General features: G+C 43.5%; 1 protein-coding gene across 1 annotated transcript; it reads right to left on the reverse strand.

Moving 5' to 3' along the window:
- Positions 1-892: 892 nt before the first annotated feature.
- Positions 893-26,829, reverse strand: WDR1 (WD repeat domain 1). The gene is made up of 15 exons (XM_030563303.1): positions 26,635-26,829; positions 26,041-26,162; positions 21,295-21,385; positions 16,483-16,630; positions 13,172-13,352; positions 11,106-11,183; positions 10,136-10,216; positions 9,777-10,010; positions 8,829-8,916; positions 7,480-7,636; positions 6,494-6,581; positions 4,279-4,389; positions 3,672-3,845; positions 2,429-2,573; positions 893-1,829 (listed from the first exon to the last, which is right to left on the reverse strand). The coding sequence occupies exons 1-15, from the start codon at positions 26,648-26,650 to the stop codon at positions 1,720-1,722; spliced, it is 1,824 nt and encodes a 607-aa protein (XP_030419163.1). The 5' UTR covers positions 26,651-26,829; the 3' UTR covers positions 893-1,719.
- Positions 26,830-72,089: the final 45,260 nt, after the last annotated feature.

The following is a 72,089-nucleotide window of genomic DNA, read 5'->3' on the forward strand; positions in this document are numbered from 1 at the left end:
ACCACAGAAAACACAGGGCAGATTCAATGCTATAGCAATCCCTCCAGGTCATGTTTGAAGAACAGTGGTCCCTGCACTATAACTGTAGGTAGACAACTACAGTATATAGCCAAGATTGTTAGCTTGGCACTTGCTCATCACTCTTCACTTCAATTAGGTGCACACACACATACCCCCTTGCAATTTTCTTAAAGTTCAGTGTACAAAGATACTGAAAGATAGGGAAAGGCCCAGTAAAGAATAGCTGATACAAAATAAATATTCCAGAATGCTACAAGTTGGCTTTATATCAGAAGACAAAAGGTTGTTTAATTGTAACTTCCAGATACTCAACAGCTTTCTGTTAGAAAGAACCACACTAAAAACTATTTGACAGTGAAAAGTTTCCATGAAGGTGAGCAGAAGCAAGACAGCGGGTTTCAGGAGCAGAAATGCTTTCTGTGCTGTCTAGCAAGAGCCATTAGTGACAGTGTGAAAACCAGGTAAGCTGGAAGATTTCCACAAACAAGGCAGCATTGACTTTTTTTGGTAGTGGTGCGGGGGTGGAGAGAAGTGATTGATTATTAAGATGTGAACAAGATTTAGGGAAAAAATTAAGCTATTTAAACACTTCAAAGCTGTGGGTAGTGGCAGTTTCATTTTTGGCCACTAGGGCTCATCATGGATCTATCACTTCACACCAACACTCCACAGATAACCAAGTCTTCCTCTGCTCTGCTAACACTCAGAACTTCAAGTCACATCTTAAGGCAAACTTGACAGTGAACTGTGATATCAATCTGGACAGTTTGTTAATAGCTCCACTGTAACAGGCTGTGTTTCTGGAAAGCGCAGAAGTGGCAATCAGAAAACATGTAAATTGGTTTGCAAAAAAATCACCTCAAGTCATAACAATGATTCACTTGGTTTAATTCCTGTACTGAAAGTGTTATAATTACTGCAAATTTGTTTACATCAACTTAATTCTTCTCTTTAGGAAACAAATGTATCTTTAAACAGAAGCCAAGGTTCTCCTGACATTGAAATGACCAGACAGACACATTCTCAGTTGTTCATAAGATAACGATGTTTCTGGAGCGAGAAAATGCCATGACAGTTATTTGTAAACATTAAACTGACAACAGTAAGTACATTAAAATCTCACATTTCCATTCTAAAATAACCACAAAACTTTGACATGAAATACATAAAGAGTTTATTATGTGTGTACGTACCCCATTTCATTATGTGGAGGAGGAAATCTGAGGCAACAGTTTGGTGCAGTACAGACAAGCAACGTAATATACAGTAGCTGCACACAGCTTGATTTGTTTTGAATCACAACTAAATATTCCTACTCTGACAATTAGTACAGAAATGTTCTGCAATTAGAAAAATGAGAAGTATTTCTCTCATGCTGTACAATTTCACACGGACTCTGTTAGAAAATAACTGATCATGTTTGAATTTTTCATGCCAACTTGTTCGGCTGTTGTCTCTGGAATGTTCAGCACAAAGGTTAAGTTCCAGACATAATTTAAGTGCTTTTCATGTGCAAACTGTCACTGGCTAAAGCTTTCAAAGTACATTTAATTACAGATATGAACACCCTGTAAAGATATGAGGATATGATAGAAGACCCAGAGGACAATAGAATTTTTTTTTTTCCTTTTAAAGAGAAATGTTATGTTCCACTGCAGTAGTTCTAGTCCCTGATGAGGTCCTTCCAAGTAGGACTGTTCACTTGTAGGAGATAGACCATTCTTTGACAGAAGCATCATGGGATGTTGTTACCAGGGTATGTTCATCCAGCCATGCCAAGCTGCTTACATGATGTAGCCTATGAGCATCTGTGCAGATGGAAGGAGATAATACTGCATTTTAAAAGACTCAGGTTATTATAGTCATCTTAGGACAATATTTTTATTTTGGAAAAAAAAATTCAATTAAAACCTAAGAATGGCTATACCGGATCAGACCAAAGGTCCATCTAACACAGTATCCTGTCTTCCGACAGTGGCCAATGTCAGGTGCCCCAGAGGGAATGAACAGAACAGGTAATCATCATCAAGTGATCCATCCCGTCATCCATTCCCAGCTTCTGGCAAACAGAGGCTAGGGACACCATCCCTGTCATCCTGGACAATAGGTATTGATTGACCTAGCCTCCATGAATTTATTGAGCTGGTTTTTGAACTGTAGTGCACAAAGTCTTGTAAAAATGCAATTGCCTGCAAAGTGTACTTAGTGAATGGCAGTCTTGACCCATAGAACAGTTAGAAGGTTAAAATTACATTACAGGGGGTAGGCTAGGTGTCTCCACCCCTATCTAGAAGGGGAAATAATTGCTAGTGTAATTCTGACAGAGAGAAAGCACTGTCCATATTTTGAGAGATACTAGTAATTCTCAAAACTAAACCTCTTTCTATGAAAGAGGTGCACAACCTACCTGGTATCTTGACTCTGGTCTCCGGGTCATTTAAGGTCCAAACATAAACCATCATGTCCATGCCCCCGGAAGCAAAATGCTCATTGTCTGGAGACCAGGCAAGGCAAACAATTTTTGCATGGTGTCCATAGAAGATGTTATGTTCCTATTTGGGAGATATTGGGAAAATGGTGTTATTTTAAAAGACTTCAAGTAGCTGTTCTGCTACCTGTCATATTGTCCCTCATTAACAGGAAACAAAATTTTAACATGTTGCTAGAACAGCTAAAAATGTATCTGTATATCCCAGGTACCCAGTAAAATTCTAAGCTAAGTGCCCTTTACATTTGAAAATCATGGTTATTGCACAACTCTGTCACGGGAGCCATTTAAAATTTCCATTTTATTCTACTTCTATTAACATCTGAAAGGAGCTAACAGAACTCAAACCAAAATGGACCAAAAATGGTAGGACTGGATGTTCAAGTTTTACGCAAACACCAACTGGAGATCCTAGGACTCAAATGTCCTGCTCAGCTGTAGCACAGAAGGGGTTATATGAAGCCTTTGAAAAGTAGCTGCACAGTAGGTGTTTTGAGGAACAACTCATTACTTGATGGTGACCACATTACAAATGGAATCTTTCTGAAACCCCCTCTTCTGTCCTTCAACCCCCGCCAGCCAAGTTCCCCACAGACCAGGGCAAATCGAAGTAGCACCAGCCTCTGCCATAACAGATGCAAAACTTCTACAACTTTCTAGATCCACGGGTCCTCCACATGCGGTGTACCTCATCCAGTACACTAAGTGCCCAAACAACAACTGTGTGGGTGAAAAGAGACACTATGCTCTCAAATCAACTCAGACAGAAAAAAGGATAAAACAAAAAAAAACACAGCAACACCACCACACACCAAACCAACCAACCAACCCACGGGCAAGCATTTCTCACAAAAATGATCACTCCATATCTGACCTCACAGCCCTTGTGCAGGTTCCCTTTGAGGACAACGCCTCCAAAAAATGAGCCTGGGAACTTAAGACTGATCCTTGGTGTCCAGTGGAGTTTAATACAGACAGTGGATCTATGGCTCATTACAGTTATCTGTAACCCACTAACCCTCCTTTGTCCTGCAACAATAGAGGTGTTAACTACCCACGGTCACCTTAAGTTGTCTTTTGAATGTGGGTTAAATACACATGCAGTTTTAGGACTAGTAAACACTTTTGTTGGAAATCACAAGTCAGATACAGCAATTCTTACCGCATAGCCATCAGCAACACTGAAGACAGTGACAACTTTGTTTGCATCACAAACTGCAAGAAAGGCACCGTCATGAGAATATGCAAGGTCAGTCACAGGACCTTTAGCTTGCAAGGTCTTCTCATCGATTTTCAGAGAGGTTCCTTGGATTGAATATAGATGGACATTCCCATCCTGCAAGTTAATAATGGAAGTCAAAGCTTTACAACAAAATCAGGAAGGCTATTAAGTTAGAGGATCATATGCAATTACAGATATTTCTCCCTTTGGAAAAAAATACATAAAATCAGTATTTTTAGAATATATTGGCCATGTCAAATTAAAAACACGCTGCTGCTTTAAGACATGAGGAGAGTTTTGATAAAAGCTTAACTATCTAGGGAGAAGATCTGTGAAGTGGGAAAATCTAATGGAAAGAGGCCAGAAGATAGCAGCTTAACAAAAAACCCCAACAGCACAACTTCAAATAAAAAGCAAAAACATTAGTACACTGCCAACTTTGATACCTTGGTGCAGCAATAGCTAAGTGATATTTAATGAACAAGCAAAACCAAAAAGCTTGCAACCATGGAATACTGTTCCAGTGCTCACTAGAGTGTATCCTTACCAGTCCTCCCACTGCAGTGGTACCACCTCCTGGGTGAATGGCCACCACTTCTGGTTCATAGCCAGGGTCCTCAATTGCAAAACACTTCTTCTTATTCTTCATCAAGATGATCTACAAATGCAGAGCAATGTACCATACAGAACATTGGTTCAAAATGCTTGACAGGCTACAATGTCTCACCATACACACTATGCTTGTCAGCCACAGTAGGAGTTACTACTTCATTGATTCAAAGGGAGTATCTAGATTAGAAGCATGAGACACCTATGCCTGGCAACTAAGCTTTTTCCTCCTTTGAGCATTTGAAAGTGATACTGGTGCTGGTGCAGACCACCTTCAATCTACAAACTGCAAGCAGTCAGGACACGCTCTTGCATACTGTTAGCTGAAGTCCATTTAGTCACAACAAAGAGGTGCATGAAGGAATCTAGCATTTCAAGCAATGCCTACTATCTTTCACAGTACTGTCTTCAGTTGGGAGGGCTGAGTTACGAAGTACACATGCTGTTGATTTTAACTGTATCATCCGATCTATTTGTTTTTAGTTATGACTGCCTCTAATAGGAAACTCTAGCTGGATAGGAAAATGAGCCTTTGCACATGAGATTATAAAAGTTCAACCCACATCTTTATTAGTCAAAAGCATTACAAAGGAACGCAAGCATGGGTAGCAGGTGAACCCTGGACTCAGGGAAGCAAGTGGCCAGCTCACCCTTTCTGCCCGAGGCCCCACCCTGCCTGCCGGAGCCCACAGGCCTCCCTCCCAACCCCCCGTGCAAGTGCTGGGGCCGCCTGGCCCCCACCCCAATAGCCCCAGCCACAGGGGAAGAGCCCCCTGCAGCACACCACCAGGAAGGGGCTGGGGGCTGAGCGTGGGTGAGGCCATGCAACACTGTTTGGAGAGGCCGAGTCTTCCCCAGCCTTTGATACCCATCGTCCATGAACGCCAAGTGTGGTTTTAAACAGACATCCCCTAAGAAACAAGGATCTTTGGTTCTGCAGCATTTGAATCATGCTGAGAGCTTGAGTAATCCTCGAACTATTGTAGAGTGTGCTCCAACAATAGCCAAGCGATCCATGTCTATGGTGCCAGGAGGTGATAAGCAAGCTGTACACCAAAGATGGATACAACAGCATAAGTGGAGTAGCCTACCAAAGTAATGAATGTTCAAGCAAGAGACTAAGGAGAACTGGTCCCTGTTTCTGTATTTTTACTACTGACAAATGTCTTAAGACTGTTATCCTGACCATATCCAATATAGTTAGCAGCGACTAATGATTGTGTTTCTTATATTAGCTATAATCTTCCTTCCAGTTTTTAAGAAGATGTTAAAAATCTATTGGGATTTTGGTTTTAAAGATATGTTCTTATGTAAGGACATCTGTCTAGTCACTGTATGAGCTAGAAGGTTAGATATGTATTTGCTCCTGCTCATTAACAGAAAAAGCTACCTTCCATATTTAAAGTGTTCACACACACCCACCAAAAGGAGGAAAACAAATTAAAGAAGAAACCAACACTGCTGTAATCAGCACTGGATTCAAATTTCAGGTAGATTTTCATATTGACTCAGCCTCTTTTGGCATCATTAGAGGAGTATGGCTACATAGAGTTCAGGCACTGATTTAACAAAAATTAGTTTTCCATCAATTTTAAAGTTTGGTGCAACCCCGTAGCATGGATGCAAGTACACACTGATACTGGTGTAATGCATCCACAATAGAAGTCTGCTCGAACTTAAAAATAGACAACAAGTGGATTAAAAAACAAAAAAAACCAAAGCAGAACCCCCCCGTATTTAGACAAGTCTTACACCAGCAGATTCTTTGATTTAGTTATGTTTGTACAGAATTTAAAAATAGTAAGGTGCTATACAAGTGCTGTTACCATGGGCTAATATTAACAGCTGATCCACATTGACAGCTGCCTCTACCAACAGACTCCTCCACTGAAATAAGTTTTAGAAATTTGTTAGCGTACCAATGACATACTCAGAGCATTAAATACTGTATAGGTTATACAGGGCACATCTACACAGCAACCAGACACCTGCAGCTGGCCCATACCAGCCGACTTGGGCTCACAGGACTTGGAATTCCACACAGCAGTGGAACAGCTCTGCAGTCCAAGCCTCACAAGCCCAAGTTAGCTGGCCCAGGCCAGCTGTGGGCGTCTAGTTGCTGTATAGACATACTGAGATATCCTGATACTTACTTGTCCAATGCATATAACTACTGTATATCCACCAGGACCAACAGCTAAACATTTTGGTTGAACATCCATTTTTACAACATCCTGGCCACTGAAAAGAAAAATACAAATGGCTTGCGTCTTTATTTTATTCATGTACAAGTCTCAATTCAACAGTCAGCCATTGAGAGATCCTTGAAAAGTAATCAAGAAATTAAGTCTTCAGGTCTGCAATATGCAGACAGTTCCCTTAGCTAGCTGTTGAATATAATTTCAAGGTATCTAAATTCACAATCATGATCTACAGCTGGATTCCAGTCTTAGAAGTTAGGGCTTCTCTATATGGGGACACCTGGGAAAATTAACCTGATTTAAAAGTTTACAGTGGATTATTTTACTCACATTAAATCATCATGTGGATACTCTGATTCAGAATTAAAGTGACCTTAATTAATCTTCAGAGAGATATACTGGGTAATCCTAAAAGGACTCGTCTCCTGAGGAGGCAGGATTGCCATAACCACAGGGGAAAGAATGTTTTCCAAAAAGAATCTTAGATCGTGTTTTCTTCTTATACAGTGTACTATATAAAGCCACATAAGAACAGAAGCACGCTCTCAGATATATCTATATAGTGAAGACAAAACCCTACACAAATCATGCAATACAAGACACAGATACATCTGGTGCTTAAGAAATAAAAATAAAATCAGAAAATACTATCTAAGAAATTAGTCTCATGTATGTCGAAAAAAATTAACTAACTGATTTTCTATTGTTTCATAGATAAAGCAAGTTGGGGATTGCAAGCATTTCTAGGATTTTCGTGGTAACTTGAAAAATTTGCACAAGTTGTATGATGAAGCCATTCAGCATCCCACACTATACCGGTGAAATTCTCTTTTCTTTGTTAATAAAAAACAAAAACGAAACACATACACAAAAAACCAAACACCAAACCACCCACCCCATATATACACATAACAACCAAATATGGTAGATTCACTAACCTGTAGTCTCTCTTGGTTAGGCTAGTATAACGCACAGTGTCATCCATACTGCAACTGACCAGCTGATCCAATTCATCCACGGCCATTCTAGAAACCTGGTTTGTATGTCCTTTTCCAGAAAAGTCATCATTCTCCCCAGTTTCGGAATCCCAATAATGTGAGAAGTAGAATTAAGGAAAATTTTTCTTAGAAGTGTGTGCGCGCGCTGGTGGTGGGGTTGCAGAAAAAAACCTAGGACTTCCAACGCCCAATTCCAGATAACGAAAACACTGACTCAAGTATTCCATAAAGGAACTAAATAAAATATTTGAATAACCAGTTTAGAACAGTAAAAAGGTATTGGCAAACAAGTCATTTAGTGTTAAGTCTCAGTGCCTAAGGAACACTTTCCAAGAGGGATACGGATATAAACACTGTATCTGTACTTTTCTTAACAAGGGACTAGTCAATCTCGTATGTTATCACCATGAGAGCTTCTTCCTCAAACCTTCAAGTTTGTGTCATATATTTGCCAAAAAGATAATGCAGGTAAAGTGTGCATTATGTTCACAATGAGCATGTGTATTATACATCACGTTGTTTAAGGGAACGTATAAAGATATTGTATAAATTCGCATTTGCCTGTTACAGAAAAAGCTAGTAGGATTCAGCTAAAAAAACCCTCACAGGTTCACCCTGGGGGGAGATCTAGATTGCATTCCACGTTTATTGCTCCATGGGCCAGTGGGAACTGGAATTAATAGATGCGCAAATTCTCTGGGAGTTGGGGGCCTGATTATGCTTGAGATACTGGCTAGACAAGGAACCATAATGAGTGGGTGACAGTCTTACCATGAGGATAGCAAAGAAATTAAGGCTACGATAAGGTGGTGAGAAACTTGCAGCTCTGAGAGCAATGCATAAAGCTAGGCTTATTACTATATAAACCCAGAGGCAGAGCAACAAGGAGTTCATAATCTTTTCAGTTTAGGAATGACTTGATTACCTGTTCTGTTCACTCCCTCTGAAGCACCTGACATTGGCCACTATTGAAGACAGGAGACTGAACTGGATGGACCTTTGGTCTGACTCAGTATGGATGTTCTTATGAATGTTAATAGGGATTCATGTAAGACTACTGTGGTATCAGGAAAGCAAGTTTCTACAGAGAATGGTAAAGATTACAGATAAGTGCCATGTTAGTTACAAGTTAGCAGGAATTTGGTTCAGCAATATGATTTTATTCAGGAATGTCAGAGGAAGTTATCTTGTCTTCAGTAAAGTGATTTTAAAAGTTCCTAGAAAGTAGAATACCCATCTCAAGGGGAAGTCGGACTAGAATAACACCATCTGATCACCAGAAAGGATATTAATGTGTCCATCATGACTTCCAGAGTAAATATAGGATTTTCCACCATTTTTATGCACTGTCAGACACTGAATTGATTTACTATGACCCTGTGAGGGAATATAATTAATAGGCAATTCATTTCTCAGTTATTCAAACTAAAACAAAAGCAATCTGTTCACAAAGTATCACCACACATTTTGGTTTTGGTCTTTGTTCAATCTCAAAATTCAAATGACTAGTTTTCTAGGTCTGTTTCAAGGAATCAATACACAAAGAAAGTGTTCTATACAAATTCTAAAGAATTAAATATTCTGTAATATGAATAGTCACACACTTATTTTTGGATGAAGATCCCTTTAGGACCCTTTCCATGTGTAAGTGTTATGTTCCATCATAAACAAGTTCAGTTTTTACAAGATAGTTAAATATGGTCACCTACATGTATTGGTTGCCAGAATTACAGTAACAATAATAAAAAAAAACCAAAAGAAATCTAGGACACAGGTTTCTAGTTCATGTAAAAATATAACTCCCATTGGATTGCTTTGTCACCCCGCCACATAATTCCTATTATTAGAGCTTGACTGCATAGTGAACCATATCTCCATGTTCACAACAGTTAGCACTTGCGGGATGATGAAAGATGCTCATGGGTGGTATTCTAACTTCGATTCTTTTAGTGCAATTTTAAGCATGTTTAAAAACTAGTGTGGAAGTAAGCTCTCTTATTAGCATAATTAAGATCATTACTCACCTACACATTTGCACGAAGTATAACTACTATATCTCACTGCTATGACTCAGGTGTTAGCCAGTGATATACTCAGCAATATCCAGGCTTGATGGTTCAAAGAGATTTCTTACAGCCACATTTTAATGGAACAGTTACTATTCCCAAACAGATTATTGCTAAAACCAAACTATGTGTAGTAGAAGATCTGCTGCAGCGTGATCAAGGTCAACATACCTTTATGACACGTAGAGGCTTATTTGGGTTATTCTTATCCAAATAGTTAATGTAACCAGAGAGGGAGAGGCTCAGTAAATGGTCCTTCTGCCACAAGCAACCCAACTGCTGATCCAGAACATTTGATCCCATGTTAAACGTACTGACAACAGAGTTAGCACCAACATCCCAGATTTTAGCAGTTTTGTCTCCAGAAGCAGAAAGCAAATGAGTGCTATCAGGGCTCCAGCTAATCTGTAAAAACAAGTACCTGCCTTAGTATACTGACTGCACTTTCCATGGACAACAGTATAAGATCTTGCAATACTAAGTTAAATATTTATTGTGCTGCAGTTATGAAACACACAAAAAATACTTACAGCATAAATGCCTCCATCATGAGCCTTATTTCCACCCAGAGCACAAACTTTCTCTCCAGTCTTCCCATCATAGACAAAAATCTTTAAACAAAAAAACCCAGAGCACATCACATAAGCATATTGTACAAAGTAACAGACAATTAGAGGAAGCTTGCACATATACAATCTCCAAAATGTATTATACAGCTAACTCTTTGCTGCAGGCATTAAAGTAACTTCGTAAAGGTCAAGTTAAGGCTTCAAGACAAATGCATACTTGTACATTAAATATTTAAAGGTCCCAGAGGATGTTAGGGCATTCTAAATAAAAGCAGCAGGCTGTTCCATGCAGGAATTCTGACATCTGAAATACTGGGAAGTATTATACTTATGGCTCCTACTGTGATAGCTGCCATTCCCAGCTAGTCACTGGAATCTGCCTATATGCAGGAAGCTAGCCATGGCAACAGCAGTGTTGTCATTCTTGACCTCCTTAGCTGATAAAAATGTGTAGAGATAGGCTCTTACCTAGCCATTTATACTGCACCCACCTTCTCAGCCAGTGCAAGGAGTCTAGCAGTGGAAGCACCAGCACACTTACGTGGTGGTACAGGATCAAGCCCTTTCATAGGGGATTTGAGAATTTTTGGATATTTTCCTTTGAGCCTGAAGAAAACCTTGCTGCAAAAAAACTGTAGGCAGAGGTATCATCCCCCCAGCAGATAAGTAGCCTGCACTGGGGAGGAGCATCAGGAAGAGAGAAACAGATACAGCCCGATAGGAGCAGCACCAGGTTTTTGTAGAACAGCTGCTGTAGCAGTCGTATCATGGGAGGATAATGACAGTTCTTAAGTCTGTTTTCTCACAGTAAAGAGAATCAGTGTGTAAGCTGTGGAACTGCTCCCCAAAACCACCATCCCCCTCAAAGAGTGTGTAACTCACAATTATTCCCCTCCCCCAAGTGGATATTGATGTGGCAGCTCATTTTTACCTGGCCATCTGCACTAGATGTAGCGAATCTGTTCCCATCAGGAGAGAACCTCACACAGTTAACAAAACGGCTGTGGTCCTGCAGGAGACAGCAATTAGCACCCAGCCAAAAACAGAAAAGCTTTAGACATCTTAGATAAGTTACCTGATCCCCATGAGACCCATTCATTTACAGTGAAATTCTCAAGCAAGAGGCTCTCCACCCTACTCAAGCCACAGACTGGCTGTGAGGGAGAGGCATACAGAGGAAACATCTGCACCGTCCAGCACAGGTAAGAATGGAGGGTGACAGAGGTGGGTCAAGAGCAGCCAGAGGATCCATGGCTCTGCAGTTCAAATAGCTTTAATGCAGGATACAAATCAGATTAGGAGTAATCACCATGGCTTTGGTTAGGAGGGAAGAGCCCCATCCCATTCAGGATTGCTATTTTGTCCCCCCTCCCCCCCTAAATCTGGTCACTTCATATGCATAAAGCCTTAGGAATCAGGCTTATGCAAGTGAGTTGAATTCCACCCATAATAGTCAGAAAATGCATGCATTTCATGCCCAATGTTTACAACAAACTTTACTCATTGATTTGGATTTTGCTAAAGAAGCAGTTAAAGAAAGCTGAACTGTCCGAGTCTGAGTTGCCCATACACCAGTCTAGCCACTATAAGTAATCATTTAAACCTTCAGGAGTTTGTTCTCAAAGAGGATTGTCTACACTACAAAAAGCCCAACAACCTTGGCAGAGAGTGTCTCAGAGTTTGGGTCAGCAGGGTAAATGTTTCCACTCAGGCTCTGAGACTCTCCCTCACCTTGCCAGGTCTGAGTCCAGGCTCCTGCCAGAGTGGGAATATCTACACTGCTGTTTTCAGCTCTAACACAAGCCAGGGTTAGCTGACCTGGGTTCCCAGACTCACTGATGGATTTCCCTCCCCCTATGCAGTGCAGACATACTGTAAGAGCGCCAAAAAATAAGAAGTAGCTTCTGAAGTTCAAACGTATATTTGGTGGTGATACCACTTTACTGATTGTGGCACTCAAAACTGTTCTTCTGCTAAGTCTGGAATGGACAAAGGACTAAAAAGCACTTAACTAAGGGTTTAAAGTCACCTTAAGGCACATGCAAACAATAGGTTTCCAACTGCCTTAAAATTAGTTGCCAAGTTTAACTTTTCAAGAAATCTTACTAGTATGGTAGGGACTGCAACAGCGCTAAGTGGCAAGGCCTACCCAAAAGAAGACAGGCCCCCAAGTAATAAGGCCAGGAGACTCCCTAAGGGATGACATAAGAGATTTGAACAGTTTGGATATAGTCATTCCATTTGGTTTGTTTTTTGGAAGGTCTCATGTTGCACAAGTGCAACACAAACCAGAAATTAAAGCTGACTTGTTATTTTCATAGTCCAGACATAAAGTAACAAAGGATGAAAATTAGATTTGTAATTTCAATTTCATTTTTAAAATAAACCAGTAGTGATTTTTCGAGACCTAGGCTAACATTTTCAAAGCTGCCTCAAGGGATTTGGATGCCTAATTCCTGTTAAGAATTGAAAATCCAAATCCCTTAAAGAGATTTGAAGATTCCAAACCCCTCCTGCACCACAGCTTTCCCATCCCCTGCCCAAACTGGCACTGCTGAAAGTATTGTTAAAAAACCATGGTAGAATATTTTGAGATTGGACTAAATGAAGGAAAAAACTGCTCCTCAAGAAAGGATACTGAACATTGTTACACTTCCTACAAACCCACAAAAGAGTAATGAAAACCAGCACAGAAAGAGATGTGAGATGACACTAAACTTAAAATTATACTGTTTTGAAGAACTAGTCTAGAGAGTTTCCTTTCTAACCCATCATTTATTTTGTTTTTCTGAGTTTAAGCTAGACCTTCAATTATCCTTAACCATGGCTACTCAATGCTAAGTAGATTTTAAACTGGAAACCAAGACTGTGTTATGGCAATGAGCTGTATCACAAAAAAGAAAGAACTGTGAAGACTTTTTCGTATACATCCATATGACTTAACACAGAGACATAACAGAACTTATGTGCAGAAGGAGAAAAGTATGTTAGACTCACGCTTATTGTAAACTTGAATTTGAATGGCGGTCCCTCAAAGAAAGCACCACAATTGTCATCACTGCCAGTTACTATACGATAGGGCCTTGTTTGTTTTATATCCACGCTGTTGATCACCTTGTTGTGCCCAGAGATCTCTCCGACTGAAGAGCCAGTATCCCACAGGAACACTGCTCCAAACCTATTTTAGATGACACAATACACATAGTCCATAAAATAAAAATTACATGAAGGCTAACTCCTTGAGCATCAGTAATCGGCATACTGAGTGCACACAGACAATAGAAATTAGGTCATCTAGTTAATCTCATGCAAGTGCAGCATTGTTCCCTAAAGGATATTCAAGTCCTTTGTCTAGGAGGCAGAGTCCAAAAACTCAAAAGAGGATGACATCTGCCACATGTACCAAGCACAGAAGCAAATACACAAAGCATTTTAAATTTAAAAATATCCTTTGGATCTCATTTTAAGGGATCAATTACTTAAAGCAAACTGAGAGGAGCAAGTTTTGTCCCAGGTGGATAGTTGTTACAAACAGATAACGGATACTATGGAAGGCTGGAATATAAAACAGCATCAAGTCCATCATATATAGGGTCCTACCAAATTCATGGTTCATTTTGGTAAATGTCAGTCATACGATTTTAAAAATTGTAAATTTCATGGTTTTAGCTATTTAAATCTGAGATTTCACAATCTTGTAATTGTAGGGGTACTGACCCCCCCAAAAGGGGGGGCTGCACACTAGGTTATTATAGGAGTGTTTGCAGTACTGCTACCCTTACTTCTGTAGTGCTGCGCTCCGAGCCAGCAACTGCTGCTCTCCAGCTGCCCAATTTTGAAGGCAATGCTACCGCCAGCAGCAGCACAGAAGAAAGGATGACAGGGTATGATATTGCCACCCTTACTTCTTTGCTGCTGCCAGCAGAACTGGGCCCTCAGTCAGCAGTACAGAAGTAGAAGTGGCATAGTATGGTATTGCTACCCTTACTTCGATGCTGCTGCTAGCAGGGTTCTGCCTCCAGAGCTGGGTGCCCAGCCACTGCTCTCTGGCCACACAGCTCTGAAGGCGGTGCAGAAGTAAGGACGACCCTCCTAAAATAACCTTGCGACCCCCCACTACAACAACTCCCTTTTGGTCAGGTCTCTCAATTTGAGAAATGCTGGTCTCCCCTGTGAAATCTGTATAATAGAGGGTAAAAAGCACACAAGAGACTAGATTTCACGGTCTGTGATGCAATTTTCATGGTGAATTTATGTGATTTAGACCAGAACAGTTGATTATTGCTTTAATGTCCTCTAGGTATATACATGAATTCCAACTGCAAGATGTTAGTAAAGTAATTAGTAGCTCACCTATGCTGAACAACACCTAGAGATTTCCAAAATAACTTACTGTAATGTCAGAGACACAGTTCAGTGAGGGACAAGAACTACTGAGTGACTAGAATACAAATCTTAGTATACCAAAGTGTTGGCAGTTATTATATCAGGGGCATTTAAAAAACAAAACCAAACCCAAAGAGAGTTAGTTAATAACCACAATGCACTAATAAAACAAGTTTTATTAGAACGCATGAAAAATCCTTGGTCAGCTCGTGTGTTTTTAAAACGGTAAAAAATACTCTGTCACTAATGTAGTTAAACAAGCTCTAGACAATCATTTCAGCAAGTTTCTAAAATCAAGCTAGATTTGCTGGAAGTGCAATATGATTCGTTAGGAAACCTTAATAACTTTGCTCTATTATTTAAGTTTTTTTTTACTTCTGGGCGTTTTGAAAGAAAAACAAAAATAGGTACATTGATATGGAAGATACCATACACATTTCTTCAGTACCAACCCTTGGGACATTAGCAAACAAACTAATGCAGGAGGTGTCTCCCCAAAGAATTAAGTTAGGAGTCAATATACAGTAGAATCTCAAAGATACAAGCACCAGAGTTACGGGCTTACTGGTCAACTGGACACCAATCAGGCAGCAGCAAAGACAAAAATGCCTTGGGGCTTTAGCCCTGGGCATCAGCCGCAGGGGGTTGGAGGGGCGCACGAAGAGAAGAGGAAAGAAGTTTGGGGCTTTAGATGTGGGGGTGGAGGGAGGTAGTGCTGGGGCTTCAGACACACAGCTCCATTCCCAGCTTCAGCCCCAGTTCTCCCCCCCACCATAGCTAAACCCCTGACTTGTTCCCCACTGAAACTGGGAGCAGAGCCATGGGAAAACCCTGAGCTACAGCACCCCCTGTGGGACAGAGGCTGGGAACAGAGCTGCAGGGCTGAAGCCCTGAGCCCCAGTGTGCCCTCTGGGTCTAATGCCCTGAGCTCTGGTGCTCTCATGGGGAAGAAGCCTTGACCTCTCCAACCCCATGCCTGGAACCCTGAACTCCCCACCCTCCAGTTGCAACCGCACCCCATTCCCGGGGGATGAAGTCTATAATGTCTTGTTTAGAGTTACGGAACATTTCAGGGTTACAAATAGCCTCCATTCCAAAGATGTCCATAACAGAGGTGCTATTGTAACAGCCACTCATATGGAACAGTAATTAGTCTTAAGATGCAGAATGTGGCCTTTGCCTGGAGGCCACTCTTGCTGGATTGGTCCCCATCTCCACAGGTCTGCCAGTCTTTTGTACTGGCAAGTGTACACATATACCTGATTGAAGCTATACAATGGGCACTTTTAGCCTGATTGAAATCTTGTCTATTGGTGGTGTTCTTATTGCAATTAAACCCCAAAATGAAGTTGTGCTCATGTGGAAGATGCAAATATAAAAAAAGTGTGATTCTCTCTCCAACACCACATTTTGTAAACATTTAATATTCTGAGATCTCTGCAGTTCTCCCCGCTACACAACCCTCCCCCGCAAAAAAAGTCAAAAAAACCAAAACAAAACCAAAAACACACCTCACCACACCCTGTGAACAAAACGGGCAATCTTGAATTGATTGTATGCAGTGTCATAGCCATGTCAGTCCCAGAATGAGAGAGACAGGGTGGGCGAGACAATATCTTTTATTGGACCATCTCACCCACCTTGTCTCCCTAATCTTGAATTGATGCCATTTAAGAAGAGGGAGAGAAAAAAATAAAAATGTAGTACTGCTCTAATGGCATTGTGCTTCCCCAGTGAATAAGCTACTAACAGTTCTGCAGCTGTCAAATGCTATGTAAAGAGTTTTGCTACTAAACAGTGAATCTAGAAGTCTAAACAAGGAGTGTGATACACATTTCGCTTTGAGGAGCTTAAAGCTTTCTGCATCACTGATTTTGTTTTGTTAGGACAAAACAGTTTACAGTAGATTGAGAATTACTCACTTCTCCCTGCCTTCCCCCACAGCGGCAAGCCTCTTGCTGTCTTCAGTCCAGGCAATATCCTTGATTTTTCCTGCAAATGGCTGATATTCATACTTCAGTAGGTGTTCCTTCTGTGTAGTATCCCAAATTCTAAGCTTTCCAGAGACATCTGTCATAACACAGTAGTACACAACTATCACTGTTCCAGCAGGTATCAAATAGTCATGTCTCAGCAATCTGTCACAGTAAAAATTTTCAACCATACTGATCGCTAGTGCTAAAAACCTACCATCATACGCCATTATACAGACTAAGATTCCTAAATAAAATTGGATTCAATAAGCATTAGAAATTGGAGCTCGTTAAAATCATATGCAAAGCTCATCATGCAGAACTGATGATTACAAGTGTGTCCGAGATACGCAGAGCAGATCCGCTCTGCGTACAACAGTCAGGCACTTGTGCAAGTAGGACCTTTTAGGTCTCCAACCACAAGCATAAATACCTGGCCTACTCTCTGCCATGCAGAACTTAAATGCACATGTACAAAGTTTAAAAGCTGGATTGCTACCCAAAAGTCAAATAAGTGTATTCAACAATCGTTGTCCAGTCATCTTCAAGGGATCGCCAATCCATGAAAGACAATTTCAAGTGATCTGTGAGTCCACTGATGGCTGAGGAGGCCTATTCTAGAGCCACAGACTCTTCCACATGGCAGACACATTTCCAAGCAGATGGGTGAGACTGGGATGTTGGTTTGAGCCCTGGCCTGCTTGGTCAATCCTGTTTTTCCATTATTCAACAACGGTGATGTCACAACAGGCAAGGGATACAAGTTTATCCTTTTTAGACCAGATCTCATACTTATGCTTAATATTTCTGAGCTTGCATTGTCAGTTGCCTTGAATCAATTACCACTTCTTCAGAATACTAGAGAAGCGTGGAACACACTTCAGTTCAGAGGAAATATTGTGGTAGTGTTAGTCACAAGTTGTGACGCTCTGTACCTCAGGCAGGGGACCCCTTACAACCCCATGTTCATCTTTATAAAATGATTGTGTATCCAATGCAAACTTTGTCATGTCAGATGTCTTGGGAAGGCTCATGATGCACTGAGCATGGTTGTTATAGCGATGTTCTAGTAATGTTAATTTAATGTATATAATTACGAGGCTGAAAATGTATTCTCATAAAGCAAGCCTAGACAAAAATTCCCCAAGAACACTTCATCAGGGCAGGTATGGGACAAACTCAGCCCAGCCTCACAGGAACCAAGGACGCTGGCCTAGGCAGCAACAAAAGAATCTGTTAGCCTCTCGAAGGAGTCATTCACCTTCCTTTGGCCAGTTTGGAACTGTGATGAGGTAATGCTCACCTGACTCCGAAGGGGGGGGGGGCGCACACAAAGCCAAGAAATGACATGATAAAAGGGAGACATTTGCCACGCTCGCTCTCTCTCTCTCCCACCTACATCTACAGACATCACACCAAACAATTGAAGAGCTGATCAAAGAGGAGAGCCTGGCTGAAGAGCAGCCAGCCAGCCTGTGGTGAGAAGCATCTAAGTCTGTCAGAGCACTCCAAGTGTTAAGATCAGCTTCAAATGTGTTTTGCTTTTATTTCATTTGACAAAATCTGACTTAGGGTTTTAAGTCAAAACATATCTTTATAGTTAATAAATGTTTATTCTACCTGAAACAGTGCATTTGGTATGAAGTGTGTCAGACGTTCCCCTCAGGATAACAGGACTGATACATATCAAATTTCTTTGTTAAACTGACGAACTCATACAAGCTTGCAGTGTCCAGTAGGCATAACTGGATACTGCAAGACAGAGGTTCCTAGGATTATATCTAGGACTGGAGATATTGGCTAGTGTCATTCAGTTGCACAATCCAAGGAGCAGCTTACATGCCAGAGGCTGTGTGTGAATAGCCCAGGAGTTGGGGTTCCTACAGCAGAGCAGAGAGAGGCTGGCTCTCAGAATCAAGGATTGCAGTGATTTAGCAGATCACCGGTCCAGATAACACCAGAGGGGAACATCACACAAATAGAACATTTTGTAATTCAGACAGGTTTAGTCTTTTGTAATACAAATAATTTACTCTTTGCCTTTTTTAAAGGCCTAATATAAAAAAGCACAGTTTTGAAAAAGTTTGCATATTAAGGACAGAAGGTAGTAATCTATTCCACCCACCAGAATTCAGCTTGTGTATTTAACATTATGTATATTTAGATGGTCCTCTTCAATACGATATCTGGCCCCTCACAACACCCATGACGTGAGGTAGGGACTGATCTCTATTTTACAGGGAGGGAAAGAGGCACCAGGTGGATTAAGCGTTTTTTCTAAGAATACCTAAAAGTTAAATTATGGAACCTGGATTCAAAACCATTATTCTTGAGTCCCAGGCCTGTACCCTGACCACTGAAGTATCATTTGAAGACAACATCTACATTACTATTTTGTTATTCCTCCCCTGCATCATTTCACTACTGCTGTGGTAGCAATGGTGGGAACACCATAAGATGTGTGCAGGTCTCTTCTCCCCGGGTTATCTAATTCAGCTCAGCAATATCTGAGGGGAAAATGCAGGCATGGATGCTTCTTAGTGACACTTAAGACTTAATGCACAATTGCTTCAAATTTAAAAAAGTTTATTTTTTGGGGTACAAAAGACTCACACAGCCTGAGATACTTAAAGGTTAAATGTATGCTTTTGATCTATGGTCAGTGGAGTGGTGAGTTACTTACAGGTTACGTACAAAAAAAAAAAAAAAAAAAGTTCCAGGGGAAGACTTTTGATACCCCAACAGTCAAACATTGAGTATGTGGTAGGATGGGTGATGGCTCAGATGCCCCTGCTAGCAGACTCACTAAATAACGATCTGTGCTTAGAGTAGCTTCTCCAACCAGATCACAGCTGAGAGAAAATGCAGCACTGATCTCAGTGTTTGTGTGGGGGAGGGGGGAGAAGGGGGCGGTGCAGACACTACTGTTCAAAGTCCCTCAGAGTGGAATTTTATATTTCCAATGCCCTGCCTATTATTAAGAATAAAATAGATGGGCACTTGGGCAAAGTGAAGTATCAACATAGAACAAACCCAGAAGTGCTGGGTTTGGGGCAGGGGGACACTACACACAGTATTTTAAAAAGGAACCAGTTTGACAATCACATGGACGGGTAGCCAGCAAAACCCTGCCTTTGATACAGACTATTTTACAAGGCTGCACTACCCAGAATTTTTACAGTCCCCATCTGTGCCTCAAAAGATATGTGCAAAGCTTAGGAACTGCATGGAGGGGTCCACAATGGGGGCGGGGGGTAGGGAGAGTCACTGAAACTTCCTGTAAATTCAAGATAGCCATGTTGAGAGATAAAAGAGAGAATGAATTTAGATGGTCCCACTCTGAGATTAATGCAGAGTTGTGCCCCACTCAACATGGCTGTAAGAGCACGCTCGCATAGCAGATCCATACTGGTTCTTCTATTTAGGAGCCGAGAGTATGTACAAAGGATGTGCACACCCAACGTTCTGTGGAATCTGGTTTCATGGAACCTCCCTGTGCACAGCTCAGCTTTGAGGAAAAAGCTGATAGAACCTCTATGGAGGTGAAGGACCTGGAAATCTGAGACTAGATCCAAAGCCATGGAGTGGTTCTAGAGCCATAACCTGGCCCATGATATCTTGGCAGTGCTGTGAAGCTATTCAGGAACTATGCTGGAGCCAGGATTCTGGCCTGGAGCAGATTTAATCTTGCAGGCTCCAGAAGTCAATTTGGCATGTGCTCACATTTGGAAGGTTTTATTTTCAACCAAACAGGTTGGGAACTTATTTAAAAATAAATATGAAGACAAGTTAGGGACTTGAATTCAAGTTAAGATGTTTCTTGTCAATACAGCCACCATGAAAGTGTTATATCTTTCTTTAAAAATATTTTTAAAAGTACTTGTAGTTTATTAATATTTATTCTCTAACACTTACCATCTTTAAAGTTTCCCTTATTGATTTTTGTCCTTTCATCTGACAAAGATCAACTATCTAATGGAACATAGCATTAATGTAGGTTTGTTTCCTTGTTTATACAACAGTATAAAAAATAAATTTTAGTTTCTGCCAGGAAGCCAGATGAGGCGGCAAGGGCTTTGTTTAGTGTAGATTCTCAAAGTTTGGGTTCACTCTCACTGTTTTCATAGAATCTTTACACAAAAATAGTTTGAGAATCAGTATCCTTTCCCAGCTAAGTTGCTGTGGTGAAAACTGCAGTTCAGTTTACAGCCCTGAGAGAGATCAGTCCAGCAACAAGGAAAATGAGGACTTTTTTGTGTGCATATGAGACAGACACACACAGACCCAGTGGCAGAATTTCATTTTAAAGACAGAATTTAACACTATATTTACAGTTTAGAGAACTTGTAAAGAGCAAAAACCAAAATTAAAAATTCCATAGTTTGCTCCTAACGCTGATGCACATACAAGGCATTCACTATAGCTAAAGGACTGTTTATAATTAGTTATTTATAGGTCTATTATGTACAAGTTTATTAAGTTTAGAGTATATTAAAATACTTCTTCGTTTAAATCCAACATGTATCATTTCAAAAAGAAATGATACACTATGCTCCCTCCTCCATGAGGAGACAAGTTTAACACTAATGGCACATAGCTAGGAAAAAAAAATACTTTTTTGTGTCAGCTTTGTTAAATACGTATTATGTAGTCTACCAATGTTCAAGCTGTATACCTAAAGTCTGTGCCACTAAGTTTTAACCTGAGCATTTTAGCAGTCCTGTCCCATAGCTCATGCCAGAATGTGTTCTGATACTTTACCTCCAGATGCTATGTAGAATCCACTGGGAGCATACTTGGCAACCACAACTTGATGGGCATGCTCAGTATAGATATCAGCAATTGCTGGATTCTACAGATAAAACAGAATTAAAAAGTTACAAAAAGTGACATTTGTGGGTTTTAGAGAAAAAAAGAAACAAAAAATTGTTTTAAAGCTGAGACATTGGAGATACTTAAATCCCATTTACAATAAAGAGTAAGGGAGAACAAAAGTAAAACAAACCGCTGATCAGTGGGAACTTATTGTTTAGTGTGACAGACAATACAGGGTCTAACATGGCTGCTGTAGTGAGAAGCAATATCCTCACGGGCCAATCACACATTAGCATAATTCCCAAAATACCTGTCCGCAATACTGGAGGTTGGCAATTCATTGACTGATAAAGACTAAGTTGCACTGGAAGGCAGAGAGAAAGGGTTCCAGAACAGGAATCAAGATAAAAGCACTTAAATTTATACAACTGTACAGAAAGATGGGTAGGTGAAAGGAGAAAGTAATGTTCTACTTTGTAGAGTACTAAGCATGTAAAAGTTGCTTCACTGAAACATGCCTATAAAGCCTTAGAACAAAAAATGTTAGACAACTCCTTGCTTAGCAGGACATATGCACTTGTAGTTTCTGATGTATTAATACTGTAAGTCTTCACTGTTAGAACTAGAGACATTTTATGAGAGTTGCATCAGCAGGCACAGGCTATTACTTAGCTACACTTGCAGATGTAGAGCACTGGGAGTTAAACTAGCCTTCGGAGACCACAGCAGGGAAAATGCTGCTGTATGTTTACACTGTCAGCTGCAAGCACACTGGCATGGCCACATTAGCAGCTCTTGCAATGCTACGAAGAGCAGTGCTTTGTGGAAACTATCCCAGTGTGCAAGTGCTTGCAATGTGTTTTTCAAATGGGGGGAGGGGTGGAGTGTGACAGGGAGTGTGTTGTGTGTATGTCAGGGGAGACAATGTGTCGTGGGGGGCTGAGAGTGTGTCAGCATGCTGTCTTGTAAGTTCAGACAGCAGCAGTCCTTCCTCCCCCACACTCACAACAGCAGCATTCCACACTAATGGCTTGCTTTGTCCCAGAGCAGATAAGCATGCCAGCTGTCAGAAATGGAGCTCTGAAAGGGGATATCCGCATGCCTGCGGCGATTTCAAACCAATGAGAAGAGTGGCCTCTTGACTTCAGGGGATTATGGGACGTTGCCGGAGGCCATTCACAGCACAGTAATGCAACACCTCATCTACACTGATGCCCGGGCCTTTCAGCTGGGGTATAGCACACTTTATGCTTCTCGTGGAGGTGGATTACCAGGAGCGCTCCAGCTGTAGAGTCCAGGTGCTCTACATGTCTTGCCAGTGTGGACACACCTCAGGAGTTAGGGCAGCTTTAATAAACTCTAACTTGCAAGTGATTTACTAAGGGCTTGGCTACAATGTGGACTGAAACGCCCTTGTTTTTTGGGGAAACTAATTTATAAGCAGATTTCCCTAAGCAGATTTCAACAGAAGGGTTAGTATAGACAAAGTTATTCCTATGAGCAATAGGAAAATTGGGATCCAGAAGAAGTTGCATCAATTGTCAAGACATTACAATTATAGCTTTTATGCTTCTCTTTGGAGAGGTCTTCAAACTCCATAGCAGAAGGGACACTTAGGTTATTCAACACATGCTCAGATGCCTCAAAGTTTAACCACAAAACTGACTCAGTGAATGAATGAGTGCTGATGAGAGGAGCTCTATCATCCCCACCACATCAAGGAGAGTGCCATCAAAATACAAGAGATACTGGTCTATATTTGTTATTGGATGTCATAACATTTATTCCGTAGAGTATTGACTGTTCAAGTGCAGCAGGCCAGCTAAATTAAAATTTTAGACTGATGGTTCTGCAATTTGTCAGTTCACCTTTCATCTCTAAAAAAGACCTGTGTTGTTTGGTCAAAAGAAAAGAAGTGTGGGTGAAATTGTTTTGATGCTGTAATTCATACACATTTGTTCGACTGAATCATAAAATCATTAAGTAATAGGGTATGATTCGATTATGCGCTCAGGAGAAACCGGGCTGTTACAGACTACCTACTCTGTATTAGGAAGCTTGCAGGCTTTTGACCAGGAAAAGGTCTTGCTCTTGCCACTACTATCAGTCTCTCAAAGATGTAATGTAGCTTACTCAAGCAAGGGTAAGCTTTTCTATTTCTAGTCTAGAATACATTTATATCAGTTGAGTGCACTTCTAGCTCTGGCAAGTCAGAAATTACTGCACTTTAAAGAGACACCCAATTCCCTAACACTCCATTTTGCTGGGTGATTGAATGTAAGTAAGCAAAACATGTCAGTTTTACAGAACAAGTAAGTTCATATTCTTCTCTGTTGTAGTTTCATCTCCTATAAGTTCAGGAGGCTCTCTGTATACTGCATTCTACTGCCAACATTATGAGTTGTTCCTATTTTGTAGCAGAGTTACATCAGCCCACTGAAGCTAAGTGGATAAAAACTGGACTTAAGGGACACTGAATTTAAGATATTCAAGCTTTTGATTTATTTTTTTTTAAGCCTACTGCTTAAAAAAAGATTATGAAAGCCAAACAAAGAAGTCTTTTTTCCAGTTTATTTTCTTTGTACATTTAATAGCACTATTTCCCTCAATTATAGCCAGTTCCTTCATTTGCATGCATCTTTCACCCAACAAGGAAGAGAAACATTTGTTTAGAATTAGAAGTTATGACAGGATCAGAAAAACTAGGACTGGAATGAATGGAAATTCAGGGGCAGGTACAGTATCTAACATCATCATTAACTCATTCTTTGAGGAGGACCAGCTAGCAGGAAAAGGAGGGAGGGACCTTTTCAACACTACCACTACCAGCACCAAACACAGAATTCAGGTAATTCATTGAGCTTATGTGGCCCTTACATTAAAACCAGAGCTGCTTATGATAGCTTGGAACTCAAACTGCCTCAGAGCTTGCAGGAAGAAGGACCCATAATGGAAGTAAAATATTCATGAGATTTCAAGTCTTCTAAGTATCACTGATCCCTCCTGCCTTAGCAATGCTTTTCCAACACACATCCAAGACTTAAATGTACTGAATCAAGTTTTGGACTTCTCTGTCATAGCTAAGAGACCATCCTCATTAGCCTCAAGTACATCACTCCAGGCAATGGATTTGTAAGACACTAATGACCTGTCTGGTTTGTTGACTAGGATGAAGCAGTCCCAGTTGGAATTGGGAGAGTTATTCTATTGTACAGGAGTCACATGTAGTATTCTCCAAGAGTCTGTCCCTTGCTTGTGTTGACATGGGGTAGAGTTATTTGACTAGGCTTCCCTATTTTTGATGGGGAGTGTTTCCTAGACTAGATTAATAGGTAGTACAGGCATGGTCCTTTACTAAGGAGAGGCTGATTTTCATTTAATACTATTATTAAATTACAACAGACTAAACCAAAGACTATGATGGATACTTTTGCAACATTAAAACAAATTTTGTAACAGGCTGCAGTCAGCTGACAACTACCAGAAGACTCTCCCCCTGCCTGCCCATTTACTCTTACTTTTATAGCATACCGAAAGATGTAGGTATTAGTTTTAATGTTATGAGTAAGTCAACTGGCTCGGATATCTTTCTGTACATCTGTCATACTACATCATTTTACTTTCTTAGCTGAAACTTTTGGTTTCAAGACGACTGGGACTTTTTTGCTGTTGTCATTTAGCCAAGATGTGGGACCACAACTATGTTGAAACATTAAAACTAGAGTCCAAGGAAGTTTTTTTTTTTTTAAAAAAACCAAGAAACCTGAGATGACATTTAAAAAAATTTGAAAACAATTTAGTATTTGGTTCCATATCATGGAAGGCACTTTCATCACACTGGCAGCTAGAAAAGAGATTTGCATATACCCAACAAAGGGGGGTGGGGGGGGCACAAATCCTGGAGAACCACTGTCAGAGACAAACCTTGGAATTTCCAGCTTTCCATGACCATGAGATATGATCTTCCCACCTGAAAGGTCCCCCCCTCACCCCAACAAAGCTTACATTACATTGGGCTGGGGGAGAGGAGGAGGAAGGAGAATAGGGTGAGGAGTCTCATTTTCCAGTAGCAAAAAATACATTTACTATTTTGAAGACTATATTGAACCTGGAGCCCAAAAGAATAAAACAGCTCTGCAAGTCAGCTTTCCCATGCATTTCAATAGAAGGCAATCTTTGCAGCCTGATTATTACTATTTAAATGGCATATTGTTCAAATAGGTGAGAGCTGTTTTGATTTCTCAAATGCAACAGAGTAAGCTATAAAGCACTGGATTCGATTTGTAAGATTATGTTTTTCTCCAAAAAGACAGCTTAGCCCAGGAATTGGGGGTATTTATTAACCCATTTTTATGATCCCTAGGCCCCATAATACAGATATTTGTATGACCATATTAACAGGGCCAAGCAGAGCATGACATACCAATCCTACTCTAAATTTTACAGAAAGGGATGAGAGGAGGAGACTACACAGATTTTGCAGAGATTTTCTACAGATTTCTGTAGTCCCCTCCCTGCCCACAATTTTATGACTGAGTCATACAGCCTCCCTTTTCATCACAGATCTATCTGACCTCAATAGAAATTCCAAAGTATCAACAAGTCATTATGAGAGAGCAGCTGGAAAAACCAAAAAGAAACTTAGAGGAAGAACTACAACATGAAACAAACAAAAACTATATTATACATTACATCAATGTTTCTGATGACGACACATTTTCCATTGGTATACAGAAAGTTGTTGCCCTTGGGATCCCCTCCAATAATTTTGGAGACACCTCTTTCAACCTGGGGGAGGCTGGCAAACACTTTTTCTACAAAAAGAAAAAAAAATGTAGATGTTGATTGCGGGCATCCCCAGCAAACGTCGTTCAAAAGCAAGTCAAGCCGCCCCAGTGGCTGCTGGGGAACAGTCACTTGTTGCCGCCCTAGGAGCCCGGGACACGGAACACTTTGCAACCAGCACAACCCGGGCGATCCACTCTGGAGCCGTGCGGGGCTAACGGGGATCCCCAGCGAGCGAGCCCGGCGCGGTCCCAGGCACCGCCCGGGGCAGGGGCAGGGGCAGGGGCAGGAGCAGCGCAGGCACGGCCGGAGCCCGAGCAGGCGGCACCGGAGCCACTGACTCGGCACGTCGGCTCCGGGCGCGCCGGGCTGAGCCAGCCACCCGCCGCACAACCCCCAGGCGGCGGCGGCAGCAGCAGCCGGGGCGGGCTCCGGGCAGGCAGCCACACGAAGGTGGCTCCCTCCGGGGCACGGGAACAGCCGGACGCCCCCCGCACTTACTGCTCTCGAACGGCATCTTCGCCCACTTGTTCCCGCGGCCAAAGGCAGGCGACGCGCTCGGTGCCCAGGCGGTGGCGGCGGCAGCGGCCCAGCCTCTCCTGCTCCTGCCTCAGTCCCAAGCTGCAGAGCAGGAAGCGCCCGCCGAGCTCGCCGCTACTCCCCTGCTTTGACCATATATAGTCAACTCTGCGCTCGCCGAGGAGCGGCAGCAGCTCCCCACCGCCGCGAGCCCGCGCCCCCAAGCCCCGCCCCGGAAATGTCGTAGGCTCGCGCCAGCCGCGACCGACCCAACCCCAGTCTGGGCGCGCGCAACAGAGAAAGAGACGGGGGAGAGATTTCGCCCGGCCGTGGCTTCTGCGCATGCTCGCTCCCTGCGGGCAATCCTCTGGCGCGTGCGCAAAAGGCAGAGGTGAAGCCGTGCGGCGGGGGCTGTTTGTCCTCAGTGTGCCCTGCCCCCACTTCTTTGCCCGAGCCGTACAGGGCAGGGCGCGGAGAAGAGGGAGCGATAGCAAGCGAGCAGTGGGGGGAAGGGAGGCGGGTGTGAGCAGAGGGAGGGGAGGAGAGACAGTAGGGTGAGAAGGAGCGGCCGTGGGGAGGAGGACGGGGGCACTGGGGCTGTGGGGAGACAGGCGAGCAGGAGGTGGTGGGCGGGAGGAGGTTAGGAGTGAGAATCAGGGCGTAGGAGGGGACGGAGGGTAGCACACATTAGGTGCGGGCACAGGGGGGATGAGAGCAGGCAAAGGTGGTTAGAAGTGGTTGCTGGGAGACAGTGGGGAGTGGTTGCAGAGCCAGGGTGTGAGATGGCAGCAGATCAGGAGTGGATACAAGTCGGAGGAGCACATCTCGGGTGGGTGAAAGAAGATGGTGGCGCAGATTTGGGCGGGATGACAGTGGATTGATCAAGGAGGAGGTTGGGTAGCTGGGGAAGCAGATCAGTAGGGAGTATGAGAATGGAAGAGGAAAGAAGGATCTACTCTTAGAAGCTACTTTGGCTGGTCTCCAGTCCTGCTCTGCTTTGCTCCACAACAAAGGTGGTACATGGATTTTGTTCTGAAAATAACTGCTTCATGGACACAACCATGCTTGTTCTAACTTAGAAAAAGGTGTCAGCACAAAAACCCAGATATAGTTGTACTGAGTGCAGGAATTTAATCACTTGAATTTGCTCCTCCACCATACCCCAAATCACTGAAAAAATGAAGCCCCTTCTGACAGTGGGTGCTGTCCTACAGGGGTGCAAAGTAGCTGGATCATACTTTGCAAATAGCCCTTTCTGGGTAATCAAGCTTAAAATCCATCAGACATCCATGCTGTTCTCATTTTTGAAGGCTATCTAGTTTTCATTTGTATTTTTATTACCTCCTTCCCCCATCATAGTAGTGTTTGAGTGTCTCACAACCAATGAAATTTTCTTCAGAAATTCCTGTGATTCAGGGAAGTAGAATTATCCATTTATTTTATAAACAGCTGGAGAACTGGCCCAGAGAGAACTGACTGCCCAAAGATTTACAGGAAGTCTGTAGTAGAGGCAGAACTTGAACACAGATCTGAGGCCCAGTCCAGTGCCTTCAACACAAGAGCAGCAAAGAGTCCAGTGGCACCGTATAGACTAACAGATGTATTGGAGCATGAGCTTTTGTGGGTGAATACCCACTTCATCGGATGCATGACACAAGACTTCAACACAACACTATCTTTCTTAGCATTCTGAGAGTAGGAGTGTGGGAGGAGGCATAGGAAACTGACTGAACTCCACTTTGTGAGGAAAACAAAGTGAACAAAGCAAAATGTATGTTGGGGAATGTCGAAAACACAAAGAATCAGCATTTCTGTGGAGATATATGAAGCAGAGACTTTTGTAGCAATCACACCTAAAAGAGTAGATAATTAGGCTTTTAGCATGGTCTCACAATCATATCCATGACGCATTATTCTTTTTAGAGATTCATATGTTATCTTGCATGGATAGGGCAGCTAGTCCCTTGGATCAGTCCCAAATGCAGACCGTTATAGGAAATTTAGCCCTGGATGCTTTACTCACGTTTCTACTTACCTTGAAACACTCAGAATATGGTTTAGATAAGATGCGATTTCCTGTGTCACTTGTCTTCAGTTGGAGTTCTGGATAGAGCTGGCCAGGAAATACTTTTCCCCATGAAAATTTTCATTTTTTTTTCTACACAGCTTTTCAAATTTCGAGAAAATTGTTGATAAAATCTTTATTCCTTCTTCACAAAGTTTTCCATTTTGTCAGTGATTTTTCAGTGGAAATTTTTCTGGCTGTTCAGCACCTCTCAGCAGGGAAAAACTGAGACAAGTCCAAGCTTTTGAATATTTTGAAAATGTATGCTGTAATGGTGTTTTCTCAGACCTCTGGGGACACTGAGCTATAGCATTTGCTTCATCTTTGAAAGCATGATTATACAGTAACAACTTTATCATTGAAATCTTTTTAGAGAAAAACTGAGAATTATGATTAATTTCCTTTATTGACTACAAATGTGCATGCTGCTTTGCAAAGCAGACAGTACTGCATTCTCTACCACAGAAGGCTTACAGAGGCCCTAATTCTGCGAACATGCTTACCTTTAAGTGTGTGATGTCAAAGGAACTACTCACATACTTAAGATAAGCAGTCATGCAAGTGTTTGCAGGACTAGGGCTTATGTAAAACAAAAACAGATTGCAGCACTTGGGGATTTTTTTGGGAGAGCATAGACTACAGACCTACGAATGGATTATTGTAAAGAACATCTAGAATGTGAACTACATAGCATCTCCTCCCTGCGCTGAAGAAGAGCTCTGTGTAAACCTGAAAGCTTATCTCTCTCTCCAGTAGAAATTGGGCCAATAAAATAAATTACCTTACACATGTTGTCTCATTGTGGGGGATGTGAGTGATATTCCCAAACTGGAGCCATTCTTTTTCGGTGACAAATCTGAGGAACTGTCCCAGATTGAGGTGTCAGAGGAGGTTTTGGAACAAATTGATAAACTAAACAGTAACGAGTCACCAGGACCAGATGGTATTCACCCAAGAGTTCTGAAGGAACTCAAATGTGAAACTGCAGGACTACTAACTGTAGTCTGTAAACTATCATTTAAATCAGCTTCTGAACTAAATGACTGCAGGGTAGCCCAGTTTTTAAAAAGAGCTCCAGAGGTGACCCTGGCAATTACGGCTGGTAAGCCTGACTTCAGTACTGAACAAACTGGTTGAAACTATAGTAAAGAACAAAATTGTCAGACACATAGATGAACATAATTTGTTGAGGAAGAGTCAGTGTAAAGGGAAATGATTTCCCTTTACACTGACTCTTCCTCAACAAATTATGTTCATCTATGTGTCTGACAATTTTGTTCTTTACTAGTCTACTACAAGTCTTTGAGGGAGTCAACAAGCATGTGGACAAGGGGGATCTAGTGGATATAGTGTACTTAGATTTTCAGAAAGCCTTGACAAGGTCCCTCAAAGGCTCTTAAGCAAAGTAAGCAGTCATGGGATAAGAGGGAAGGTTCTCTCATGGATTGGTAACTGGTTAAAGTATAGGAAACAAAAGGGTAGGAATAAATGGTCAGTTTTCATAATGGAGATAGGTAAATAGTGGTGTCCCCTAGAGGTCAGTACTGGGCCCAGTCCTGTTCAAAATCTTTATAAATGATCTGGGAAAAGTGGTAAACAGGTGGCAAACTTTGCAGATGATACAAAACTACTCAAGACAGTTAAATCCCAATCAGACTGCGAAGAGCTACAAAAAGATCTCCCAGAACTAGTTTCAGAGTAGCATCCGAAGAAGTGAGCTGTCGCCCACGAAAGCTTATGCTGAAATAAATTTGTCTAAGGTGCCACAAGTACTCCTGTTCTTTTCCCAGAACTGGATGACTGGGCAACAAAATGGCAGATGAAATTCAATTTTGATAAATGCAAAGTAATGCAAATTGGAAAACATAATCTCAACTATACATATAAAATGATGGGGTCTAAATCGGGTGTTACTACTCAAGAAAGAGATCTTGGAGTCATTGTGGATAGTTCTCTGAAAACATCCACTCAATGTGCAGCAGAAGTCAAAAAAGTTAACAGAATGTTGGGAATCATTAAGAAAGGGCTAGATAATAAGACAGAAAATATCATATTGCCTCTATATAAATCCATGGTATGTCCACTTCTTGAATACTACATGCAGATCTGGTCACCCCATCTCAAAAAAGATATATTGGAATTGGAAAAGGCTCAGAAAAAGACAACAAAAATGATTAGAGATATGGACCGGCTGCCGTATGAGGAGAGATTAATAAGACTGGGACTTTTCAGCTTGACGAAGAGATGACTAAGGGAGGATGATATAGAGGTCTATAAAATCATGAGTAGTGTGGAGAAAGTAAATAAAAATGTTATTTACTCCTCATAACATAAGAACTAGGGGCCACCATATGAAATTAATAGGCAGCAGGTTTAAAACAAAAGGAAGTATTTTTTCACACAACACATATTCAATCTGTGGAACTCCTTGCCAGAGGATGCTGTGAAGGGCAAAACTATAACGGGGTTAAAAAAAGAACTAGATAAATTCATGGAGGATAGGTCCATCAATGGCTATTAGCCAGGATAGGCAGGAATGTGTCCCTAGCCTCTGTTTGCCAGAAGCTGGTGCTGTGTAACAGGGGATGAATCACTTGGTGATTACCTGTTCTGTTCACTCCCTCTGGGGCATCTGACATTGGCCACTATCGGAAGATAGGACACTGGGCTAGATGGATCTTTGGTCTGACCCAGTATGGCTGTTCTTATGTAACTATATAGCAATATTTTAAAATACACCTCTACCCCACTATAAAGTGACCTGATATACATGGGTTCACATATAGCGCAGTAGCAGCGAGGCTTCAAGCAGTGCTTTAAAGGCTCCAGGGCTCCGGCTGCTGCAGAGAGCCCTACGGTCCTTTAAATCACTGCTGGAGCCCACTGCTGCTACTCGGGTTGCGGCAAGTGGGGCTTGCCGGCGATTTAAAGGGCCCGGGGCTCCAGCTGCTACGGGGAACCCCGGGCCCTTTAAATCACACCGCCGGAGCCTTGCCACCCCTACCCCAATATAACGCGGTAGGGATTTTTGGCTCCCCATGACTGTGCTATAGTGGGGTAGAAGTGTACATAGGGAATAAAAATTCAGATTTAATCATGTTCCTTCTTTCCCTCCCCAACCACTATGAGTTTGATAATAGTGGAAAAACACCTTCTTATAATAATACAAGTTATTTAATAAGTACACCTCTACCTCGATATAACGCTGTCCTCAGAAGCCAAAAAATCTTACCATGTTATAGGTGAAACCTCGTTATATTGAACTTGCTTTGATCCACCAGAGTGTGCAGCCCCGCCCCCTCAGAGCACTACTTTACTGCGTTATATCCGAATTCGTGTTATATTGGGTCGCGTTATATCAAGGTAGAGGTGTAGTAATAAATTTGCAGGTCAGCAATAGGGCCCTGGGCACATGTTAGCAGCTCCTTAAAATGTAGTTCATTGTCTTTTTGCATTTCTACACCACTTAACAAAATGTTGCACACAAGTTTTGGTAGAGTGGTGAATGATCAGCGCTCCTTAGGAAGACTGATAAGCAAATAGGCCTCCTTGTGCTGCATTTTGGCTCCTGGGGAGTGAAGCTGCAGCCTGTTTATCTCCATTTCTTGAGGCCTAAATGGGGAAAGCAGCCCCCAGGCAAACAAATAAAAATGAAGTAGGAAGTTTGATAAGGGATTTGTTAGTTTACTGTACAATGGGGCTAATTTACAATACCCATTGTTCCAATAAAAGATATTACTTTGTCTCTTTCATATCCTGGGACCAGCACAGCTATAACACTGCAAACACCTGATAGTCGTGTAACTAATTTCCAAAAGTGGCTAATACAATGGTAGATAGGCACTTTAAATGCAAATACAACAACATTGAACAAAAATTAAAATAAATAAATAAATAAATCTTGAATGGTGCCTTGAAATTCATTAGCCTCTTGTTCTTCTTCGAGTGCTTGCTCATATCTATTCCAGTTAGGTGTGCGCGCGCCGTGTGCACGTTCGTCGGAAGATTTTTACCCTAGCAACACTCGGTGGATCAGCTGGGCGCCCCCTGGAGTGGCGCCACTATGGTGCAGGATATATACCCCTGCCGCCCCAACCGCCCCACAGTTCCTTCTTACTGCCCGTGTCGGTCGTTGAAACAGTGGAGTGCGGTTTTACTGACCTCCACCTCCCTAGCTACTCGTAGTTCTCTAGTTATTTTCTTGTGTATATAGTTCAAAGTTATATAGTTATAGTTAATTTTTATTGTTAATCATTAGTGTATAGTTAAGAGGGGTTCGGGGATTAGCCCCTTCCCCGCACCCGGTGCCGGGGCCCATGCCCGGTTCACCGGGTTTCAAACCATGCTCGGCCTCTCATAAGCCGATGCCGACAGGAGAGCCACACGACTCCTGCCTTAAGTGCCTCAGGGAATCTCACCTGACAGATAAGTGTCACATTTGCAAGGCTTTTAAGCCGAGAACAAAAAAAGGAGCGAGACTTTCGGCTAAAGCAGCTCCTCATGGAGGCAGCTCTTACCCTTCTGCCTTCGGCACCAAGTGCTGGTCAATCGGCGGGCAGAAGAGCCTCCTTGGCATCGGACCGCGCCGGTACTACCAAGGCCTCTCGGCACCGGCCATTGCCGGCACCGAAGTCGACTCGGCACCGCTCCCTCTCCCCGAGGTCGAGAAAGCCTAAGACTCCTGCTGCTTCCGTGCCACCTGCACCGCAGCCAGAGAGCTCGTCTAAGTCAGATTGCCCAACACCAACACCTGCTGCGGCACCGACAATGTCGGCACCGTCGATTCGGGTCCCACAAGGGCCATCGAGTCCGGTGCCTGTCAGCTTCCCAGCGCGAGCCGTGGTTGAGCTTACTATTCCATCCACACCGGAGACATTCTCAACGACGAGGGATCTGATTGCCATGACAGAGTCGAAGCTGCCTCAACCCCCGGCACCGCCGGTGCGGGTAATACAGTCTATAGGCAAGCCTACCTTGATAAGACCATCCTCTGTCGGCACAGTAGAGTGGCACCGTTCACAATCACGGTCCCGCAGATGTTCCAGGTCCCATCGGTGCTCCTGCTCCCGACGCCGCTCGCAGTCCCGGTACCGTTCTCCTCCTCGGTACCGGTCGCACTCGTGGCACCGGTCGGTATCCCATTTGCCGGCCCGCTACTCTCAGCACTGTTCCAGCTCCCGGCACCGCTCCAGGCACCGTGACTCCCGTAGCCGCTCCCGACGTCGAGCCTCGAGATCTCGGTCGACCTCCTGGCCCTGCTCCAGTCGCAGGTCCCGATCTCATTCCCAGTACCGGTATGCCTCCCAGTTCCGGTCCCCGGTGCCGCGTAGAGCAAGGTCTGCTACAGACAGAGACTCTGCCCAGGGCTTTTCAGCACCTCCATGGCCATCCAGACATGCATCAGTGTCGTCCCACGTGGACAGCTCTTATGCTCAGGACCGCGATTCTGATGTGCCCACCAGAGTCTTCCAAGAGACCCAGGCCCAGGACCCCATCAGTGGTCTTTCTGGATACCTTGGGCATACCACCAGGCCCAAGGCGTACCAGTAGTTCCAGCCCGCTCTGTCTCATCAGCGCACCGAGTGCCAGAGGCGACGGTTAGCCGTCCACCTCCAACTGCTGCGGAGGAAGCCCCAGTTCACCCACAGGACTCCCAGGTTCCACTGGAGCAGGAGGTCGCCCAAGAGCAACAGGCCACACAGGACCTGCTCGTCGCTGGCATCTCCTCTTCCTCTTCTCCAGATGAGGCAGTGGCAGGAACATCCTCCTCGGGCCCTCTTCCAATCTACCTGAGAGCCCATCAGGACCTCCTAAGGAGGGTAGCACTCAATATGAACCTCCAGGTGGAGGAGGTCCCGGAGGTAGAGGACCCAGTAGTGGACATTCTATCGGCAGATGCCCCCACTAGAATGGCCCTACCATTTATTCGGACCATCCAGGTGAATGCCGATACTATATGGCAGTCCTCAGCCTCTATCCCTCCTGCGGCCAGGGGAGTCGAGCGTAAATATATGGTGCCCTCTAAAGGGTATGAGTACTTGTATGTCCATCCTCTTCCCTGCTCACGAGTCGCCCAGTCCGTTAATGAGAGAGAATGCCATGGCCAGCAGGCACCAGCCCCGAAATCGAAGGAGGCTAGGCGAATGGACCTATTCGGCTGCAAAGTGTACTCGGCAGGGACCCCTTCAGCTCCGGGTGGCAAATCAACAAGCCTTGCTTAGCCGCTATAATTATAACACCTGGGTGGTGGTGGGTAAGCTTACGGAGCTTCTCCCTCAAGACTCCCGCCAAGAGTTCGCTGCCCTCTTGGAGGAAGGGAAAAAGGTGGCTAGAACTTCCCTCCAGGCGTTGTTGGATGCAGCAGACTCAGCAGCCAGGACTCTGGCCTCGGCTGTTGCCATGAGGCGCATCTCATGGCTTCAGGTGTCAAACCTCCCACTGGAGCTGCAGTATACCATTCAGGACTTGCCATTTGATAGTAAAGGCCTCTTGTCGGAAAAGACTGACCCCAGGCTGCAAAGCCTGAAGGACAACAGGATCATAATGTGCTCTCTCGGCATGCATACGCCGGTGATCCAACGCAGGCCTTTCCGTCTCCAGCCTCACTGCCCATACTCTGTGCCTAGACAAAGACAGGACTTTGGCAGGCGGCGCAGCCGCGGTGGTCGCAGATGACCGTCAGGACCCCAAGGAGGCCAAAATCAAGGTCCCTCGAAACCACCACTGGGACCAAAGACAAACTTTTGAAGGTGCGCCTGAGGGCGGCATACCACTTACAGGCCAGGATCCCTCTCCTCTCTTCTCCAACCGTCTTTCCTACTTCCTCCCGGCATGGTCCCAGTTAACTTCAGATTGCTGGGTCCTATGCATGGTGGAGTATGAGTACCACCTCCAATTTATTTCAACCCCACCCTCCAACCCTGTCCCTCTTCAGGGACATCTCTCACGAGCAATTCCTCTTACAAGAGGTGCAGATGCTCCTCGCCATAGGAGCTATAGAGGAGGAACCGATGGACGAAAGGGGCAAGGGGTTTTACTCCCATTATTTTCTAATCCCCAAGTCGAAGGGAGGTCTCAGACCTATCCTAGACCTGTGAGGACTCAACTAATTTATGATAAAGTTGAAGTTCCGCATGGTATCCCTGGGGACCATTATCCCGTCCTTGGATCCTGGAGACTGGTATGCTGCCCTCGATATGAAGGACGCGTACTTTCACATCGCCATCTTTCCTCCGCACAGGAGATACCTCCGCTTTGTAGCCAGCCGTCAGCACTTCCAGTTTACGGTCCTGCCGTTTGGCGTTTCTACAGCCCCAAGGGTATTTGCAAAGTATAGGCCATAGTCGCCGCTTACCTCCGCCGACGTTGAATACACATTTTTCCGTATCTGGACAATTGGCTCATCCGAGGGGCCTCCGAGACACAAGTCACTCAGCATGTGGGTATCGTCAAGCACCTATTCACACGCCTAGGCCTGATGATCAATATAGAAAAATCCACTCTGGTTCCCACGCAGAGGTTAGACTTCATAGGAGCTATCCTGGACTCCAATCTAGCCAGAGCCTGCTTACCACAGCTGCAGTTTCAGGCGATAGCAGCAATCATCCGAGGTCTACAGAATTTCCCGATGACCTCGGCTCGCACTTGTCTCCTGGGTCACATGGCTACTTGCACGTTTGTAACCAAACATGCCAGGCTCTGCCTCCGTCCTCTCCAAGTTTGGCTCAACTCAGTATATCGCCTGTATATCACGATAGTCACCATCCCCCCGAGCACTCTAGGCTCCCTAGAATGGTGGCTAACTCCCTCCCTGGTGTGTTCAGGGATGCCGTTCCATCCGCCCCAACCCTCAATGTCCCTGACAACAGACGCATCATCTCTCTGCTGGGGTGCTCACCTTGGTCACCTTCGTACTCAAGGCCTTTGGTCATCTCAGGAGCTGGCATTACACATAAATGTCTGAGAACTGAGAGCAGTCCGCCTGGCGTGCCAGGCGTTCTGGCAACAGTTGCAAGGCCATTGTGTCTCAGTGTTTACAGACGACACAACGGCCATGTACTACATAAACAAACAGGAAGGAACACGGTCCTCCCCCCTTTGTCAGAAGGCTATCCAACTCTGGGACTTTTGCATAGCCCACTCGATAGATCTGGTAGTGTCCTTTCTCCCAGGCATTCGGAACACTCTGGCGGATTGACTCAGCAGGTCTTTCCTGTCTCACGAGTGGTCGATCTGCCCGGACGTTATTCATTCTGTTTTCCAGAAGTGGGGATTTCACCACATAGACCTGTTTGCTTCCCACGAGAACAGGAAATGCCAGATGTTCTGCTCCTTCCAAGGTCTCTCCCCGGGATCAATCTCGGATGCTTTCCTGCTGCCGTGGAAGAGCCAGCTCCTTTATGCCTTCCCACCGGTTCACAAGGTCCTGCTGAAACTCCGCAAGGACAGAGCGCACATCATCATGATTGCTCCAGCATGGCCCAGGCAGCACTGGTACACCACGTTGCTCGACCTGTCGATAGCCAACCCAATTGCCCTGCCGCTCCACGCAGAACTCATAACTCAGGACCATGGCAGGCTTCACCACCCGGAGCTGCAGGCTCTCCACCTCACGGCGTGGCTGCTGCATGGCTAAACCAGTCAGAGTTATGTTGCTCTGAATCAGTACGACAAGTTCTCCTGGGTAGCAGGAAGCCTTCCACCCGGTCAACGTATCTGGCCAAGTGGAAGCGTTTCTCTTGCTGGTGCGAAACGCTTAATCTTACTTCCACTGAGGTCTCGATCCCCTCTATTTTGAACTACCTCTGGTCTCTCAAACAGCAGGGCCTAGCAGTATCATCACTGAGGGTACACTTGGCAGCCATCTCTACCTTCCAGCCAGGCGAAGGTGGTTGTTCCGTGTTCTCACACACTATGGTTTCGAGGTTCCTCAAGGGCTTGGAGCGCTTATACCCTAAAGTGCACCGCCTGGCCCCGATCTGGGACCTCAACCTGGTTTTAACCAGACTTATGTCTTCTCCATTCAAGCCATTAGCAACCTGCTCGCTACTATACCTGTCTTGGAAGACAGTTTCCTCGTAGCCATTACATCGGCCAGACGAGTCTCCGAGCTTAGGGCTCTTACGGTGGATCTGCCATACACTGTGTTCCACAAGGACAAGGTGCAGTTGCGACCACACCCAGCTTTCCTCCCTAAGGTGGTTTCGGCCTTTCATGTTAACCAGGACATCTTTCTCCCGGTCTTCTTTCCAAAGCCACACTCAAGACGACAGGAGCAACAATTGCACTCCCTGCATGTCCGTAGAGCGCTCACATTTTATATTGAGCGGACAAAACCGTTTCGTAAAACGCCCCAACTCTTTGTCGTTGTAGCAAACCGAATGAAAGACCTACTTGTTTCCTCTCAGAGGATCTCATCTTGGGTGATGACATGCATCTGCCCGCACTTGTTATGATTTGCCTCATATTTCCCCAAGCCACATCACCGCGCATTCTACCAGAGCTCAGGCTTCATCTGCTGCCTTCCTGGCTCATATACCTATCCAGGAAATATGTCGAGCAGCTACCTGGTCCACTGTCCACACCTTTGCTTCGCATTATGCTCTGGTTCAACAGTCTAGAGATGATGCAGCCTTTGGCTCATCAGTTTTGCATTCTGCCACATCTCACTCCGACCCCACCGCCTAGGTAAGGCTTGGGAATCACCTAACTGGAATGGATATGAGCAAGCACTCAAAGAAGAAAAGACGGTTACTCACCTTTGTAACTGTTGTTCTTCGAGATGTGTTGCTCATATCCATTCCAAATCTGCCCTCCTTCCCCACTGTCGGAGTAGCCGGCAAGAAGGAACTGAGGGGAAGTTGGGTCGGCAGGGGTATATATCCGGTGCCATAGCGGTGCCACTCCAGGGGGCGCCCAGCCAACCCACTGAGTGTTGATAGGGTAAAAATCTTCCGACGAACGTGCATGCGGCGCACGCACACCTAACTGGAATGGATACGAGCAACACATCTCGAAGAGCAACAGTTACAAAGGTGAGTAACCGTCTTTTCTGATCGACTTCCAAGGGGACACATTGGGAATGTGGCATCTAGGTTCCATGAAAAGGAACAGTGCTGAGTATTGTAAACATCCTGGTGATATTGGAATATAAAACATATAAAGGTTTCCTCTAGTGGCTTCATGCAAATATTAAACAGGAGGTTTGGCAACATGAAACATGTTAGACTAAGTATAGGTCTACACTTGAAGGGCTATAGCAGCACACCTGCACTGTTGCAACTGTGCTGCTGTAGTGCATCACTCACTGTAGACAGGAGGGGTTTTCCTAACAGCGTAGGTAATACATCTTCCCAAGAGGTGGTAGCTGATAGAAGAATCCTTCTGTCTACCTAGTGCTGTCTACATGGGAACCTAGGTCGGCTTAACAATGCTGCTCAGGGGTGTGGATTTTTCATACCCTTGACCTCTAGTTAAACTGACCAGTGAAGATCAGGCCTAAGATCAGGGACTAGGGTGAAATCCTGGCTCCACTGAAATCAAAGGCAAAACATCCATTGACTTCAGTAAACCAGAATGTCACTCCAGATTCTTACCATTCTGCAACTGCTTAGCACAAGTCAGCTGGTCAAAAGGGCCATAAATAATACTGGAAAATGGACCTGACAAATTTAAGCCTTGCAGATTCTCTGTGTGCTGGTCTACACTGGTGGGGGGTGTCGATGTAAGATACGCAACTTAAGCTACGGGAATAGCATAGCTGAAGTTGATGTATCTTATTTCGACTTACCTCTCATCCTCACAGCGCAGGATCAACAGCCATGCCTCTCCCGTCGACTCTGCTTCTGCCTCTCATCGTGGTGGAGTTCTGGAGCTGACAGGAGCGCGTTCAGGGATCGATATCGCGTCTAGATGAGATACGATATATCGATACCCGTTAGATCGATCACTACCTGCCGATCTGGTGGGTAGTCTGGATGTACCCTCTGACTAAGAGAATGTTCATGTGGCATACAGCCACAAGAGTGGAACCTATACCAACACTCTCCTGGTCCCTGGCTCAAGCAGCATAGTCAGGTGAAATGTGGTGTAACTGGTGAATCCCCTCTTCTGTGTGCAGGGCTGATGCAAGGATATTTTGCGCCCTAGGCGAAACTTCCACCTTGCGCCCCGCCTCCCCCCAGCATCGCTTATTAAAAACTTTCAAAAATGAATACTGCATAATGTGACATTGTTCATTAGAATTACTACATGTTCGGCTGGAAAATTTATTAATTTAATTATTTAGTCTACATATTTAATGAAAATAAATGAATAACCTGACAGTGCTGACATTGTTATTGTTTTCACTTTGCACAAAATAGCCTGGATCTTAAAATAAATCACATATATTATACACAATACACTGTCAGAGTAACATGTTATCATTTAGAATTAATTTTTCCGCAGGGAAGGGAAGCAGACTGGGTTCGGTCAATGGGGATTTGGGTTTGGCTGGGGAGAGGAAGGGAAGCAGACAGGATTCAGTCAGTGACGGTTCGAGTTTGGCCTGGAGGAGAAGGAAGCAGACTGGGTTTGGGTCAGTGGGGGATTGAGTGTGTCTGGGGAGTGGAAGGGAAGCGAACTGGGTTAGGTCACTGAGAGGATTGGGTTTGGCTGGGAAGCGGAAGGGAAGCAGACTGAGTCAGTGGGGTATCGGGTTAGGTAAGAAGGGAAGCAGACCGAGTTCGGTTAGTGGGGGTTCAGGTTTGACTGGGAAGTGCAAGAGGAGCAGTCTGCAGACCGGCTTCGGTCACTGGGAGGATCAGGTTTGGCTGGGGAGGGGAAGGGAAGCAGACCGAGTTCGGTTAGTGGGGGTTCGAGTTTGGCTGGGGGGTGCAAGGGGAGCAGTCTGCAGACCGGGTTCGGTCACTGGGAGGATCAGGTTTGGCTGGGGAGGGGAAGGGAAGCAGACCGAGTTCGGTTAGTGGGGGTTCGAGTTTGGCTGGGGGGTGCAAGGGGAGCAGTCTGCAGACCGGGTTCGGTCACTGGGAGGATCAGGTTTGGCTGGAGAGGGGAAGCAGACCTGATTCAGTCAGTGATGGTTCGGGTTTGGCCGAGAGGAGATGGAAGCAGACTGTGTTTGGGTCAGTGGGGGATTGAGTTTGTCTGGGGAGTGGAAGGGAAGCAGATTGGGTTGAGTCAGTGGAGTATCGGGTTTGGTGGGGAGGCGAGGCAGACTGGGTTCGGTCAGTGAGGGTTTGGGTTTGGCTGGGGAGTGCAAGGGGAGCAGACCACGTTTGGTCAATGAGAGGATCGGGTTTAGCTAGGGAGAGGAAGGGAAGCGGACTAGGTTTGGGTGTGGAGGAGTGCGGTGAGCAGGGTAGGATTCAAAGAGCCGCAAGGTGAAATGGGCACTATCCTCTCCAGTCCCTGGCATGCAGCAGCAACGACAGGCTAAGTGCACTTGCAACAGGGCAATGGGAGCATGTGGCCTGCTTTGCCTTCAACAGTCCATCCTGCACCTGGGCTGGGTAGTGGAATGCTGGGCTCTCGCTCAGGCAGGGGGACAGACAGGACTGTGAAGGCAGAGAATGTGTGGCCCTCACACCAAAGCAGGGTCAAGAGGGTAGAAAGCTGAGGGGCAGAGAGGTGGGTTAAAGCAGCTTAGCTGCCCTTCCAAGCAAGAGACCCTGCCGAGCTGCCACCCGTGGCCTCCCTCCCTTCTCTCCCCAGGGAGCAAAGCCTCTGCCCTGGAAAACTTGCAGCTTGCTCTCCGAGGAGCACTGTGTGTTATTCCTGGCTGCTGAAATGGGCCTTGGAGGCCATAGATAGCCACTGTAAAGTAGACAGACTTGAAAATTTATGCTGAGAACTAGATTGTTGGCCACCTTGGTGCATGCCAAACTGCAACAATCACTGGTCTGGAGCTAGGATCTTGACCAACGTGTTTAGTTTCAATCTGCAATGTCTAAACCTAAACTTTGTGTAGCACTTTAATCATTTAATCACTTCTCTGTATATTTGGATCAATGTGCACAGCTCTAGCTGGTACTATTACTAATGTAATGATAGGTTCTAGCTACAGTACACGCTGATGGGTACAAAATTAGTTATAGCCTCTCAGGAGAAAGAGCTAGGTGTCAGTGTCAACAGCAGCTTAATTAAGACCTCTAAGCCTCTAGGCTATATTAAGAAAAGGAAAGGATATGGATAATATAGAAAACATAACACCATTGTATAAATTAAGGGCATGTTTTCACCAGGAACATTCAGTTTTGAACATCAAGATATTTAGCAGAGATAATAGTCCATAAAAATACGACATCAGTAATTAGAGGCATGGGAAGGAGTTTAAATACAAATTGAGATTAAAATGCATGCGACTACAAGAGAAAATAAATTATATTCCTCTAGAATTTAAGATTGAATTATAGGACAATTTATAAAAACAAGGGAACAGTCATTAAAAGGTAATTGATTTTAAAATGATAAAAAGAGTGTTGTATAATTGACCCCTGGAATTCCCTGCCACAGGATAATATTGAGGCAAATGCCTTAGTAAGATTCAGCTGTTATAAAGATTAGACATAAGAATACATATGCATAAAAATAGTGTCTGCTGTTGCTCTAGATAAACGCTCAGTTCTCATGGTTCAAGGCATAAGCTAAACACCCTTTAGAATTCAGAAGAAATTTACCCATAGCCAAGTATTATATAGTTAGGTGTAGTATGGAGGTTTTACTTTTTCTGAAGTATCAAGGTTTGACCAGTGTCCAATAGGATATGAGACTAAATGGACCATAGACCATTGGTCTGCTTTTTCTGTGTTATTTAAAAGTCATACTCATAGGAACAGACTTACGGAACACATCCTATTTCTGTGGTGGTCCAAATGGTCAGACACACTTACTCTAAATTATGTAGGGCAGCTTATAATTGTCAATAATATTGAGCATTACAGTTCCTCTCTTCCTAACCACCAACAAAAAAAGAGGTTTTGTTACACTTTGGGTCATGTGTTACATTTGCCATAGAATATGGGAATGGTTCTTTGGCAATGTAACAAGCCTTGTGGATGAGGGGAAGTGGCATATCTTGACTTTAGCAAGGCTTTTGATACTGTTGTCTTGTATGACTGTCTTATAAACAAAACTAGGGAAATACAATCTAGATGGAGCTACTATAAGGTGGGTGCATAACTCGGTGGAAAACCGTTAGCAGAGAATAGTTATCAGTGGTTCACAATCAAGCTAGAAGGGCATATCAAGTGGGGCCCCACAAGGATTGGACCTGAGTTCAGTTCTGTTCAATATCTTCATAAATTATTTAGATAATGGCATAGAGGACACTTAGAAAGTTTGCGGCCAATATCAAGCTGGGAGAGGCTGCAAATACTTTGGGGGATAGGATTAAAATTCACATAATTTGGACAAACTGGAGAAATGGTCTGAAGTAAATAGGATGAAATTCGATAAAGACAAATGCAAAATACTCCACTTAGGAAGGAACAATCAATGGGAAATGACTGCCTAGGAAGGAGTACAGGCAGGGCCAGTGCAACCATTTAGGTGACCTAGGCGGTCGCCTAGGGCACTAGGATTTGGAGGGCACCATTTTCTTCGGCAGTGACCGCGGCGGCTGGATCTTCAGCCACCCCGGTTGCCGCCGGCATTTAGTTGGAGGGAACTGGGGCAGGGGAGCGCAAGGAAGGCTGCCTGCAGCAAGTAAGCGGGGAGGGGGGACGGCACGCAGGGGAACTCCCAGCCCCAGCTCACCCCTGCCCTGCCTCCTCCCCGAGCATGCTGTCGCTGCTTCACTTGTCCCACCTCCCAGGCTTGCGGCACCTAAGCTGATTGGCACTGCAAGCCTGGGAGGCGGGAGAAGTGAAGCAGCGATGGCATGCTCGAGGAGGAGGTGGGAGAAGTGAAGCAGCGATGGCGTGCTCGGGGTGCTTGTGTGCAGAGCAGGGGTGAGCTGGGGCGGGGGGGTGCCTCAGGGCGGAGGGTGGGGGGTAGGGAGCTGCCACGGGAGGGGCGCTCCTCAGGGCGGAGGGAGAGGGCGCAAGGTGGAAGTTTCACTTAGGGCACGAAACATCCTTGCACCGGCCCTGAGTACAGGTTAAAGGGGCCTGGGGGTTATACTAAATCACAAGCTAAATATGAGTGTAACACTGTTGAGAAAAAAGTGAACACCATTCTAGGGTATATTTGCAGGAGTGTTGTAAGCAAGACACAAGTAGTAATTCTTCCGCTCTATTCCATGCTGATAAGGTCTCAATAAGGAGTATTGTGTTCAGTTCTGGGCACCACATTACAGGAAAGATGTGCACAAATTTGAGAAAGTCTACTCTAGAGGACAGCAACAAAAATGTTTAAAGATCTAGAAAACATGACCTATGAGGAAAGATTGAAAATACTGGGTTTGTTTAGTTTGAAGAGAAAATTGAGAGAAGACATGATAACAGTTTTCAAGTACATCAAAGGTTGTTACAAGGAGGAAGGTGAATAATTGTTCTTGTTAACTTCTGAGGATAGGACAAGAAGCAACGGGCATAAATTTTAACAAGGGTAGCTTAGCTTGGACATCAGGAAAAATTTCCTGTCAGGGTGGTTAAGCACTGGAACAAATTGCCTAGGGAGATAGTGGAATCATTGGTGGTTTTTAAGAACAGGTTAGACAAACACCAGTCTGGGATTGTCTAGTTATTATTTAGTCTTTCCAGTTCTATACTTCTGTGATTATATGTTGGTTATTTTTACTGTTATGCTGCAGATTTTCAGCATTAGCATTGTTTCCATGCCTACTACAAAGTAGATGTGGTATTAAAATAGTTGTTTTTAACAACAAAAAAGATATCTAGCTTCCAAAACACCTCTAGACTTTTGTTCTCTTCAAAGGTATGTACTCTTTTGATACAGGGTGGCCTGTCCTTTACAGGCCCTGGAGCCTGGGCCCAGTCTTCTTCAATTATCTCAGCTGGGAAGGAGGTCAGGTGATGTCTGAAGCATTAACAGAGCTCAATTGGAGGAGAGCTGCAGGAGAGAGGTTGGCTCCTGTGTTTGGTCCTGGAGTAGAGAGAGGTGCAGACTGAAAGACCTCTGGGTCTCTGCAGCTTGTGTTTGCTAGGGAAATAACTGTTTGTTTCTGATTTGTTTCTAATATGAATTAAATAAACCATGCCCTGAGGGAAGGGCCTGAAAGAGCTGGGTTTGGTGTTTAATACTTCCAGTAGCCCAAACACCTTCATAATGAGATAACGCAAAAACTCTACTCCATTCTAAATGGTTATTCTTAATCTGGCCTGATAAGAAAAGCGGCACTATTTGGTAATAATCCTGTTGCTAACAGCATAAAGAAACAAAATGGAAATATAGTGGAGACAAAAAATCAAGACTTGACATTGATTAGTATGTATCAGGTGCAGGGCCGGCTCCAGGGGTTTTGCCGCCTCAAGCAGCGAAAAAAAAAAAAGAAGCTATGATTGCGATCAGCTCTACTGTCGCCGCTTCAGTCTTTGGCGGCAATTCAGTGGCTGGTCCTTCACTCCGAGAGGGAGTGAGGGACCCTGCGCCGAATTGCCGCTGAAGAACCCAACGTGCCTCCCCTCTCTGTTGGCCGCCCCAGGTAGCTGCTTGCTGGGCTGGTGCCTGGAGCCGGCCCTGGTCAGGTGTTAACTATTTTCAAAAAGAAATTCCAATATTACAGCCAGACACACACACACTTATAAGGCATGCTGGCCTCCAGCTGTCACTAGCATACCTTTGAGAGTGTTCTGAGGTAGTAGACTAGGCAGTATCCTCTATAGTAGGCTATTTGACATCAGCATTTTATTTTGATTCCTGGTGCTCTGTTGCATATTGCTTTGCTACTGGTACCGTGCCACACATTCCATTAGCATGTGTCACATTTTATACTGGTGTCTGACATATCCTCTGCTCCCACTAGCATACCACTGATGTTACTGGTAAGAGCCAAATTAATTTTAGGACCATGTGATGTATTGCCTACTGCTCATTATAAGTCTGCTCAATTCTGTACTCTCAGTGGCACTCTTAAGTTTTGATTTTTATAATTGCAATCCAAAGCTAAACGTTGTCAAAGTTGGGAGCCTAGAGTTATGCACATACATCCACATTTAGGCACCTAGAGAAAGTGACCTGATTTCCAGAAGTAATGAGCACCTGCAACACCCATTGAATTCAGTAAGTTTTGAGGGCACAACATCAGTGAAATTCTACAGTACGGAGAGAGACCTAATAGGCAAGACTAACACAGAAGTAAGCTACACCAGGAAATGCAGCAGGACATAACTTGAGTCATAGAATATTACATCTCACTGTTGGGGAGTTGTTAAGGTATCTGTGAGCAATGCCATCGTTTACCTCAGAGACCTTCAGTAAGAGCTCTGAAACAAAGAGAGCTGCATTTTATTCAGAAGTATGCCACATCCAGCCTGCATTATGTAAAGCAGCAAAACGTGTTTGTACACAAGGGGTTTATTCATCCAACAGAGGAAACTCCAATTATGCAGTGAATTACATCCAGGATGTTATCACTTTTCTATCTAGTGAGGATCTGATTCTGAAGTGTGCACTTGGATTTTTTAGAAACCATTGTTTGCCATAACAGTTCAAACTCAGCAATCAAGTAGTCTTCCAGAATGACTCCACTCAAAAGAAAGCAAAACATTGTAAGATTAGATTAATTCTGTTTCTAACCTGTTTTTGAAGGCCTGTCCCTTGTAGCTTTCCCGTAGCAAGTGTCCCATAGAATCTGTTTGGTTGATTTGTTATTACACATTTCTATTTGTTTGGGGGTGATTGTGATGTTTCCTGGGGGTTCCTAGGCCCATGAGGCACCTTGCTACAACAGGCCCGAAGTCTGAGGAAGCCTTATCTGTATCAAACAAATAAAAAGAAATATTTCTTCACACAACACAGTCAACCTGTGGAACTCCTTGCCAGAGGATGTTGTGAAGGCCAAGACAATAACAGGGTTCAAAAAAGAACTAGATAAATTCATGGAGGATAGGATCAATGGATATTAGCCAGGATTGGCAGGAATGGTGTCTCTAACCTCTGATTGCCAGAAGCTGGGGATGAGTGACAGGGGATGGATCACTGGATGATTACCTGTTCTGTTCATTCCCTCTGGGGCACCTGGCACTGGGTACCATCAGAAGACAGGATACAGGGCTAGATGGACCTTTGGTCTGACCCAGTAGGGCCATTCTTATGTTCTTATTTGCCAGAGTTCAGATCCCTGACTCCACCAGCCACAGGCAACACAAGTACTCCCGGCTCTGCCTATACCTGTTCTGCTTCCTTCTGCATAGTGATAGGCACACACAACCCTTGAGCCCTCTAAGCATTTCCCTGGAGCATCCAGCTGCTGTTCCCCTGGCCACTTGCAGTACAGATTTGCTGTTCCAAAAGGAACGGTACCACCCAGCTTTACTAGTTACAGCCTAGATCACAGCTGTAACACAGCACTTAGATAAGTTTACAGTGAAAACAAGCAAGAGTTTATTTAATAGAGACGAGATTCAGATGAAATATTGGAAACAGAATTAAATATATTAAATAAAATCATAATTTGCATTCTAAACCCTAGATTTATTTAACTAGTTCCTTTCGTGCCTTAGAGCAAATGCTCACCTCCGAAGTCCTTGTAGCCTTTTACAGCAAGGCTCAGCTGTGACCTTTAGTTCATGAGACAAGCCAAACAGCTTGCTTCCTTGGTGAAAGATTCAGGGGGTACCTCTGCCCCACATACATACAAGCCAGAGTCTTTTCTCATAAACAGGATCCCATCCTGCTGTTTTATTTCTTCCTATACATTCCCTCTCTTGAAGATTTCACAATCTCTTGATTAGCATTTTGACTCCACATGCAAGTAGACCTATATTGTAAAGTGGACAGTGCACAGTGGATCTTCTGGTGACCTGCCTTACCATAAGAACATAATTTTCAGTATAGATACATAATCATTTAAAAATGTACGTACAAGTTATGATGACCAGTGGGCCACTGGCTCTTAGTTGAGACCACAGATGCCATCCTTTGGTGAATTACTGTGCATATATCTGACCCAGGGGATCCCTGTAAAACTCTGTGCATCCCCTGTATATTCTGCCAATTGGCATCAAGGGATCCCTGAGTCACAGGGATGTATTGCTAAGGATAATTCTCCATTGTTAATAAGTAATCTCCCATTAGAAATATTGTACTAAAATAATTCATAAACCTATATTTGGCTTCTTTTAAACTGAGCAGATTGTGTAGGCTAGAAACAGGGCATCCTGATTAGGTCGGAAGCAGTAGAGTATGCTAGTATGAATATGCTAGGGGCAGCTACCCAGAGAGTTCTTACTTCCATTATGCAACTCTTTAGTTGCAAGTGTCATAATATTATTTATTTTATAGGCTCTGATCCAAAGTTCATTGTAGTCAATTGGAATCTTTCCTTTGCCTCAGACTTTGGATCAGGCCTGCATAACTCAAAAATGCGTTGTCAAGCTTTCTACTTCATGATGGTTATAGTATATAAATAGATGTAGAGATGAAGGATAAATCAAAAATGAAAGTGAAATGAATGAAGCGGTGAAATTTAGTATGGTTGCTAGTTCCATTAATCTGAGTAAAAAAATTACATTAGGACATTTTTAACGTCCATGTTGTTAACACTTCTAAGAGAAGATAGAGTAAACTCCGTGCATGGTTTACAACAGTCCAAACTCTCCCTAGAGTTTTTGGAACAATTTTAGTTGACTAGCTTCACAGCACTCCAAGTATGATAAAAGCCAACATTTTCAAGGTTGAATAAAATGAGCACTGTTAGAAATACATGGGGCTTTACAAAGTGTGTAAATTGAATTTAGAGGAACCTACAGTCTAATCTGACTATTTAGTGACTTGGGTTTACCATTTGTTTTGTCAAAAGATCTATTGAGTGATATGTAAGGCATCATGGATGCATAGGAAGTAAAATAACTACCATTTAAATTACTTTTGGGGTATATAGCAAGTAGGGATGGAGGAAAAATGATTTTTGAGGGGATACGATAGCATGTAAAAGACAAAAAAAATTATGGGCATTTGCTAGTAGTAGCAATAGCATGCTGTTTACATGACACCAAGAAAGTGTTAACACAGAATGGAGAGCAATGCCTTTGAATTACTTAGCCAAAAGAAAGCACAGTTATGTTATTGAGGGCTTTAGTATGTGTCTTAATGATGGTGTGCTATCAGGATTAATGGCTTGGCGCTGGAGAAAAGGCATATCAGCTCTCATTAGCTTGTATACCAGTTTGTTACACAGGCTAGTAGTATGTTAAATGATCTCACTGGAAAAGGGGAAATTCCAGAAGCAATTGTAACTATGGCACACAGCATATACTCTAGACGGTAATGTCTTCACTTTCGTCACTGCAAAAAGATTACAAAAGGAAAAGTATCATAATAGGATCTTCTGTTGTAATGTAAATATATTTAATCCAGATTATTTTGGCTGAACATTCAAACAAAGAATAAAATAGTTTCATTGAATTTGTCTGTTAGTTTCAGGAATTAATTTTTTTAAGGGAGTTAGCTCAATCACATGAAATGTGTCTAGGGGTATGTCTACATAACAAAATAACCCCATGGTAGTAAATCTCAGAGCCCACGTCATCTGAGTCAGGCTCCCAGGGCTCATGCTATAGGCTAAAAGTAGCCACATGGACCCTCCAGCTTGGGCTCTGAAACCTGGCGTAGGGGGAAGACCTCAGAGCCCAGGCTCCAGCCCAAGTCTGAACATCTACACTGCTATTTTTAGCCCTGTAGCATGAGCCCATTGACCCAGGCTGAGACTCAATGCCACTTTTTCCCCTTCCGTATAGATGTATTTTAGGAGCTGAATGTTTAGTCCAGTAATGCCTTTCCAAATGTATATACCTCTGAGATGTCTTGTTAAATGATACTGTAAAATGAACTATACCTATTCATACAGTCATCTTCTAAGGGTAAAATTCACCCTGTGCAGAGAGACAGCAAAATGCCTATGTATCTTTTAAAATCTCACTTAACCTGTGTTTCGGAGGCTTAAGTTGTGCATAGGCCATGCACCTTTGCTTAGCAAAGAGCAGTTCACTTTATATATCCAGCATTTCTAGCCACTGCCACTAGTAAGTGGGAAAACAGCAGATCCTTGAGATTCAAGTAAATCTAGGTTTGGTAATAAGAGAGTTAAATAATGCACATCTATTCCAAAGATGTGGTTTAGTCTAGTGATGAAAGCAATGAACAGAGTCAGGAAACATGGGTTCTATTCATGACACTAACTATTAGGGCTGTTTAATTGCAGTTAACTCACACGATTAACTAAAAAAAATTAACTGAAATTAAAAAAATTAATTGCAATTAATTGCACTGTTAAACAATAGAATACCAATTGAAATTTATTAAATATTTTGGATGTTTTCCTGCCGTGACAAAGTTCCTCCTCTATCTTGGTGAGTCCTGCGCTTATTGGCAGATTTGCTCACCTCAGTGATCTCCCCCACAGTGTGGATCAGCTCCTGTGTCTGATCAGGAGTTGGGAGGTTTGGAGGGAACCCAGGCCCAACCTTTACTCCGGGTTCCAGCCCAGGGCCCTATGGATTTGCAGCTGTCTATAGTGCCTCTTGTAACAGCTATGTGACAGCTACATCTCCCTGGGCTACTTCCCCAAGGCCTCCTCCAAACACCTTCTTTATCCTCATCACAGGACCTTCCTCCTGGTGTCTGATAACACTGGTCTACAATTTTTGAGAAGTCGTCTCTTCAGAGATACAATGTGATATTTATTATGTATTTTGATGTGCTGAATTCAAATATGACAATTAAAACAACTGATTGGCTACTGTTTCTAAGATATTTAAGTTTTTACATTTTATGTCCAGGTATATTGTGTAGATAGTAGAGTTTTAATCATAAATTGTAAACCTAGGTCTTTTCATGTGTTTATGGTTGCTTTACATGATAATATTTCACCTGTCCTGTTTATGTAACACTTTAAAAATCAGCAAAGGGTTATATAAATAAAATTTATTATGAACAAAGGCAAAAAACTATTATGTACATAGTTTAGTCCTATTCATTGTCTACTCGGCGCTTCTTGGCTTGTCTCTTGTATTCATTAAATGGAGCATCTCTTGTCACTGTCCAGCAATAGTCTGCAAGCATTGATGGGCTCCATTTGCCCTGATAGCCTGCCAGGAGATTCCACTGCTGTAGTTTGGAGCCCAACAGCTCTGCCTTACGCTTGGGTAGTTCCAAATCCCTGACAAGGTCATTCAGTTCACCTTGTGTTATGAGGTGTGGTTCAGAGGAGGAGAATGGGAGAAAATGTGGGTCCTGTAACATTGATGGTTCAGGACCAGAAGTTTCATCCTCTTCCTCTTCCTCATCTGACTCAAGTGAGAATGATTTCCGGTGCCTCAGGGAACCGGCAGTCCTTCTCCGTGGGTACTGGCGTATAGATGATGAATGTTTGGATAATGCACAGTCCACTTTTTCTTCTTTGACACACCTTTCCCAACTGGAGGCACCATGCAGAATTAACAATTGCAGGTATGATCTGTTGGCTCTCTCCAAATCAAAAGGCATAGATTTCCTTTTCCTGTTCAACCACTGGCAAAGATTTGTTGCACAAGTGTTGCAGCATATGTGTGGGGCCCACCTCTTGTCCTGATCACCAATTTTGCAGCCAAAATAAAGGTGATAGGCTTTCTTAACCATAGTGGTTATACTGCGCTTTTGTGATGCAAAAGGCACTTCACCACAAACATAGCAGAAGTTATCTGCACTCTTCACACAAGTACGAGGCATCTCTGCTCACTTTGGCTAAACAGAAATGTGTCCCTTTGCAAAATCAAACACTGACAAATAAGAGAGCACAACACTGTATGATTTCTAGAGCTGATATAGGGCAATTTGTTCAGCAGAGTGATGTAAGCTTCATTATGATTTGCATCATCCATGACTTCTAGGAATAACATGATGCAATTCATATCCATGTATGACGCAATACCAGCTTCAGATTGCATCATTCATTGTTTTGCCTCAAAAGCAGTACTGTCCAAACCCAGTCAATAGATTATTTATAGATCCAGTCAAAGATGTATTTTAGTCATTTCTGGTTTAAATTGAGATCCCTTCCCTTTATAACTCACTTCTCCTCCGCCATTCCCAAGTCAAGCATTGTATATACTGACCCAATAGCATATCTTGAAAACTAGAGCCAATCAACAATTTTAAGCATCATTTTCATTCTCAGTGACCCAGAATTAGTAAAGTTGGACTACATTTATTTCAGAAGCATTTTGGCTGTAGAGCAGTGTAAGGCTTGTACTCCTTAGTCCTCCAGCAGCACACCCTCTCAGTCTCAGCTCCTTGTGTCTCTTGCTCCCAGCTCCTCACACGCACTTCATCTCCTCTGGCTCCTCCCCCATCTGACTGGAGAGAGCTCCTTTTAAAACCCAGGTGCCCTGATTAGCCTGCCTTGATTGGCTGCAGGTGTTCTAATTAGCCTGTCTGCCTTAATTGGTTCTAGCAAGTTCCTGACTACTCTAGTGCAGCCCCTGCTCTGGTCACTCAGGGAACAGAAAACTACTCAGCCAGTGACCAGTATATTTGCCCTCTACCAGACTCCTGCATCCCACGAAGTCGCAGGATCTCCTTCTCAACCTCCTCTTGGCCCTGGCCAAACTGGCCATCTACAACACCAGGGAGAGGAGGTGGGTTGACGGGGTTTCCTGCGACTGTAGGGCCTATTTCCGTTCCTCCGTCTGCTCACGCATCCGGGCAGAGTTCCTCTGGGCGGCGTCCACTGGCTCCCTTGACGCCTTTGAGGAGCAGTGGGCCTTGTCCAGGGTTCTCTGCTCGGTGTCCCCATCAGGTTCCCTTCGTTTAGCCCTATGACCTCACTCCCGATCCTGTTTTTTTCATTAGTTGTCCCCCATAATTACTTGGTATCCCAGACCTGTTGGTCCTCCCCTGCTCCGTTTTATCCACATTCTGCCATATATTTCATGTTATAGCAGTCTCAGATGATGACCCAGCACACTGTTTGATTTATGAACACTGTCACTGCAGATTTGACAAAACACAAAGAAGGTACCAGTGTGAGATTTCTAAAAATAGCTACAGCACTTGACCCAAGGTTTAAGAATCTGAAGTGCTGTCCAAAATCAGAGGGACGAGGTGCAGAGCATGCTTTCAGAAGTCTTAAAAGAGCAACACTCTGATGCAGAAACTACAGAACCCAAAACCCGCTCCCCCTCACCCCCAAATCAACCTGCTCGTGGTATCTAACTCAGATGATGAGAATGAACATGCATCAGTCTTCTCTGCTTTGGATTGTTATCAAGCAGAACCCATCATCAGCATGGATGCATGTCCTCTGTAATGGTGATTGAAGCATGAAGGAACATATGAATATTTAGCACATCTGGCATGTAAATATCTTGCGATGCTTGTTACAACAGTGCCATGCAAAAGCCTGTTCTCACTTTCAGGTGACATTGTAAACAAGAAGTGGACGCCATTATCTCCAGCAAACGTAACCAAACTTGTTTGTCTGAGCGATTGGCTGAAGTAGGAGTGAGTAGACTTGTAGGCTCTGAAGTTTTACATTGTTCTATTTTTGAATGCAGTTTTTTTTGTACATAATTTGACATTTGTAATTCAACTTTCTTGATAAAGCGATTGCACTGCAGTACTTGTTTAGGTGAATCGAAATACACTATTTCTTTTGTTTTATTACAGTGCCAATATTTTTATTAAAAAATAAATATAAAGTGAGCACCGTATGCTTTGTATTCTGTGTTGTAATTGAAATCAATACATTTGAAAATGTAGAACACATCTAAAATATTTAAATAAATGATATTCTATTACTGTTAACAGTGCGATTAATTGTGCTATTAATCACAATTACTTTTTTAATTGCTTGACAGCCCTACTAACTATATAATAGTGATACACACCACTTGTCAAGGATTGTATGTGACATCACCACATGAAAGACCCTACTTAAATGCAAAAAATTATAGCGTAGAATAAGCTGTCAAGAAAAATTGTCATGCAAGAGAGATCACAGGCATCCTGTGAAAGAACATGGGATGTGACATGTCATTCAGAGGCCCTTATTGACTTGCTTCAGCTACAGCTAGAAAGGCACTGCTTTAAACAGGCTTGGGGCAAAATGTGACATGTTCGATTTCCTTTGAATTTGCCAGTTCCCTTTCCTTATAGTGCATTGGTATGTCCGAGGGTTCCGTATAGAGGAGAGTGAGACCCTCTACAAAGGCTTCTGGTTCCATATTTTTGGTGCAGCAGCCCTAGTTCCACTTCCTATTTTACTCTTTTTTGTTTGTTTTTTTACATACTGGTTCCTGTTCCAGCTTCTGTCCCCTTTCTCTTTTTGAGAATATGCTTCTTGCATTTTTTTTAAGTACATGAGATTAACAAATAAATAACAACGTCTGATCTGATGGCTACTCTAATTTATGCTGGCCACTTTCAGCCCTGCAGAGTCAAAATCACAGCCAGAGATTGCCTCATCTGCCATATTTTTATTAGTAAAAGAGGTGACATAGGAGCCTCTTTGGAATGTCTGAGCCACTGGAGGATTTTTCCTTGCACTGGGGATAATTCCCCCAAGGTCAGATAAATTTGCTTTATAGAAAGAGGCCACAGCGCATCAGTGTGTTTCCTTATGAATTCAATATATTCATAAACTAATTCATTTTTCCTTCACAAATTCACACATCAGCACCAAACATCTTCATATGCTCGCTCAGATGTGAACGTCACATTTTTTAAAGCTTGTCAGTGTTCACAGAAGAGGTCCAAAAGACTAAAATGCTAATTCACAGACAGACAAGGTGAGAGAGGCAATATCTTTTATTGGACCAACTTATGGTAGTGAGAGATACAAGCTTTCAAGCTTATACAGAGGCTTAGGCTGTGGCTACACTACGAGGTTTTAGCGACACAGCTGTGCTGCTACAGCTGTGGGTTTTGGATCAGGCCCTAAATGTTAATGAAGAAACATTTCTGTAGCATATCTGATGAAGAGTAGGGAGGACCAGCTCACAAACCTTTCTGAGATGACTGCGCACTGCTAGTTACTGTATCAAGTAGGTCATTTCAAAACCAGCTACTCTAGTTTCAATAAAGCAACTAATAGTCAAACGCTCAAGACTATTCTTTATCTGAAATATTTGTATGTCAACCCACGTTGACTTTTTGACCACTTAGGGTTTGTTAAAAAAGAACAGTTATGTCTGTTTCTCTTCGGTTTCTTTACAAATACTTAAATGGGGATGGTATCCCACTTGCCTTTAGCAATTAAAGGCTAAAAACAAAGTCTCTGCAGAAAACTCTTCATTCCTTCCCCACCCCACCCCAAACATTCTTAAGTCAGGATATCATCTCTCAGTTAAAGTAGAACCTCTTACAAAACAGTTATCTTTTGTTTTAATTTTAAAAGCCTCAGCAGAAATGCAAAAAGAAATTGTGTCTAAAGGCATATAAATAAATTATAAATCAGATTGTAATATCAACCTAAAAATGCTCTTTTGTAGACAAGATGCACCTGTTATGAATTTTGGAGAAAATTACAAAATAGCTTTTGGCACAAAAATACAGGTTCTAGTAGGGAATACCACAATAAATAGTGAACTCACAATTAAAGTAAATTAAGTAGGATTTTCAAAGGTACTCAGCATTGACCTAAATCTCTTCCTAAACTACCATTGGCTTTGGACACACATTTAAGATAATGCTGAGCTCTTTTGAAAACAGCATCCTAAATTTATCCAGAATTACAATATATTAAATCAGAATTATGGAGCCAGAATCTTGGCTCTATAAACTGGCATAGCTTAATTGTGTCCCATAATGATCTTTAGATAATGTATTAAATAAGAAGATTAGCAGAGAGGAGGCCAATGCCATCCTAAAAAAATGGGGAAATAACTGTAGGAGCGCTCTCCTGCCGATAAAGCTGCTGCCGCTCGTGGGAGGTGGAAATGTTGTATCGGCAGGAGAGCTTTCTCCTGCCAACAAACAGCAGCTACACTGTTTGCCTTTTAGTATTTGACTTCAACAGGTGTTTGATCGGGCCCTTAGCAGATACAGAGTATGATACAGAAAGTAATGATGTATGCTATGCCACATTAGGCATTTAAATGTAAACGTCTACCAATGACCCTTTCTTCTCCTGAAGAAATTATCTGCACTTTTATTGGGAAGTTATTCATGATCACAGCCACTCTGAACACAGGCTAAAAAGACCTACTCCAACCTAACATATCATCTTGTACGTAATTCTCTCAAATTTAGTTAAACTTTGAATTACTGTGGTATGAATACATTAGTCTACTGATTCTGCATCATCTTGTAATATATTGATATCTCAACTCCATTCATGAATAGTAACTAAACCTCATGACAACTTGTAACATAAGCTACAACCCACATTTTACAAATGCAGAAATCGGAGACAGAGTTTTGCACAAGATCACAATGCAAGTCAGTAAGGGTGCGGAGGAAAGTATTGAGCTCTGTCCACCAGTTCACTGCTCTAACCAATAAATTCTGTGGTTAGAGAACATGGGCTGATCTATCTAGGGAGATTTTGTGGTCCCATCACAGTAATGTCTGAGTGCCTGACAGATGTTTATGGATTTATCTTCAAAACACAATGTGAGTTATGGAATTATTATATTTTTTTTAAAAAAAATATGGAGAATGGAGGCACAGGAAGATTAATTGGCTTCCCCATCATCAGACAGGAAGTCTGCAGCACAGCTGGGAACTGAAATCAGATCGGTGGAGTCTTAGATTAGCATTTTAAGTACAAGACCATCCTTCCTGCCTGCTAATGGGCCCACATATCCCCTTCTAGAAAAAAAGTAGCTTTGCGCTCCAATAGAGGGGAAAGAGTGGCCATTAAATACTATCTTCTGAAGTTACATTTCTTTAATTAAAATTCCAGTAAAGATACTGTTATAAGACAGGGAATGTTCTGGAAAGTTCTGTACTATATAATAGTTGGAAATTGAGAAGAATGAAACTCAATCATTCGGACTGTCAGACCAGACTGAAGTGAAGGAAGCTGTTACTAGGAGCCTTAAGGAAACAGTTTGGGAATATATACCTTGCTGCTGGTGCTGCCCAAGAAGATTCTGAAGTGTTCTGCTACAGGTGGCATATAGAAAGCTCAATAGGTGGTGCTTTCATGGACACTTATTAGCTGGAACCTAGGAGGCAGCCAGGAGGGAGTGCATAAGGTCCCTTGCTACAGGAAACTGCTGCATGCTTTGTTGCTTTTACAATCACAGCAATGACCATGATAAAATCTACAAAAGTGCGTAGGGGAATGAGGTTCCGGTCCTACTCTACTTATTTGAACAAAAGACTAACATTGAAGGCCTGTTGGTTAAATGTCCGTGTCATAAACAGATAGCTAAGGGTTAATGTCTCTTTCACCTGAAGCACCTGACCAGAGGACCAATCAGGAAACCGGATTTTTTCAACTTTGGGTGGAGGGAATTTTGTGTCTGAGGTCTTTGTTTTCTGTCTGCCTGCTTTCTCTGAGCTTTGGAGAAGTAGTTTCTGCTTTCTAATCTTCTGTTTCTAAGTGTAAGGACAAAGAGATCAGATAGTAAGTTATATGGTTTCTTTTCTTTGGTATTTGCATGAATATAAGTGCTGGAGTGCTTTAATTTGTATTCTTTTTGAATAAGGCTGTTTATTCATATTTCTTTTAAGCAATTAACCCTGTATTTTGTCACCTTAATACAGAGAGACCATTTGTATGTATTTTTCTTTCTTCTTTATATAAAGCTTTCTTTTAAGACCTGGTGGAGTTTTTCTTTACTTCAGGGAAATTGAGTCTGCACTCACCAGGGAATTGGTGGGAGGAAGAAATCGGGGGAGATCTGTGTGTGTTGGATTTGCTAGCCTGATTTTACATTCCCTCTGGGTGAAGAGGAAAGTGCTTTTGTTTCCAGGACTGGGAACGGAGGTGGGGAGTCACTCTGTTTGGATTCCCAGAGCTTGTATCTGTGTATCTCTCCAGGAGCACCTGGAGGGGGCGGGGAAGGGAAAAAGGATTATTTCCCTTTGTTGTGAGACTCAAGGGATTTGGGTCTTGGGGTCCCCAGGGAAGGTTTTCCAGGGGGACCAGAGTGCCCCAAAACACTCTAATTTTTTGGGTGGTGGCAGCAAGTACCAGGTCCAAGCTGGTAGCTAAGCTTGGAGGTTTTCATGCTAACCCCCATATTTTGGACGCTAAGGTCCAAATCTGGGACTAAAGGTTTGACAGTCCGTGAGTCTGGTCACCATTAGCCAGAGGAATTAAGTGACACTGGAACTTCATAGCAACAAGAGTATTAGCCTGTGGGAATGAAAGCTGAAGCAGCTTAGCACCCATTTAAAGAAAATTAATTATTTTGTTTGTTTCAGTGAGGACTAACTTCTTAGCCTAGGTACTCCTGTTTCCTGGTACTGGATTAAAAGGCTGCTTTTCTGCAGACCCTGCCTCTCTTCAACAGTGCCCTTTTACCAGTTCTAGAGGGCTTTGTTTAGGGTCCCTCATCTGAAGGGCCCCTCTCCTCTCCCAGGCTAGGAGGTGTTGTGGCCAGCTTTGACAGACAAACCTTCAAAGGCCTTGATGACTGTACATCTAAAAGTCGTTGACATTGATTCCTGCAGACATGCCAAACTTCATACAACTGACTTAACCCTTAGCTATCCTTTAGCAAAACACACACAACCACACACAGACACACACACACAGTCACAAAACTGTTACAGATATCTTTCACATTCTTCATATCCATGAGGATATCTGTATTCAGTGCAAGAAGCAAGTGAATATATGTGTTGCACTACTGCACATAAAATAGACATGGAATCAGATTCTTCCCACACCAGCGACTTTGTGCTCTTCATGTACAAAACAGCCAATCAGTCACTAACCTGACTTAAATAGCTGGAACAGGTGAAAAATAGACTGCAATGGGCTTTGGATCAGGGCCATAAGGAGACAGCTCAGCATCCCACTTGCTGATGTAACAAAAAAGACAGTTATGGAATGGATGTCTAGAAAATTTGATTGTTTTGCTGTGTCTTACCCTTTGCAGCACTAGAGATTTTGCAAGATCAGCCTTTCAGTGGGGCTATTGTTACCTGTAGAGAGGCTATATCCTCTTCATCAACACAAAAAAGCATAGCTGCAGAGCCAAGACTGAAATCCTGGTCCTAGGGAGCCAAAAATGTAGGCCTCTATTACTTGAGCTAAAGGAAGAGCTCTTAGCTGTCAGCTATAAAGGGACCCTTCTGCCTATGGTGCAACCAGTCAATAGAGAACAACGTATTCACACACACACACATTATATGTGTATAGTCCCCAATTCTGTTCCTATCAAAGTCAATTAACATAATGGGAGCAGGATAGAACCCTAACCCCTCCCCCCACACAAATGTTAATATACTTGATTACAACCAATGTAAAAATATTTCAAGGAGATTTAACTATATTGAAATTTGCTCAAAATATCAAATCAGGGTTATGTTTTTAATGACTTGTGATGCAAATTTTTTGTTGCAAACTTTGCAGAAATATTCTTTTTCACATTCAGATTTAATCTTGCAATTTTCAGGCCAAATCAATTTATCAAACAAAGTTATAGGAAGATTATGCAGCGCTTTATCATAGAACCTGGTTGCAACCTTAACTATGTAGAGGATAGTGTATCTGCATAATGCAGACTTTATAGCTTTTAATCTAGAGTACTTTAGAATTATTATATTTTTGTTAACACAAGAGGATAGGCCCGCATAGTTCTGATTCACATACATGTATGGTAATAACTGAAGTTGTTTAACACTTTAAAACAATTTTTTTAACAATGTAAGCACTTGTTACCAGGAGTATAGTGTGTCTCACCATTTCTCACTTTGATTAGCTGCAAATCCAATGCTTTTTCAAAAAAAATCTGCAACTCATTTTACTTTTCAGTGAAGATTTAGAAGCAGAGTGCTGTGAGATCCTATGTTACTGGGACCTTTTGTAAGTCATTTACAATCCCCTCCTTATTATGTTATGCATCTTTTAATAGTTAAAGCTGAAACTACATTTGTCAGCATAAAATAAGGTAAATTTGTGGTGTGACATTAAACTCATGGTTTGTCACTTACTGAGGTAGTTTACAACACTGAATCATCTGCCATCGATATCCCAATCATTATTACAAATGATCAAAGTTGTATTATAAATATAAAAGATTGTCACTGAACCTTAGTAGTATTAGAGAAATTATCTAAACTGTCATGGTACGATGTTTCTTTTTTAACACTTGTATGTCCTCTTACTGGGGATGCAGCCTCTTTTGGATCACCAGAATATTGTTGGAATACATAAATTGTCTTTGTGAGGGTGAACCACAAGACAAAATTGGAGGGGGGGGAGGATCAAATTAGTATCTTAGATGTCTGTATACTAATGTGAGAAGTATGGGGAATAAGCAGGAAGAACTCAAAATACTAGTAAATAAACACAACCATGACATAGTTGGCATCACAGAGACTTGCTGGGATAATACACATGACTGAAATATAGAGGGGTACAGCTTGCTCAGGAAGGACAGACAGGGGAAAAGAGAGGAGGTGTTACCTTATATATTAAAAATGTAAACACTTGGACTGAGGCTGAGATGGAAATAGGAGACAGACTTTTTGAAAGTCTCTGGGTAAGGATAAAAGGGGTAAAAAACATAGGTGAGGTCACAGTAGGGGGTCTACTATAGACCACCTAATCAGAAAGAAGAGGTGGATGAGGCTTTTTTTAAACAACTAACAAAATCATCCAAAGTGCAGGACTTGGTGGTGTTGGGGGACTTCAACTACTAGACATCCGTTTGGAAAATAACACAGCAGGGCACAGATTATCCAGCAAGTTCATGGAATGTATTGGAGACAATTTGTTTATTTCAGAAGGTAGAGAAAGTTACTAGGGGATAGACTGTTCTAGATTTGATTTGCCAGATAGGGAGGAACTGGTTGAGAATCTGAAAGTGGACAATAGCTGAGTGAAAGTGATCATGAAATGAAGAGTTCACGATCCTAAGGAATGGTAGGAGGGAGAACAGCAAAATAAAGAGTATGGATTTCTAGAAGGCAGACTTTAGCAAACTTGGGAGCTGGTAGGTAGATCGCACTGGAAGCAAGTCTCAGGGGAAAAACAATTGAAGACAGTTGGCAGTTTTTCAAAGAGACATTATATAGGGCACAAGAGCGAAACTATCCCATCGAGTAGGAAAGCTAGGAAGTATAGCAAGAGGACCACCCTGGCTTAAACCGGAGAGTGTCAATGATCTAAAAATAAAAGAATCTTACAAAAAGTGGAAACTAGGTGCAAATTACCAAGGATGAATATAAACAAATAACACAAGCATATAGGGAAACAAATTAGAAAGGCCAAGGCTTAAAAAAAGATCAAACTAGGTAGAGACATAAAGGGCAACAAGGAAAACATCCTACAAATTAGAAGCAAGAGAAAGACCAAGGACAGGGTAGGCCTGTTATTCAATGGGGTGGGGGTGGAGGGGCATAATAACAGAAAATTTGGAAATGGTAGAGGTGTTTTAATGACTTCCTTGTTTCAGATCTTACCCAGATACACGCTACAGCCAATTCTTATTAACTAAACTAATAATTTATTTAAAAAAACAACAGAGAAAGAATATGGTTTTTAAAAATTAATACTTGTTGCTCTGGGCTTGTATTAAACTTCTAAGTACAGCTTTTCTCTGACCTGGGCTTGGTAAACATTGCCACCACCCATATGCAAAAAAACCCCTTTGAACCCAGGAAGGAGCACTTGGGAATTCCTCCCTGTGGGGTACCCTCAAGCCCTTTCACCTTCCCTCCGGGGAAGAGCTGAGAAAGAAAACAAAGGAAATAGTTGTTGTTTAATTAGCTGGTGGCCACATGCCACAACCTTTAGGACACAAAAATCCAATCCTGTTCTTAAAAAGGTAATTGTTATTAAAACAAAAAGAAAGACACATACATCTGGAATTTAGGCTTTTGCTAGATTTTAAAAGAGCAATTCCAAAAACCAAGCACCCAAAATAGCTTTTTGGGGGTTCGGCTAAAGGTATAAGCAAACAAAAGCATCTGGGGTAACACAGAGGAGATCCACAAGCCAAAATAAAAGAATAAACCTGATCATATTTATCTTAAACATTCCCTATGCAAATGATTCCTTTCTAGGTATGGAAGATAATGTTTCATACCTCATTCAAAACTTTACACAGCGTTCATGCTTAAGCATTGCTGCTCTGTCCCGCTCTCCAGAGAACAATAGACAAAGGGAAAGGTTTCAGTGGTAGCCGTGTTAGTTTGTTTCAGCAAAAAATCCAAGGAGTCTTCTGGCACCTTAGAGACTAAAACATTTATTTGGGCCTAAGCTTTTGTGGGCTAGAACCACTTCATCAGATGTATGAAGTGAAAAATACTAGAGCAGGTATTAAATACATGAGGTATACCTTTTTTACCTGCCCTGTATTTCTCATTTCATAATCTGATGAAGTTGGTTCTAGCCCACAAAAGTTATGCCCAAATAAATGTGTTAGTCTCTAAGATGCCACAGAGACAAAGGAAAGTTTCTTTCCCATTTTAAAAAAGTTCTAGTCTTCCATGGCTCTTTTGGATAGGGGCCACTCCTTTTCTTTTACATGTGGGCAGGTAAAGCAAGCTGAGAACAGTTACCAAGAGGGATTTTACAGCTAACTGGCTGGCTAGGTGTCTATCAAAGGGAGCTATATCCCACCCCCTTCATTTATCACAACTCCTAAAGACTTCCACACTATTTCCAGCCTCTTGGATTTAGAGAAGCCACCCCCCCCCCCCGCTTCCATCAGAGGTGAGTCTTCTTTTGACTAGCTCCCTCCAGTTTACATCTCTCCCTTTTTGCGCCTAACTGGTCTAGCTGGACAATTCACTCTTGCAGGGCTATGTGTGAGGAGTAAACCCCATCACAAGGAGATTTTAAATTTGAGAATCACAGAGAAGAAAACACCTTTTAGGTATTTCATCTATCTTCCCCACAAGCAACGTTATAGTTTTTTTAACAGTATATTTTTCAAGTGCTTTGTTCATGGTAAGATGAATTGTATGTGAAGCAAGCCTATCAGAACGGCATAAGTCCAGGGGAGCAGGTATGCACTTAAAAGAGAGTTTAGAGACCAGTGGGATATCATTTACTCAACAGCAAAGACTGATATTTTGCCTGTTGAAAAGACAAAACACAACCACTTTTGGCTTTCCTAAGTCTAAGTCCCAAAAGCAAAATCATGAATTGTGGCTTGCTCAGCCAAGTCCCCCAAGCCACAAATTGCTAGTGTGTGCTCATCTCCTTAGGTATTCAGAGAGGGGGGGAAAGGTGGTTCATTCCTTATTTACTTAGATTTAAGTACTGATTTTTTTTAAAAGCCCTATGCAAGGCTTTAAGCACTCTAATACATCACTGATAATACAATAAAATCCCAGTAGCATTAATCACTTTAACAGGAATTCAATCAACCACGTACAGAAACTCCTCTAAACTCCTTCATTGTTCTGGAAAGCATACTCTCAACGCACTCCAAAAAAGCCTGTCAAACAGATATTTCTATATCATGCCCAGAAGGTCTTAGTTATACCTCTTTTCTTACAGGTGTTTCCTCAGGGACTCTTGTTCCGAGACAACTTTTAACTGTCAACATTATATTCATTGCAAGCAGTGGAAGACCATCTCCAATTCATTTCAGTGCAGCAGGACCAGTCCCATGGGGTTCTGTAGGAAGTTAGGGATAGGTCCACAAAGGGAACTTTGACTCAGCATTAAAAATTAATGTGCCCTGCTGCTAGGGTGACCATACTTTCCATTTTGGCTGGGACAGTCTTTTTTTTTTAAAGTCCTGTCCCAGCTGTCCTGGCTGTGTGTGTGTGTGGGGGGGCGGGGAAATGGGCTTTGTCCCATTTGCTTTTGCCAACTTGATCCACAAAGGGGTTTAGGTGTCTACCTGGCACTTTAATTGTCAGCCCTGTACATGGGGGGAGGCAGAGCTCTCTCCATGGATGGGGGCAGCCAGGGCTCGGGCAAGCGGCGATGCTAGCCCTGTGTGGGAGTGATGGTTTGGGCTTGGGAGCTACTTAAGCTAGTCAATAAGAAATGCCAAAGAGAGGGATGCCCTGCCCCTCAAAGAGATTTAGGCACCTAACTGCAGGCCAGAGGGAAGAGACTATCTCTGCTTAGGTTTCACAGCAGTGAATCCTTTCTTGGAGTTAGGATCCTAAGATCTTTCTTGCCAAAAGAGGAAGAGGTGGTGGTGCCACCCCGTTACACTCCCTAGCAAGAGAAAGTGAGAATGGCTCTTGAGCCCAGTGCTTAGGGCCCTCACCTGGGAGACTCAAGTCCTGTTCCAATGACTATTGAGTTATTTATACAAAATGGAATGGCTTCAGCAGGAAAGACTGAGAAAGCCCTGCCCACACAATACCTCTCAGTGCAATGCATAGGGCACTGTCCTGTATAGTGGGAGGCATGGAGCAGGGATTTGAATCCACATCAGGCAGAGGAGGCAACTGAACCCAGGTCTCCCACATTCTGATTTAATGCTATAACCGCTGAATGAAAGTTTATGGGGAGTGTGGCGAGGGGAACCTGACTCCTCTGGCATTCATGTAGGCTCCAATCTGTTAGGTAGCCTCTGAGAAGGTCTACCAGATCAGGCCCAATAGGCAAGATGGACAGGGGAATGCCTAGTTTGGAGGATCCTCTCGTGGCTTACGCATGGTGCCCAGTACCTAGACAGAGGTGGGGTGTGAACATGCCAGTGGCAGATATTTCGGGAACTAAGGGACTTTTAGCAGAAAATTAGGTGCCTAGGGAAGTTAGGCAGCTATAGAATTAGGCAGCAGCTGAATGGTGGTCTTAAGGGTCTAAATTCTGGACTTAAGCACCTAAAGTGGCAAGTAGGCACCTAAACCCCTTTGTGGATCTAGCCCTTAATTCCCCACATCTACCCAACCCTGCTGTCTTACAAGACTGTACTCAGGACAATGAGATGGCTGTGGTGCTGCCTAAGGGATAGAAGGTTATTTTACATTTTCCCTTCAAATTAAACTATTAAAGTTGTTGTTATTACTTCCCAGCAATGTTTGCACTATTTTTTCTGATGAGTAAAGAATCACTAAGTTCAAGTTTAAGATGCAGCTACTCCAACTCCCATCTCTCCTCTCTTTTGTTGTATTCCTTCCTCTTTTTGCCTACCCTTTCATTCACTCACTCACTCCCCTTCCTTCCTATTCATTGACTCTCTGTCCCTCCTCATTCATTTCCATACCCTGCTTTTATATCCCCCTCTCTTCACCTCTCCCTTTAAGAAACAAAAGAATAGGACAGGAGAAAAACAGACCCAGCTATTTAAAAGTACCCATAGACAGAGAGAGAGAGGAAAAAAGATGAGAAAATGAAAAGCCTTGGGGAAGAGAAAGAAAAGTGAGGAAAAACCTGCCCTCTCCTGAAACCACTCGCATTGAAGGAGTTGCTGCTATACAGAGTGCATGACAGATAGCTGCATAGTTTTGGCAGAACACCTCTACCAAGCTGTTTCAAACATTGTAAAAGTGTAGTTGGAAAGTAGAGCCTGATTCATCATTTTCACCTGTGCAAAGTGGGTGTAACAAGCTATCAGACAGAACAGGATAGCATTTTGCCCTCCAATACATGTAAATGATTGTACAAGGTGCAGGTTAGTAGGCACTAAGGATCAGATTTTAAAAGTATTTCAGCACCAAACTTCCACTGAAATCATGGGAGTTAGGCATCTAGTAGGACTTTCATAAGTGCCTAGGAACCTATCTGCATCTAAATACCTTTAAAAAGCTAATCCTGAGGCTCTATCCCTGTATAGTACTGCTATCAGACTGATCCTACAGAGGAAGTTCAGTATCTGGGTGGAGAAATATATTTGCTGAGCACCAGGAAGCAGACTCTGGTTGTTTGTGTGTATCTCCCTCCTATCCCTTTTCACTTGTTGGGGGAGGTCAGTTGCTGGAGGTGGGGGAATATATTTACAGAGCACCAGAAAGGAGGTTTGTTTGTTTGTTTCTTCTTTGAGATTGGGGGTTCCTGTTTGATGTCTTGTATGTTTAGCTTCTGTCCAGATTTCAGAGGGGTAGTTGTGTTAGTCAGTATCAGCAAAAACAATGAGGAGTCCTTGTGGCACCTTAGAGACTAACAAATTTATTTGGGCATAAGCTTTCGTGGGCTAAAACCCACTTCATCAGATGGATGGAAAGATACAGTAAGCAGTATATATATATCACAGCACATGAAAAGCTGGGAGTTGCCTCCTTACCAAGGGGGCGGGGGTTGGTCACTTTAATTGAATTGAGGCCAATTCAATTAAGTGGAAATAGCCTGTTCTCAACAAGCAAGAAGGCATGAGTATCAACAAAGGAAAATTACTTTTTGTAGTGACCCATACCCTCCCAGTCTTTATTCAAGCCTCATTTGATTGTGTCCAGTTTTTAAATTAATTCCAGTTCTGCAGTTTCACATTGGAGTCTGTTTTTGAAGATTTTTGTTGAAGAATTGCCACTTTTAAGTCTGTACTGATGTGACCAGGGAGGTTGAAGTGTTCTCAACGGTTTTTTGAATGTTGTAATCCTGATGTCAGATTTGTGTCTATTTATTCTTTTGCATAGATACAGTCCAATCTGGCCACTGTACATGGCAGAAGGGCATGCTGGCACCTGATGGCATATATCACATTGTAGCTGTGCAGGTAATGAGCCCTGTGGAAATGGTGTGGCTGATGTGGTTTTGGTCCTATGATGGTGTCACTTGACTAGATATGCGGACAGAGTTGGCACGGGGTTTGTTGCAGGATTGGTTCCTGGGTTAGCATTTTTGTGCGTGGTGTGCAGTTGCTGGTGAGTATTTGCTTCAGGTTGGGGGGCTGTCTGTAAGCGAGGACCAGCCTGTCTCCAAGATCTGTGAGAGTGAGGCTGATCCTTCAGGATAGGTTATAGATCCTTGATGATGTGTGGAGGGGTTTTAGCTGGGGGCTGTAGGTGCCGGCTAGTGGTGTTCTCTCTTCCTTCTTTGTTGGGCCTTGTCCTGTAGTAGGTGACTTCTGGGTACCCTTCTGGCTCTGTCAATCTGGTTCTTCACTTTACCAGGTGAGTATTGTAATTTTAAGAATGCTTGATAGAGATCCTATAGGTGTTTGTCTCTGTCTGAGGGATCGGAGCAAATGTGGATGTATCTTAGAGCTTGGCTGTAGGACACTGGATTGTGTGATGTAGTCTGGATGAATAGCTGGAGGCATGTATGTAAGTATAGTGGTCAGTAGGTTTCTGGTATAGGGTGGTGTTTATATGACCATTGCTTATTAGCACTGTAGTGTCCAGGAAGTGGATCTCTTGTGTGGACGTGGTTCAGGCTGAGGTTGATGGTGGGGTGGAAATTGTTGAAATCCAGGTGGAATTCAAGGGCCTCCTTCCTATGGGTCCAGATGATGATGTCATCAATGTAGTGCAAGTAGAGTAGGGGCTCTAGGGGATGAGAACTGAGGAAGCGTTGTTCTAAGCAGGGTCGGCTCTAGCCATTTAGCCGCCTCAAGCACGGCGGCATGCCGCGGGGGGCGCTCTGCTGCTCGCTGGTCCCCCGGCTCTGGTGGACCTCCCACAGGCGTCCCTGTGGAGGGTCCGCTGGTCCCGTGGCTCTATCACGCCTGCAGGAGGTCCACCGGAGCCGCCTGCCGCCCTCCCGGCAACCGGCAGAGCGCCCCCTGCAGCATGCTGCCCCAAGCACATGCTTGGCGCGCTGGGGCCTGGAGCCACCCCTGGTTCTAAGTTAGCCATAAAAATGTTGGCATACTGTGGGGCCATGTGGTTACCCACAGCAGTGCCACTGACTTGAAGGTATAAATTGTCCCCAAATCTGAAATAGTTGTGGGTGAGGACAAAATTCAGTTCTATCCTGAGTTAATCTTATTAAGTATTTGCCATCCACACTTAGTTAATGCTTGTAAAAACACTTGGGTTATTTGAGGGGACTTCTAAAACTATTTTGGGCATAAATATACACAATGAAACCCACATGCATACTTTTAAATAGCTGGGTCTGTTTTTTCCTTCTTTCTTGGTATAGTTTTGTTCATTAAAGCTTTATTTATTTTTAATGTACTTGGTGGTGTGTTCTTTTATGCCTTATGCTTTTTATGCCTCATGGTGAAGCACTGTGCTCTGGTCTGTTAGTAGCTTGGGTGTATATGAATTCTTTCCTAGGACTCCATAATATGTATTTTGCTGGAGCAAGGAGAGCCAGGTAACATGATTTCACCACTAAATGTAGGCATGTGGGTTCCTTCAGGGCTTGTAAAGTCACCGAAGCTGTGATTCAACTATATACTTGCTTTAATACTAAAAACTGTTCTCTCTCCCCACATAAGAAACAATATACTTAGGATTGCCAACTGTCTAATAGCACAAACCCAAACACCCCTTCTCTGCCCCTTCCCTGAGGTCAGGCTCCTGTCCTTCTCACTCCATCTCCCCTCCCTCTGTCGCTTGCTCTCCCCTGCCCTCACTCACTTTCACTGTGCTGGGGCAGGGGTGTGGAGTGGGGGAGGGAGTGCAGGCTTTGGGCTGGGGCCAAGGGGTTTGCAGCATGGGAGGGGACTTCAGGCTGAGCCTCAGGCAGGAGGTTGCGGTCCAGAAGGGGGTGTGGGATGCAGGCCCTGGGAACGAGTTTGGGTGCAGGAGGAGGCTCAGGGCTGGGGTGTGGAAGGGGGTGTGGGCTCTGGCTGGACGGTGCTTACCTCAGGTGACTCCCTGAAGCAAGTGGCATGTCCATGTGGCTCCTAGGCTTAGGGGCAACCACACAGCTCTGTGCACTGCCCCTGCCTGCAGGCACTGCCCCCACATGTCCCACTGACTGGGGTTCCTAGCCAATGGGAGATGCAGAGACGGTGTTCGGGACAGGGGCAGTGCACAGAGCCTCCCTGATTGCCCCTGCACCTTGGGCCACAGGGACATGCTAGCCACTTCCAGGAGCCATGCAGAGCAAGGGCAGGTAGGGAACCTGCCTTAGCCCTGCTGCGCAGCGGACCGGACTTTTGCCCTATTAAAATCCTGTGAATTGCTTTCAATAGCAATTAGGAGATTGAGGCCAATTCCCCAAGACTCTTGGCCAGTCTGGGAGGGTTGGCAACCGTAAATATACTTAGAACACAGGGTGTCACTGCAGTGTCTTTGTCCTCTGAAATAGAAAAAAAAATCTCAAAATTTAAGCAGCTTTTACTTAGCTAGAACACCACTTCTCTGAAGGAAGGAAAACAACAGTGGCTGAGTCTCCATAGAGGGCTGGATAAACTCCAGGAAAGAGAAGCTTATAAAAAGCTCATTCTATGCTGAAGTCACTAAAACAGATCAACATATACACTTCTGTGTATATTTAACAAATATTTATTTAGTCTTTGCTGCTAACAGTTACACAAGTCTTAACAAATATGTTACCCCTGCTGCATTGAACACTGATACAAAGTCCCACGTTCAAGAAAGAGATAGTAACTTCACGCAGAGGGAGAGGAACTACTAACAAGTCAAACAGGAGGGGAGGTATGACTTCTGACCCTTGATTTGGACTCTCCAAGACAGCTTGCTTCATAAGCCTTACTAGCTCTTTTATCAGAGATAAGAGGATATGCTGAATTTTTAATGGGAAATTATCTCCCTAGTGTAGCCGATATTTCCCACAGGGAATTTGAATAACTCAATTTTAGTTTTGCGAATGCCAATAAACAGAGAATTAGTACATGATAGGTTGAAGGTATGCCGCAGTTTAAAAGTAAATAGAGGTTTTTTCGCTCAGACAATAGCCATATGTCTAATCCCTGGCTCAGAAGGGAGTTATATCTGAGTCTGAAGGGTGGGAAAGTTTTGAGGATTCACCCATCATTTTGCGTAAGCATGCCTGGGCCCAGAGGAAAGGTTTGAGCGAATTGTTTGTTTGAATCAGCCAGATCTGAGGAAGCTAGCTCCCATCAGTACATAAGGGAGTAAATATGTATTTTCCTGCCTCATTTAGTCCCTTATAAACATAGGATGGCATGCGATAATGCAAAGACTGACATAGGAAAATGCAAGCCAATGTACTGCTTTATTGGACTGCTTGTGATACATACCCAGACATATGCCTTCAGGACCCCTCAGTCAGGTCCATCTTGGAGGGTGGGGAGCCTAGACCCAAGTTTTGGGCCTCTCCCCATTTCCCCAGCCAGCTCCAAACTGATACTTCCTCCTCTAGCCTTTGTATCTCTTCTGGACAAGGAGGCCACCTGATCTTTGTCCCCAACACCTTTAGTTGGCACCTTGCAAGGGAAACTGAGGCATCCACACAGTATTCAGAGAAAACATTAAGAACATTCCCACTTTGTCACAAAGGTGCAACAAAACATAATCCGTATATTGAAGCAGGCAAGTACTGCTTCCGACTTTCCACTTTTAATTGCTCCTTGTAATCTTGTGGTGCCGACGCATTGTAGCTTCATTTTATATCGGCTTACAGAGCGGGGAGAAGGGGGGGGTGCACCACCATTTTGGGCACCACCAAAAATTATACAAACCTGCCACCTATGTATGCTTGCCAGACGAAGTTGGAGAACAATCTGTACATGAGTGGTGCGGGGCTCGACCCCCCTCCCGGAGAAGGGGAGCCACGCCGGCCCACTCTACTCCGGTTGGCCCGGGAAGCTAGCCCAGCAGTCCTTGCGGTACTTGTCTGCTCGGCGGGCGAGGGGCTCAGGCCCTCAGCAGGGCTGAGCCGTAACAAACCGCGAGGCGCAGGGCCCTAGGCCAGGGCGGGCAGCAAACGCTGAGGTCAGTAAGCTCAGGCCTTGGATCAGGGCTGAGCAACAGTAGCAGTATCATCCTCCTCAGGCAGGGGGAGGGGGGAGTCTGCACCTTTGGAAGGGTGGTGGGGGACGCCGGCCATCCCACTCCACTGTGTCCCAGCCCGGGCCCTAACAGCAAGCTGTCACTCCGCTGGTCAGTCAGTGGGGATCCTGGCCGCAACACACTGACATAGGCTCCAGCAACTCCGCAGCCTGACTGGGGTCAGCTGCCCCAGGGCTGCTTCCGTACTCCCCCTCGGGACCTACCAGGGTCCTAATATCGGCCTCTGAAGGGTCCACGAGCATAGGCTCATCGTGACCGGGGCTGGGTGGTAGGTCCGGGAGTTCCTCGAGATAGTCAGGCCAGGACAGCACTGGCGGATCCTCTGGGTAGCAGCAGGGGCAGCGAGGCTCCGGCGGCTCCTCCCGGTAGCAGGCGCGCGGAGGCTCCGGCGGCTCCTCCCGGTAGCGGGCGCGGGGGAGCCAGTCTGGGAGGCTCCCCTGGGTTGCTGGAGTCTTCCAGTCTCGGGCTCCCTGAAGGACATCTGTTCCCTCTGGCTGCTGGGGCCTGACTGAGCTCTGAGGGCCGGCTTTTATAGTTCTGGGTTGCCGCCTGACCCTTTGAGAGGTGGGCTCAGAGCTCCATAGCTCCGCCCACTCTGGCCTCTGCCGAGGCTCAACCCTCTCCGGGGAGGAGGGGAGCCACGCTGGCTCACTACACAAACCCTTTAATGTGCTTACTAACTCTTGGTTGGGAACAAGGGAAGCTGTCATAATAAGCATAGATAGATTTTAGGGAAATTAATCATTTCCATTAGATAATTCTTTCTACTAAAGAGACAGGCACCTTGACAGGTCCTTATCTATTTTTTTTAAAAAGATCATTAAAAGTTGCAGGAGTGCAGGTTCCAAAACTGATTAGAGGATGGAGACGTACTCTGCATTACAAAATGAACAAAGGATGTATAAGACTACTGGTGTTTCAGATTTGTCAGAATTAATGCTAATAGAACAAACTTTGCCTCCTTTAGTCAGATACACTATCACCAGTATAATCACTCCAGGAAGAAAATTCAGGAGGTTTAACTTCCCTTTTAGGATCCATTTCATTTCAGGAAAATGTACATGAGGATTCAAGTAGTAAACTTGGAGATTAATAATATGTCAGAAATAACTAAAGATGTAATTTGACATGTAGCAAATAGTTCCAACAGACTGCTCTGCCAGCACTGAGTGTGGACAAGAGAACTTTAACAAATTGAGGAAAGAACTTTAAAAAAAAAATTAGCACAAGCATAATGGAGATGTCACCATTTTTTTTAAAGTAACCAATTAAAGTGGGAACATTAGTATTATATCCACTATTGCAATTGGAAAAATCCAGGCTTGATATTTGCACATTGCCT

This window comes from Gopherus evgoodei, chromosome 5, assembly GCF_007399415.2.
Source record: "Gopherus evgoodei ecotype Sinaloan lineage chromosome 5, rGopEvg1_v1.p, whole genome shotgun sequence".
Classification (NCBI taxonomy): Eukaryota; Metazoa; Chordata; order Testudines; family Testudinidae; genus Gopherus; species Gopherus evgoodei.

Coding starts and splice junctions, on each gene's coding strand:
- WDR1 (XM_030563303.1), bottom strand. Junction 10,217..11,105: donor CATCTAGTGCAGATGGCCAG/GTAAAAATGAGC, acceptor TTTTGTTTAAAG/ATTTTTGTCTATGATGGGAA. Junction 1,830..2,428: donor GACCAGAGTCAAGATACCAG/GTAGGTTGTGCA, acceptor CCATCTGCACAG/ATGCTCATAGGCTACATCAT.